Here is a 72,089-nt window from a genome sequence, read left to right as displayed (position 1 = left end):
TAGGAAACGGCACGACACCTGAAGCGTCGCCATGGCAATGGTTACCAAGGCATGACCAGGGGGGTGTAAGACTGGTGAGCTCGCAGGCAGACTCCATTTAAGTGAAGTCAGACACGCCTGTCAATCTCCCCCACTGCCTGAGTTCAAGTGAGAAGGATTTCACCGTGGCTAAAACCATTTCCTGTTGAGGGGGAGATTAGGTGAGGCCTAATACTCATCAGTCTGGATAAGCTGCGAGAAGCACTTGACTTTTTTGACAAGCACCAATCATTGCTGTCATCGTGCTGGTGATGAGTTACATCACAGTAATTAGCAGAAGACTGCGAAGGCGTCGGTTGTGTTAGGTTGTGTACGTGGTTTGTGTTGTGGTTCGTGCCTTTCTTTTTGTTGCACAGAATAAGGGTGGGCATAGGGAATTCGACATGTCTCCCACTTGTCCTCAGTCATCCTCATCATCATCACTCAGAGTTCTTAATTTTTTACTTTACACTCAATTTTCGCCACCCGGGTAATTAAACATAGTTTGCATTGCATGCTTTACGTACATTTAATGATATTGGCAGAAATATGTAGGTAAGTATTGGAAGAGTAACTGGTATATGCTACACTAACTGTGAGCCCAGGTAAACCAGCCAACCAAAGTTTGAGTGAAAGCCAACAAGATTGTTGCTGCTAGTCTTTTGGACCCTGCCATGTTCACTCACCTTAAGAGTTGCACTTGCAAGGCAGCTTAGAAGCTGAACCCTAACCCACTGCGGAATAAGATGCAAGCGAGGCATCTTTGGGCGAGAGATTTGGAAACAAAAATAGCGTCTATATGCATAGACGTGCAGGGCACTTACATTGATACGACACACTCTGCAGTCTCAGCTACAGAATCAGCACCATGGACAGCGGCACTCTCGCTTCTCTGCAGAAAAGCTACAAGCCAGTATTAAGAGATCAAATTGTGTTTACAAACAAAAAGCCAAGGTTCTAGAAGCATTCTCGAAAAGATACAGCATTCTTCCTTATCAAAAGAGGAAATATCTCTCCCACTAACAATATAACTGCATCCCCTACCCATGCATTCTCCTTCTGTGAGGGAGGGCAGAACTAGCAGTGGCAGGGGGACTCCGACTAGGAAACAATAAAACATTTAGAGAACATTTTATTGAGTTGAGGATTGCAATCAGCAGCACCAGATGCTCCAGGTGGTTCCTCTGTCGGCCTTCCTTCTCTTCTTGTTCTCTGATGCAAATTAGATTGTAAGCATTACATTCGAGTGCAACTCTGTAAAGTTGGCCATTTTAAAAAAGCAAGCCACATGAGTGATGATGGGGTATGTTATTCCCTTAGCATTATTTGTAATTATTTGCTGCAATATTATTTTCTTGGATTGAGGAAGCAGGCTATTCTCCTTGCTATTCCTACAAAGAATACAGCTGCTCTTATGGTGAAGGGAAATAACCGGATCACCTCAGCCTGTTGGCAGGTTTGCTCAGAAGCCAACTTAACACCGGAGTATTTGACAAAGGATATCATTGGGAACAGGGGAGTCACAGAGTCACACAGGGGAAGGATTGAGATCTGCATTGACTTTGAGAATAACTAACCAGGTGCTGCTGTCGAGGGTTGGTGCAACAAAGCAGAGAGACAGAGAGACAGAGATAGAGAGAGACCGGGACCAATTTATACCTTCATGTTGTGATATTTCCAAACATAAATAATCCTCTCACAAAATAAAATTAACGGTGTTAATTTTTCATCTCTTAGCCCAATGAACATCCCAGTGACGCTGGTGTCATTCAAAGCGATATCAGTAGAGGTGCAGCAACAACAAAGTTTCAAAACGCTTCAAATTAAGTTCAGGTGTGTCAGGACTCACCTGGGGAGAATCGCTCACCTAGTGAGACTCACCTGCGTGAAACTCACCAGGGGGAGACTCTGAGTCACACCTGTGTGTCAGGACTCACCTGGGCAAGACTGAGTCATACTTGTTGGTCAGGGCTCCACTGGGCTCCACTCACCTGGGTGAGACTCACCGTGGGGAGATTCTGAGTCATACCTGTTTGTCCGGGCCCACCTGCGGGAGACTCACCTGGGGAGACTCACTCACCTGGTGAAACTCACCTGGGTAAGACTCACTTGTGGGAGACACTCCGGTTGAGTCTCACCCGTTGGTCACGGGTTGGTGAGGCGACGGCTCCTTCCGACTGACGGCCCCCTGTTCTGCCCGTCGCGCCTCCGGCGTTCCTGGTTAGAGGAGCATTCTCACTCTTAATTATCCCGCCTACACGCGGAGGCGGACGGGAAGAGATCGGAGGAGATTAGCCGTGATATAATGTCTTGTGACACTGTGTCCTTCACATCAGCACCTCAGGCGTGGGCCGGAGACACATGAGCTCTGGAGCACACACTTACAGAAATACACACACACACACACACACACACTTACGTGTGCACTCTCTCGCACACACACACACACACACACACACACACACAAACATACATTGACGTGCACACTCACAAACAGGCTCACACACACACACGTGAAGGTGCGCACTCACACACAAACACAAATCCAAACGCATCCACAAATTTACTTAATGCGCAAACCCACACTCACACATTTAGTAAAATACTCTTTGAGACACAAACACTAAAATGACTGAAGCACTAGGGAACACCACGCTCAGAATACAGTTCGTTCTGTCATAACAGGCAGGCTTTAAAACAGACATCTCTCTCTCTCTCTCTCTCTCTCTCTCTCTCTCTCTCACAAAGTAGGGTTTATGGCTTTGACATTCTCCAGAGCAGCAGCAGTTTGATTCAGTACTCTTTACAGTCTCACATTATTCCAAAGTCATCACAAATGTATATATATACATATATATATATAGATAAATAATGCTCCCTGAAACATAATGCTAATCCGATGCCTTCCATCAATTATAGTTTCATAACACGTCCAGGTTATACTTGTACGAGCGCACTAGCTGCTATAACTCTGTTGGGTACATTCACATTCAAGTCTGAATGCCGACTGAATGCAGATCTAGCAGGCTGGAGAAGAGCCCCCATCGCTAAAGGCTGAAGGAAACATGTCTGTGGTGAGCGCCGCTGAGTGATGTTTTCAAAAAGACACACAAGTCCCGTATTGAGCGGGCCCTCTGCTCCTCCAGGCCTCCCCCGTCCCCCCCCGTCTTGTGTTTCCTACTAATCAATGGCTGACCCTTGGCCGAGTCTCTGACTTTCATCCTGACTTTGCGCTGTGTGCATGCGTGTGTGCCTGTGTGTGTGTGTGTGTGTGTGTGTGTGTGTGTGTGTGTGTGTGTGCATGTGTTTGTGTGAGTGAATATATTTGTATGTGTGTATGTGTGTGTAGGAGAGAGATTTTCAATGTATGCGTGTGTGCGTGTGTGTTCAATGGTGAGTGTGTGAATATTTGTGTGTGTTAATGTGTGTGTCTGTGTGTGCGCCCACACGTGCGTGTGTGTGTGTGTGTGTGTGTGTGTGTCAGTTACTATCACAGTGACACACTACATCTGACTGAGGTGCATCCATTAAATATTAACATTACGATGCACAATAATCCCAGATGGGAAATATCATTCATCATGGAGCATTCAGAAATAACAGATCAATGGCTGAATCCATCTGAGGTGGAAACTAGTGATAACTGATACTGCTTCAACAGATATATACTGCTTATCAATGCATTCTCTGCCAACAGTGTTATGCTTTATGTATTATCAGCATATCCAATTTATCTATAGGTTTAAATTGGAGGTAAATGAAAATGCAGGATAGGCATCCAAAGTGAGAGGATTGCAAAGCGTAAATAATCACACCACTCCATTCTCACATGAATGAGTTCAAACAAATGATAATACCGAGCTTTCAAAAAGTTGTCGGTAACGGATCCTGATAGATCAAGTTGATCAATACACATTAAGCTAAGACAAACACATGTTAAAGTATGGGTGTCTTCAAAAGAGATTGGCATTGATTGAATAGGTTCACAGTTTGCTTCACCACAATGGCTCATCCAGCTTTATGTGTTACGCAATGCGGCGGCGTTGTGTTGACAACCATGTGGGGATGCTTCTGATTCGGAGCACCGCACCACCCCCCTCCACTCCAGGGCCTCGTCTTTGTTCTCCTCAGTGTACACACAGAGTCCAAGTGTACCAACAGGGTGAGTCCACACGGACACCCTGCACAGAGAAGCCGGGCCGGGGATCGGCTTCATTACTGAACATACACCACGGAGGCGGCCTGTATTCAACAATCTGTGTGGCTGATGTGTGCCAGATATAATCCATAGGAACTAATCTACCCATCTGGTTGGAGTTAGCTAGGATACCCAGTAACCCCAGCATACACACACAGAGATGTAGACACATGCATATAGAGACAAAGGGAAACAACATACACACAAACGACATCCCACGCACGCTAAAAGGATGGCATCCCCTATTTTCTATAACCCCTGGCACAGGCTATGTCATATCACATAGTGGGCATATCTGTGATGTAGGCTAATGATGTCAATACAAACATGCTTCTCTCTCACACACAAGAGCACACGTACGTAGCGCATATGCAAAATCCTTGGGTGCGCGCGCGTGTGTGTGTGCGTGTGCGTGTGTTAATATGCATGAACGACAAACTTGCACGTATGTGCACTTGCTGGTGGGTTGTGCACACTTGGCATGTTTTTGATTGCTGCAATGTTGTGAATAACATTGTCTCTCATGTGCATAATCGTATTTAATGCTGCTTGCCTGGCCCATGGGTTGGTTTGTTCCTCAGGAAGTAGGCCTTGCACACACACACACTAACACGCTCACACGTGCACGTAAATACGTATGCATCTGCGCATGCTCTGAAATCCCAGAGGAACCGTCTGGCAGCAGATGGAGGACGCTCCTGTCCACCATCAATCACACGGAGAAAACCAGTGCTGAGAACACCCTGCTGCCCTGACCATCAGATAACACACAGAGAGAGAGAGAGAGAGAGAGAGAGAGAGAGAGAGAGAGAGAGAGAGAGAGAGAGAGAGAGAGAGAGACCGAGAAGGCGAGAGAGAGAGTAGAGGAGGGGCAAGGAGGATAGTAACTGTGTGTGTGTGTGTGTGTGTGTTCGGGGGGGATGCAAAAGTGTACGAGTGGGAGACAGAGGAGGGAGAGCGAGAGAAGAGGATTGAAGTCGTAATCCCTTGGTTTTTATTGATGTGTAGGTTAGCATACATTTGCCCATGTTCCTAAGTAACTAACGCAGGATAGCATACATTTATCCATCATCCTATGTTAACTTATGTAGCTTAGCATACATTTATCCATCATCCTATGTAACCTTTCGTAGGACAGTATACATTTACCCATCATCCTAGGCTACCATTGGCATTTGTAGCTTAGCATACATTTTCCCATCATCCGATGTAGACGTATGTAGTTTAGCATACATTAACTCATCATCCTATGTTACCTCTCATAGGTTAGCAAACAATAACTCATCATCCTATGTAAGCTTTTCATAGCTTAGCATAAATTAACTCACCATCCTATGTTACCTTTCATAGGTTAGCTGTATTAACTCATCATCCTGTTACCTTTCATAGCTTGGTATACATTTACGCATTATTCTATGCATGAATAAATGTGTGCGTGTTTAAATGACCAATGGTGTGTCTGTGTGTGTGGTCGTATGTTCAATGGTGTGTGTGCGTGTTCAATAGTGTGTGTGTGTGTGTGTGTGTGTGTGTGTGTGTGTGTGTGTGTGTGTGTGTGTGTGTGTGTGTGTGTGTGTGTGTGTGTGTGTGTGTGTGTGTGTGTGTGTGTGTGTGTGTACTGGTTAATATTCTGGATGGCACGCTCACAGCTGTGGAGACATCTCAGAGTGTCCGGTCTCCCCCGATAACGGCTCGCTTGAAGGTCTCAGTAATCCGGCTCCACCACACACACACTGGCGCGCGCGCGTGCACGCACATGCACACGCACGCACACGCATGCACTCACACACACAGACACACACACACACACACAAATGCACGCTTGTGCACATGCACACACACACACACAAGCACACACACAAGCACACGCAAACACACATGCATATGCACACACACGCACATGCATGCGTGCAAGCACACGCAAACACGAGTACAGGAGTTTACTGGCTAATATCAGTTCTCAATTCTCAATATAAATGTAAAATAAATCCATAAACAAAAATAAGTTTCACAAACACATTTCTGATCCACTCACAAATGTCCCAGGGGAAAAAAATACTATAGTTTACTACAGCATTTACTACAGTATACTATATATTACTATAGTATACTATAATATACTACAATATAGTGTGGGATTTACTATAGTAATTTTCCAGACATTGTAGTGTACTATGGTAAATACTACAGTAAGTTACTACACAGTGTAGTATACTATAGATTACTATACTATACTACAATATAGTGTGGGATTTACCATAGTAATTTTCCAGACATTGTAGTGTACTATGGTAAATACTATAGTGAGTCACTACAAAGTGTAGTACAGTATAGAATACTATAGTTAACTATAATATACTTTTTTTAATATATATTTTCATTATTCTGTAATTTGTCCTAAAATGAATATGTGAAACCTAAGCCAAATATTTGTATTACGTGGAGATTTTATTGTAGAAACATAAACCACACATAAATATAAAACATAATGCACAACATGCATAGGCGACAACAGCCAGAATATAATAACAATGAAAGAGAGTACAATTGAAGCCTTACTAACTTTAAACATTTTCTAATACAGGCATCTTGATAAGAATAATTGACTCATCGTGTACGTAGCAAAAGCATTTGCACAAAATATCATTGGGTTTGCAAAGAAGTATTTCATGGGTCTTTCTGAACTTCACAATTTGCTTAGCAGTATTCACTTTTGCAAAATCATCATAGATTCTTAATTGTCTGGAATCCTTTTTGAATCTAAAAATTTGTAGGTACACCTCTTCACACTTGCATGCTGATAAGCAACCACAATTGAGCTTACAAAGTAGTATGGATTTAATGCTACCATTGCTGCATACATTTCAGTGGTGTATAAAGTGTGGTGGATGAAACATCTCTTGAATTCTATGACACTGGCCTCTATATAATTTCCAAAGAGAATGGACTCCCCCACTGTAATTACTCTTGTTGTGTAATTCCCGACAACCCGAGCACCACTACCTACTTTGTATGATTTTAACACTGTATTGTCTTTGTTAACAAGTTTGTTGAAAAGATCACAGACATCATCACTGGCATTGTTGAATAATTCAGTGTGGTGCATTAGTGTTTTTGTGTTAAAAAATCTCTTAAAAATGTGTTCAGGGACTGCCTGTGTACCATTGAACATTTCAAGAAGAGTGCCAATTGTGTCTTCATAAACAAATGAAGAGTTGGCCCACAGCGGACCGCACATGTCAACTGCGTTGCTAAGATGGGTTAAGCAGTGAACATTATAAGATGCATAACATTTTCCATAAAGCTCTTGTACCTCGACAACAAAACTCGTAAGACAAGAGGAAGCATGCAAAAGATCAGCTTTTTGGATATTATCCTGGAGGAGTGTGTAGATGGAGAAGACAAGTAATAGCCAGTGATTATAATAAACCGGGGGTAAAACTGTTTTCAAAAGAATGGGGGAATAAAATAAAAGAAATGCCCTCCATTCAGATGCCTTCAAATAGTGTCTCTCGGACAATGACCTTGGACATCTTTTGACTTCATGTGGTGGGTGTATGGTGAGGAGAGAACTGTCAATCTGTTGGATTATTTTCGGTTGAAAATAGAATGGCAAAGCAGAGTTTTTTGAATCACACCAAATACTGACAAATTGTTTTGTTACACCAAGGCAAACACTATGCATATATTCTGGGACAAAATGTTTGATAATGTCGAAATTAGGAAGTAGCAGCAGTTGACTAGGTCCCTTAACCCCATTAACATCTGTGTCTGATTGTATTGCAGCAGATGCCTGATGGGTAGTCTGATCATGTGTTCTTATTTGTATTATATACAAATATGTTATATTTCTAATTTTAGTAAAAGGTTGGACACACAATTAACATTACTTATAAAGTAGGCTACTCAATCATCAATGCAGAATTCTGTCATAAAGTCTTATATGCCACTCCGTTCTCCCTATTTCAACTAGGTTTGTTGGCGTTTTGTGTGTGTACACACTTGCTCAACATGGTCTGGTGGATCATCACAGGGGAATTCAGCTTCATCTGAAGAGTCAATCTGGAAAAGCCAAATTTACCAATGAGATTAGTAAACCCACAGCAAATAGAAAGTAGCTGTTTGTGGCAGCTTGAATTTAAATTACAATTGTACAGTTATAATTTCTTAACATCCATTCTCTTAATTAACTTTGTGTTGTTTAGTGTGTACACACCATAGACTGTGTATTCATTTGATCATCATGGTCTCCGTCATCAGAGAATTCAGCTTCAAATGAAGGCCTTGAATCAATCTGGAAGCCAGTGGACAAATGGAGGTTCATATTCCAGTTTTTCTTACCTCCTCGGTCGAACTTGCTGGCTGTTCCTCTGTTCTCAATTGACTTCTGTACCATCTTGTAGTTTTTGGCACAGGTATAGAAAAATCTGACAAATATCGTTTATAATTTCCTGACATTTTGCAGTTAGACGACTGTCAATGCAGACAAATTTAAACTGAAAACACCAACTGAACTACTGAAAAAGATAACTGTAAACCTGCGAGCGTCTCACGCGCTGCGAATGCGGTTGTAAACATATGCTACGCATTCGCAGCGCGTGAGACGTCCGTTGAATATTTGACAGTCGAGTTTTAGTCGTGAGTTTGCTACGGAAAAATAAAGAAAATGGCAAAATATGCACTATTTGACTTTCTTTTGAAGGGGCTGTGGACATAGGCGAAATATCATGGGTGGTAGGGGAAGTAAATTTAAAAGATCCTTTTGTAATGTATAAAGTTAATTGGCCAAACAAGGGAAGGATTGTGTCATGTCCAGGACGGATTATATCAGTCAGTGGTAAGTAACACAAGTTTTTTCTCCTTTGACTATGTTTATGTAAAATATGTGCATAACTACATACATATGGTAATATTTCAAATATCAAGGTAAACGTTTTCGTTTCAAAAACGTTGTTAATTGTTAAGCTCGCAACGGTAGGCACGATAAGGCCCCCTAGCTCGCGGCCTATAATGTGAGGCGCGGGAAGTGTGGGGGAAGTGTGGGGTGCGCGGCCTGGATTTATAGAGAGAAACTTTATTTTGCCCAAAATAATACTAGCATTTTAAACACACATTATGAAAACGTCATAATTTTGACGTTTTCAGACAACAGAGAGGAGTTGGTTTGCAAGAGGAGGCATTATCTTGATGGTGGAGACAAACTGTCGAGCCCGGAGGAGAAAGGGAAGGGGAAAAGGAAGAAACTGAAGAATGGTCGATATTCTGACGACGACGACGTATCGCTGGTAGGTAACTAAAGTTTTATTACAGAAATGTCATCTATAGGCCTTGTGGATGAGTTAAATTAAAATCGTTGAAAAACTAAACTTTATTATGATTTAAAGGATCCTCAGTTAAGTCAATGTAAGAAGAAGAAGAAGAGAAAAAACACAGGTCTTAACGTCTTAATGGAACTGGAAACGCAAGGTATTGGTGCAGTGATGTACAAATATTCACCGTATGGAAGTGCTTCTTAACATCAGTGAATTATTGTAATGTGATGTAGCCTAATGTTGTCTGTCATATTGTACACCATGGGGTAGCCAACTGGCCTGCTTTGCCTGGCCTGTCAGATCATTTTGACTTTCTGCTTTCTGTCAATTTATTAAGCATATTAACAAGATTAGATTTGAGTATTCATCTCCTGTTCCGCCTGCATTGTCTACTCGCTCAGGCTCATCCCCCCTGCTGACCTCTGTTGTACAGTCTTGATGTAACCCTTAACTCTATGTACATCTTCTGTTTGTCATAGGATCATGTCAGCTGAACTCAATTAATGAAACCAGGAATGAAGTAAGATCCACTAATGCAATAAACTGTCTGCACTTAATGTTCTACCTACAATTAAAGTTTTTATTTCCTAACTCTATAGTATAGGGATAGATACAGCAATATATTCCTGTAATCTATCAGCTGTAAGCTTTGTACCCTCTAACTGGCTTCTGTAGGTATTTGCCCAGGTGTATGTGAGTCAGTTTTGTTTTTTTAATGGAATTTTTATTTTCAGTGCCATCACCCATCTTGTGAGCTGTTGAGGGAGAACAACCACAGGCTGCAGAGGGAAAATGATTCTCTCAAGGTAAAAATAGCAACATTGAAATGTAATGCTATTGTTGAAAACTTTGTTTTTTTTTTACACAAGGGTTTTTCTGTTTTACATGTTAGCTAAAAAGCTATTATGAATCCTTTGCTCAGTGCTGCCAGACGTTTTGCAGAAGATGGAGGAGTTTCTTCGCTCAGCACCAAGACCAACGACAACACCAATACCAACACCAAGACCAAGACCAAGACCAGAACCAACACTATCACCAGCACCAACAGCAGTTCCACCACCAGCAACAGAAGACCCATCACCAGCTCCAGGTCCATCATCCTGGGCCACTCTGTAAGAATCTTTTTGACTTTATTTGTATAGGTTAAGTTACTTAGTTTCAGTTGCACTGTTTTTCTAAATGCATCAGCCGTACACTCGGTTAATCTAAATGCATATATATATCATTGAGGTAAGACGCTAGTCTGCTGTATGTTGAAGTAGATTTGTGGTAATGTTATCTACTTGCATTAAAGGTCATTCCAAAAGGACTTGTGGAGCGCTGCTCCTTCCAAAGCCCCCGGAAGTTCATAAATGATCTCCTACATGGGATGTATACCAGGGAATATATGGCAGGCCATTCAGTGACTGGCCAGTCATCCAGCAGCTGCACAGAAGGAAAACCTGGCCTAGCCCAACAAGACCTTGTTGAAATAACAAGTAGGTATATAGAAATGGGAAAAGATGTTGGTTGAGTGATACCCTCATTCTCATGCTCATCTTTCTTGTATGTGTTTGTGTGTGTGTGTATTCCCACAGATGCTGCAAAGTTGAAGTTCACCTAGGTAACTGATACGAACATAAAAGCATTTATACGACAAAAGCTAAACAATGCTGCCAAATTTCAGAAACAATAAATGATCAACTGTTTAAAGAAAGTTCAACTTTTGTTCTATTTTTTTTGTATTTTAGCAGTCTGTAGAAAACTGTTACCATTAACTGTGTTAATGGTGGTTGTAAGCCTAATTTATGTGCAGTGAATTATTGTTACAGCACTATGGTTAAAAATGGCAACAACAAAAAGTGATACAGTTGAAAATATCCATTAGGTAAAGTACAATGACATAGTTAAAAGAACAACAAAATACTGCATAATGCAGTTATTGTAATGCAGTATATATAGTACTATGGTATCGTAATTGTAGTATTCTATAGCAAAATAAAAGTATAATAAAAGTTCTGTAATTTACTTCAGTAGATTGTAGTTGTTGTATGAAGTTGTTGTAGATTGTATGAAGTAAACTGTAGTAGTATATAATGTAGTATACTGTAGTAATAAAACTGCAGTTTTCTGTGGTATACTATAGTTTACTGTAGTAGTATATCGGTGGTATACTGTCGTAATAAAACTGCAGTTTTCTGTAGTATACTATAGTTTACTGTAGTAAAACTACTATAGTAAGGTTAAAAAACACTACAATATTTACTATAGTATATATAGGGTGTACTGTAGTTTATTTACTATAGTAAACTATAGAATTTTCTGTAGTATACTATAGTTTACTATAGTAAGGTTAAAAAACACTACAATATTTACTATAGTATATATAGGGCAGGGGTTTTTCTAGTGCGGAGCTTTTGAAAATTTGAGGTACAAATGGATCATTCTGAGGCTTGTGTAGGACCAGTATGTTGACTCGTATAGTAAGGCCAAATTACTCAAAATGGCTAAGTTACCATAGATGCAGAACATTACATACAGTAATGTATAGAAAAAAAAACACGTACTTCGGGAACCTGCTGGAAGAACACTTTATCTTTATTATTTAAATTTCTTCTCAGACACTCTCAGATTCACTGAACTGATAAATTTGGTTCGGGAGAAGAGATAAAAGCCCGCCTACACTGTAAACGGATTGGTTGACTTACCGATCCAGGCCAATCAGGAGGCGCCTGAGGCTCACGTGCACACTGCCTCATGCACAGTTTCTAGATCCCTCTCTGTTGTGCTGCGCGCTCGCTACACAGATGCGAACGCGGTTAGGAGCACGTCTGTCTCCTGTGCGCGGTCTTGCTTGCTCGCTCTCCATTCCGGGAGATTTTAAGTAATTTAAAATTTTCGACAAGGAGGCGCTGGGTTGAAACAAGGAGGCGCAGCGCCCCTCTTTCCCGGTTTAGATTAACCCCTGTAGGGTATACTATAGTTTATTTACAATAGTAAACTATATAATTTTCTGTAGTATACTATAGTTTACTGTAGTAAAACTACTATAGTAAGGTTAAAAAACACTACGATATTTACTATAGTATATATAGGGTATACTATAGTTTATTTACTATAGTAAACTATATAATTTTTTCATGTGGGGTGTCTTGTTTTAAATTAATGTAATATAAACCCATGAATATATGAATTAAAAAAATATTTGCAATTTTCATCAAAAATGTATTTGGATGTTGTTATATTTATACAAACTTTTAAACTTGAATTTACAAGACGCTTTTAATTTGTGAACTTGTTTGCAATTCTGTGTGAACTGGTCTGTATTTATATGGGGACTCTCCTGACGTGGCTGGATTCACAAATGCATTTTTTTCAACAAGGAACTCTCTGTAGCCAATCAGATGCCTCCCTCGTTTTTAGCCAATGACATGACTGCAGCAACTGGGTTTTTAGATTGTCGTTGCCATAGCATTAATAATCGTTTACTACTTAAACGGCACCGCCATCCCAAAACCCAGTCAAAACTAGATGGAAAAAGTGTGTAGTTCAAAACGTGATGCAGCTTTTACCTCTTCGCCACCTAGAGATTGTTATGTGCGATCATTCAAAAACCCCATGTTATTTCCCCATAGACATTTGACCGAGGGAACCGGGAGGCTGGACTTATTCTTCAGAGGTCGGGACTGCATTCATGTGATTGGCTGTAAACGAGGGAGGCATCTGATTGGCTACAGAGAGTAGCCAATCAGATGCATTTGTGAATCCAGCCACTCAGGAGAGTCTCAAAAATCCATACATAAATACAGACCAGTTCACACACAAATGCAAACAAGGTCAAAAATGAAAAGCCTCGTGTTAATTCAAGTTTAACAGTTTGTATATAAATGTAACAACATCCAAATACATTTTTTATAAAAAAGTGCAACAAAAAAAAAAAAAATATTTAGCGATTTTGTCGAAAGCCGACCGTGGCGGTTATGGCAAAGTGGGGAGACGCACACAATTGACTGAGTTTGTTAACAAAAAGGTTTATTATAACCAAGTGAATATAACATAACATAAGCTATGGCGTGTGCATTCAATCTAGTCAGTGAAGGGAGCGGGTGTGTACGTAAAAGTGTACAATAATAATTGGTGCCTCCCAAAGGAGAACCACCCTGACACTGCGCTCACAGGTCTACTTAAATAAGCCCAGCTCAGGTGTCAAAGAGGTCGTTAGGCTCCCCTCGTTAGGGTCGTGACAATTTACATTACATTTATTTCAAACAAGACACATTTGTGTGTGGATGAGAAAAGTGTGTGTGAAACTTATTTTTGTTAAGGGATTTATTTTACATTTATACATACCGATATCCATTTATGTGTGCATTGAAATGTATTTGTGAGAAGAGAGTAATTTATACAAAAATCACAAAATACATTTGTGAATCCTTCTCTGTGCATTCATTATTAATGAGACTGTTCTGACCCCATAAACCCCTGGGCTGGCCCCTCTGAAATATTAATGGACTTCACAAATAACTTGACATATCTGTTGTTTACAAGCTGGTTTGGCACCTCAGTCCACCACAGTGAACCACAACCTCCGAGCACTTGGGACAAATCTGGGCCTGACTTTACCACAATAACACATGTCGACGCACAAAATCACAAAAGACTCCTAGCGCTGGTTCTGCATGGCAAAACACACCCACACAAACTACACACACACACATACAAACACACACACACACACACACACACCTCTGAAAGCTCCCTCGGAGGCCCGACCGCAGAGAGGAGGTTCCAACACAACGAGAACCAAGGACATAATTAATATTCTGGGCACCAAAGATGGCCAAGTTGCAGAGCATCAAAGAAGAATATATTTGAGCCCTTGACTGTATGCGGCGCTGCTGGGGCTCGGCTCTGACGGCATGAAGAGAAGAGAGATTTATCTCTCAGCACTTCCAGAAGGTCTCCAGTAAGAACTCACAGTGGGCCTGATGCTGCCCTGCTGCGGTCACCCACACACGTTCCTCTCCATCACCCAGTTTATATGCATAAATGCTATAAACTCACTCTCACTCTCTCTCTCTCTCTCTCTCTCTCTCTCTCTCTCTCTCTCTCTCTCACACACACACACAGACTCAGACTCAGACAGACCCACACACATAGACACAGATATACAGACAGACAGACAGACAGACAGACAGACACATACATAGACACAGATATACAGACACACACACACACACACACACACACACACACACACACACACACACACACACACACACACACACACACACACACACACACACACACACACACACACACACACACACACACACACACACACTCTACTAAAATACACACCAACGAGGTCATGCACACACCGCAGCCTTGAAGGCGCACTACTTATAGCAAGGGCATAACATATTTCACACTTTGCACATGCAAGTGTGCCGGGGAAAAAAACCATTACATTATGTATGGATGTCATGTGTTTTTCATTTGTCTCCCCAGATGAAGTGCTCTACATGGAGAGAAAATGTTTGGAGTGGATATGGAATAAGACATTGAAATCAATGTTGTGGATGAATAATAAGATGATGATGCAACAAACCCGGCCACAGGCTACACCCTGAGTTCAGTTATAACCCTAAGACCATGTGTGCCCTAACCCTATGGACACCCTAATCCCGACTCTATATTCACTCTAACCCTAAGCCTAGCTTCCAAACCTCTTACAAGCTTGGGGAAGAATAGGCCTTCTGTGAAATATGGCCACAGTCCTATCCAAACAAGACCTTCATTTTGATCTCTGCAAAGCAAAAACACATTGGCTCATGAAATCATTTGAACAATGGACAATGACCTCTCGCTCGTGAAGGTCCAACATTTTGTTGACGTTGGAATGTGAATCCATGGTCAATGCTTGACTCAGCAGAGGTTTAGCTCGTACAATACTTTAGCTGAAGACTACGTGTACAGACTTTAGCTCTAGCCTGTCGTTGGCTAACGTCATGCCAATGTGTATAGCTTTTAGCTGTAGCCTGTAGTTGGATAATGACATGCCAATGTGTATAGCCTCCAGCTGTAGCCTGTCGTTGGCTACCGACCGGCCAATGTGTATAGCCTTTAGCTCTAGTCTGTCATTGGATAACGACATACTGTTGCGGAAAGTACTACTATTAAACTCTAACAAGGAAAGAGATAATAAAACTGCCAAATAAAGTTTAGGACTTTTATTTAGAACTTTAAAAAAAAGTTATAAAAAAGCAGAGCTGCAGAACACCAACTTCTCCAGTATCTGCAAACAGCTTTTATATTCTTGCCTCTGTGATTCCTCCTATAAGCTCCGTGCTAGGGGCACTAACTATTTCCATACAAGGCCTCACCACCAGCTAACCTCTGTTATGTTCCTTATTCTGGGATTTGTGCCATGTGTCATCATATAACGCATCAATGTCCTCGTCCGAACACTCTCGACCCTTGTATCAATCACTGTCATGCATGTGTCATTCATAAATCTTGCCATTAAAGCCCTGAGGGCAACTGTACAGATTCTTCACGCCAGGGGCGTAGTCTGTCCTTGAAAAAAACCTATACATGTGCTTTGTCTATCTGAACTAACCCCGAATCTCTCCGGGCGACACTGCCCAGTGTCCCCTTGGTTCCCAGGCCTGAATACTGGTGCATACTGGCAGGGCCGTTGCACCAAATCCTGGGCCCCTATACACGAGGTACTGATGCCGCCCCCCCCCCCGGATTTCCCCTACCAGCCCCCTGCGCTGAATTGTTGACGGGGGGGGGGGGTAGAGAACAATTGTTGACGGGGGACGGGACGGGAGACGTGGCCGTGTGCGACTCCTAACACTATGGGCTGGTGGATAATTCAATTTTTATTTTTATTTTTTATTGCCATGGGCCCCCCCTCTGCCTTGGGCCGTTCGATCCTTTAACTTTAGCCTGTCACTGGGTTACGCGACAGACCCGCACGTGCAACCTATTAGGTCTGGTCATGTAGTGTTTAATTCTACATCTACAGTGATAATGGACCCTTAAAACTGCTCTGCTGGCCACCCAGAATTAATTAATTAATTTGTCATCTTTCATTGATACAGGTCAGTCTAATAGAGGCTAAGCAACAGAGAGACCTGTTATTAGCATTAAATGTCAGCTTTCTAAAGTACCATTCACTGTCCATCTTGAGTTCATTGGGGTATTGTTTTTATCGTCCATTCCATTGCTTTATGTGGTGTGTGTGTGTGTGTTTCGTGATAGAGGGAGGCCTTTCACAGCCTCCCTCTATCACGCCTCATGTGGTTTTGCTGATAAAAGTGTTCAACGCTACAACTCCCGTTGTGTTCCCAGGTTGCAGTGTATCATGGTGGGGTGTAAACGCAATAGTACCGCTGACCTTTCGCCCAGTGATCGAGTGGGGTTTACCCGACACTGCGGTACCTACCCCGCACACTGAGAGTACTATTTTTTGCCTCCCTTTTCCCATCCAAGAACCTCCTAGTGTATTCATTCATTTGTATGCATACGCAGTCACTGAATAAATGATCATATCATCTTCTGAGACCTTTGCCTGGTATAATTCACTTCATTGGATTTTGTCCCCGAGGTCATCGTTCCGTTTCGAAAGTCGATGAGACCGAAGCAGGCTTTGCTCTAGCTATGGTTGAAGGGCCTCTATTTAACCACCAGGTGTGAATGATAAGTCATTACAAGCAGTTTCAATACCTGCCACGCCCTGTAACTGAGTGACATCACAAGTTGGAGGGGCGACCCAGATGTATGCTGGGTAGATAAGTACATAGAGGTATAATAAGGGGCCCTTTAAAACAAGTAAGTCACGCGACGAATGAGGATGGAGTGAACTATTTATGGTAATTCGAAGCGCAATACTTTTCATACAATACTTCTTATGTATTGTGATCATCTTACAGCGTTTACCTTATGCACCTTTCGTTTTTTTTCTAATGACATGAAAATATTTAAAAACAAGGACGTATTCATTATTTTTTCATGGCTGACTGTTGCAAAATAAATCATGCAAAAAAAGTCCACTTGTGTCAAGTTTATATAAAGGAGAACCAAGCGCTTAATCAGCATGGGGCCGAGTAGCCGTGTCAGCCGATAACAGGGTTATGTATGCAACAGCATGTGTTTAACATTGACTCCATCCTCGCAAAGAACATGCCGTCCATCCATCGTTTATTAACCTGCATACATTTGATAAAAAAACAACCTCTTTGCACACCAACTCTTCCTCACATGGTGTATCCTTTATCCTTTTGACTTTGGCTGGCGGAACAGAAACCATGAGGTCCAGGGGTCGACCTCCAGCACAATTAGTTACACTCGCTCTTGGTTCACCTTCAGCTCAGTGGCGCATACGGTGGAAGCAGAACATAAGGTATTCAGTCCAAGAAAAACAACCTCCCATGAGTGGGACCACGCATGACATGAGGACCTGAGCAGTCCAACTGATATTGCTTTTCCTTGATAATAAGCCTCTTAGGAGAGTCTGGTTCGGGAGCTGTCACCACCAGGCTCAGGGACGACAACTAGGATGGGTTTCCACACATGACAAGATGATAAATAATAAGTGTAAATGTAAAGCCAAGGGAGCCAAACCCTCACCATAAGGAGCCAAAGCATAATGCACACAACCGTGAGCCAACATGCCCGTCGGGGGCAGAGAGCCAAAGGCTCCTGCCGTGGGCTACAGCTTATAAGGGCGATTGGCCAAGCCTGCTTAGGTGTACCCCAGGTATAACCCATGAGCTAACGTCCATCTCCATCCTGCCCAATGGCTCCCTGCACCAGACAAACCAGCAGAGAGAGAGAGAGAGAGAGAGAGAGAGAGAGAGAGAGAGAGAGAGAGAGAGAGAGAGAGAGAGAGAGAGAGAGAGAGAGAGAGAGAGAGAGAGAGAGAGAGAGAGAGAGAGAGAGAGAGAGAGAGAGAGAGAGAGAGCACTTTTTTCTTCCCTGTTTGCATATACCCTGCAGCAGTGTTGTCAATCACCGTGTGCCTGGGTCTTTTATCTCATCTCTAAGCACTGCTGGTTTTTCTTAGGATCTCCATAACTAGCTAAAAAGGTAACGTGGACAGCGCAGAGGATTAAATCAGACCATGAGGAAAGTTGAAAGTGCTGCAGATTGTAACTGTGAAGCATGTAGTATCTAGTAATGGTAATTCACAACCCCCTTGCTCGGTGAGTAGCTGACTATGCAGCCACTGAGAACAGACCAGTTAATGTTAGGGCCACTGTTGCAGTTCAGCAACGTTACTTCACATTTAGCAATTCACTAATCAATCATTTGTGATTCTTAATAACCGTGGATTTACCTTCCTGGAAAACAAATGGTCAACCAAACTATGGGCCATTTATTTTAAATTACAGGTAATTCTATCAACGTGAGCTCCTCCAATATTTCATGTTAAATGTCATTAGTTCATAGTCATAAAGGGAGAATAATAACTAATCATTAATCGATATTTTTGCCCTACAATTACTGGATCCTCAAATTGAATTAAAAGACTGTCTTTAACCCAATTTCAAGGCATGTCGGTCCTAATCTATGTGAATAAGCAGCCTATTGTGTAATATTTAAATGGTTGGATAGATATGGAATTACTGGAATTCTTTTCATGGTTTAGTGGCAGCGACTCAGAGACAAGCAATGCAAAGTTAGGTTGCTAATATAATTATGGTAATAGTGAAATGATGTTGGCGCTCTATTTCTCAAATATTGACCATGATAATAGGGCTTCTTTTTGGTAATTAGGAGGTATTTATCTTGAAAAAACAGAAGAAAAGAAAAAAGTCTGTCACACAACTCTGTCAAGAAAATTAGCTTTGAGATTCAAAGGATTTAATTGGTTGAGTGTTGTTGGAGGGAGACAAATGACTCAACTGATGGCAATTTCTGAGGCTTTAGCTGTTTGTGTTTGTTGTGTTCTTCTTCAAATGGTACAGTTGTCTTGGCATTTTGCCTTCCCCTTGACTCAAAAAGTTTGACAATTCAATTTAGTGTAAAGTGCTGTTTTCTTTTTTACTGCAAACCAAGGGAGACGTCTCAGGAAATGCTTCTATATTTCTCAAATCAGACTCAGAATCAAATCTGAAAATATACACTTAATTCGAAATGTTACCCATACCATTAAACAGTGGATCAAAACCAATGAGTATCACTTATTCTTTAAAATTAACAAATGATTCATCTTCAACATGATGGTTTCTGCTGTGATATTTCACTCGCTCCATGTTAATCCGAGGCCTTCTGTTTCACTTTTCCTCACATCGCCTCATTTGTAGAGATTCAATTTTTGTTGAGAGTCGAAAGCCTGCAGGCTGCTTCAGGCTCCATAATTACATTAGCTACTGCTGGTGTGTGTGTGTGTGTGTGTGTGTGTGTGTGTGTGTGTGTGTGTGTGTGTGTGTGTGTGTGTGTGTGTGTGTGTGTGTGTGTGTGTGTGTGTGTGTGTGTGCATGAGTGCCAGCATGTGTATCTCCTATAAAGCAATGCATGAAATATGGTTTCCAGCACAGAGGGCATTTGAAGCATTGTCATGAGGTCACAGGTACAAGGTTCACACCTGACGACGCAGAACACATGGCATCAGGCAACAAGAACCTTTTCCTAAAAGCCCTTAAACACTGTAACCATAAGCTCAAGTTATCCATATTCATAAATGTCTTGCTGACACCCATTGGGCAGCTAAACATTCTATAAATATTGAGTCACAGGAAAAAATATTTTTAAATGAAAGTCCTTTTTTCTCTTTACTGTACCTAAAGCTGACTGCAGGTAATTGTCATGCTCTGTTTAGAGTCAAGGGCGTAAAGTTCAATATCACATATGCATCGTACCTTGTTTACATCAGGTGAGATCGCAACCGCGTCGGCTACCCACCGTAGCTACAAATAATTAACACCCTGAGCCATTTGCTAGAAGCAGCCAAGCTGAACTCCAATCCAGCGGATAAACACTAATAAATACATAGCTGGGAGCACAGCCACTAACATAAACACAGACTTCACAGCTCTCCCTGTGAAAACCTATAATAAACACAATGCCTGCAGGGTAGACCTTGCACAGTTCAGTCAGAGGGAGAACCCGCACCCCTCTCCAACACACACACACACACACACACACACACACACACACACACACACACACACACACACACACACACACACACACACACACACACACACACACACACACACACACACACACACACACACACACACACACACACACATAATATTGGTGTGTGTGTGTCGTCCGTTTAGTCTGAAAGGGGAAAAGTTTAGTCTGAGGGAAAGACATAAAGAGAGACAGAAGATGGATGGTAACCGGTCTCTGTGTAATCTATCAATAACGCTCAAAGAGGAGCAGTCACCCATGGTCCCTTTAGACCAGGCGTAGACGAGAACTCAACCTGGAGACTCTGGTCCCAGGGCCCAATAGAGCTTGTTAGTCCGCCCCTTCCGGTAGAGCACATGGGACCTTTGAGATCGTAAAATATTAATGGGTTTCAATGGAGAGAAAGTAATTATTTTCTGGTCCCAGTCTTTATATGCCAAATAATTACTTTCTTTCCATTGAAACCCATTCATATTTTACGATCTCATAGGTCCCATGGGGGTCTACCGGAAGGGCCAGACTTACAAGCTCTATGACTGCCTCGGTCCCTCCTCCACCAGCCTGGTGATGACTCACCCAGGCCCTAATTCTCCACTCCATTGCAATATTGAACACTTCAACGATGAGTCAGTCGGGGCCGGGGGGGGTGGTAAAACACATAACACAAGGTTTGGTTTTTACTTGGAGATTCTTGAGTTTCACCGCAAACTGTGAGAAGCCTGAGTCCTCAATTTGAGCTGAGGATGCTGGACGCAGGCTGTTGATGTGGCCGTGGGCAGGAAGGACACAGTGGGAAAGGCTCAACATGGTTTCATAATTCTGATCTGGATCTTATATGCAGGGATGTGCATTTCTGTCAAAAATACTACCCCCACGCACGCACGCACACACGCACCTCGTATACACGCACACACAATGACACAGGAAGAGGCTTCTATGATTTGTATGAAATCAATCTGTTTATTTCAACAACTGCGCCATCAACATTCAACATCAAAATGATTTCAACTTGGGCTTAGGCAGATAGGCCTAAATGCGCAGAATAAAGATCGCTATTTAATTTACTGAACACAGCCTGCATGACGGTGAACTAGACACCATGTCTTTAGCATATGGAAACTATGGCCAAAAAAATAACTTCACACCGTGTGTCTTTTTATACTTTATTTGTTACCAGCATTCGTAGTGTTGATCAGCAGAGAAATAGTCCGCCAAAGTTGTTGACGTCGCTTAGCAACCGAGGACGCTGGGGTTGAAGTTACCGGACCACTTGCGGAGTGATACGACAGACAAAAAAAATCAGCGGTCATTAAATGCTTAGCAACGGTGAATTATCCCAAAATTATTCACCGACGGAAGTTGTGAATGCCCATGCAAGTGAACGGAGAGTTCAACAGCATGAAAAGAGCCGAGTAATAAATAAAGATAGTCGCATTCATTATTCGATTTTCTACGTTACTCCGACTAGTCGACTGTTCGACGATCGTTGCCCATCCCTACTTATAGGTTTTGTTTCCTTGGGCTATTAACAAGTAAATTGGTTTGGATCACGATGATTTCTGAAAGAATTGTGACAGTATCGTTTTGACCTATCGTCCAGTGTCCACCCCTATCCTGAGCTGTATCTACTTATTCATTTTTTCTAACTTACCAAGAAGAGGAGGCTGGAGCCAAACATTTCCATGTTAGAAAGTAATGTTCTTCCACGTCAATCAACATAGGATTGGATTACTATCAATTCACTTGGGTAGCGGAAATAGGTTTTAAATGAGATTCAACTCCACGAATTAGACTTGGTATCAGACTGACATGGTGCTTTTCTTTGATAAAACAAAACAAAAACAGGTACGATTTTTTAGTTTCTTAATTTTGCTTCCAAAGATGCGTTTCCGTGGACACATAGATTGTGGGTCTACTGTGGGGAGAGTGTAGCAGCAGTGCAGAGATATTCCATTCTCATTCTCCGATCAATCCTTCTAGCCAATAGAGAAGCTCAAAGAGAAAGTGCATACCCCCTCCCCTGGCTGTCAATCAACTTTTTGCCCTGGATTCAAGGCTAGCATTAGCCTGGGTATACCCATGCTGCCTTGCACGCGATTTCATTCTGTGCTGCTAGGCAGCCTGGATTCCATGGATCCGATTTTCGCCTGAGATAGGGAACAAATCACAGAACGGGGAGGGACGGCAAGACGATGACGACATCATTGCGACACACCGAAGCTTGTAGTTTACGGATCCAAAATGGCAGCAGACGTGTTACCTTTCGATGCAGCCTTAGATGGTCTTCTAAGTAGTTTAGAACGCACGTTTATTTTGAAAAAAGAGCAACTGTGCTTATGAAATGTGAGAATGGATTTCTTTCGGCACTGCTACACTGGTCAATGACTGTGGGTCAGTGTGTTGCCGCGTTGAGACATGTTCAGGAGCAAAAAACAGTTTAACCTACTGCAGCTTTAACAGTTGTTTTGCCCGAGGACAAGAGCTCTGGAAAAGGCCAGCTCGAGGAAACCAAGAGGTTGTATCCGGGAATGTCTGACCCCGTTCCTGCTCACCGACCACATCCTTTTTCATCAATCAAACACAGACCCACCGACACACACACATACGCACACATACACACGCATACACACGCACACAAAGGTACATGACACTCCTGCCTCCGGTGGGCTTTCCCTTGGCTCTGAACACAAACCATCACTAACAGTGCACGTGTTCACCCCCCCTACCCCAGACTCCCCCACACCCCCCATTGTGGCCTCCCCCCTGCCCGTGTAATAGGCGTCGTTCGGAGCAGCGTGTCAACTCTCGTTACCGCTGCCGTTCCCCGCTGGATGTGCACACAACCGCCGTCCGTCGTGCACAACGCCATCGCTCCACTGAGACGTGCTGCTGCGGTCTGGGACTGGAGATCAGACGCCATGAGAAATGTTTGCGGCCCAGCCCGCTTTTGTCTTGAAAACAACCCAACGGTCCGTACAGCCCGTCCATTATCCTCTGTCTCCGTCTCGCTCACTGTTCCAGTATGAATCGTGGGAGTAGCACAATAGATATCCGGTCGTCTCTCCGTAGATGGGATGTGTGGAGCTCCGTGAAGGCACCTGACCATGCTTAGTCAGGCTAGATGGTCTGGAAGCCATGCTTTAGAGTGGCTAAACACACACGGACACCTGGCGACAGCTTTCTCACAGTCTATCACCAAGCTCAGTCACTGGTCTGAGAGCTGTATCGCAAGAAACATGAAAGAATATAGTCTGAAGAATGTGAACTATCATTTGGCATTTTGGGAATGACATTTGTCAGCAACATCAGGAATTGCATATTTTTGTAGATGTATGAATGATGTCAGATCCATGAAATTATTCATGACATTTATGTCTTTTATACAGAGCTTTTAGGTTTTTTGTTTTAATATGGGTTACTTTGCACTGTTACTTTCCCTTCAGTAAGAGGATCAATCTAACCTCGGGGTTGTGTTTTAAATGTAGTCCATTGCCTTTATGGAAAATCTGGTGCTGATTTTGAACCCGACGACTCTACAACTGGTACTTGCCTACCGTGTTGACTCAGGCCCATCCTACATCCATGACATGAGCATACCCTACAGCCCGGCCTGTCCGCTATGCTCTGACTGCCAACCGGCTTGATACTCCATCGCTACGAGGATCCCCCATCCGCTGCTAAACAATATGTGTGTGCGTGTGTGATTGATGGATAACCACATGTGGTTAGATGTCAAACAAGCTCCCCACTGACATCCGGACAGCAGAAACCCTACGTATTTTTCATTGTTTAGTCCTACACGGACTGTATCTTGTCCCACAAAAGATTTTTTTTGCTTCTAATAATTTTTTTGGTACTTGCTTGATTCATGCAATTTCTGGGTTGTATCTTCATGGTTGAATGCCCTTATTGTGAGCTACTTTGGATCACAGCATGTCGTGTCATTTTTTTCTGTGAGTATTTGTGGCATAATAGTTTAAACTGTGAACTGGTGTTACACAACGATTTGAACATTGTCTATGATGTAAAAAAAAAACTCCCCCCTTCCCTAATTAGCATTGAATTGAAAAGACCCAAACTGTATGACGCAACAAAGTAAAGAGACAAATATTGCACAGATATTAAGAAAAACAGCTATATTCATCACCTTGATTCATGATTATTGTCTTTCAACTATTTCAAAATGAATAAGGAGTCACACACGCAACACGTCAGAGAGAGATCCACATGGGAATACAAGCCTTAGACGACAAAATGTTGCGGGGACCTAGTTCACAGGGTAGTGACACAGTATTACAGTATGTGTGGCAGATGAAGGAGGAGAGAGAGAGCGAGAGAAGTAGAGAGAGAGAGAGCAGCTCCTGTGTCCCGCTGTCCCTTATCACTCGCTGGTACAGTCGGACCAGACAGAGAGAGAAGGGAAAACAGCGGGAAACCAAAACTGGTTGTGACACCGTTCTAAAGGGCAGTTGGAAAGCGATGGAGAGTGAGACACACAGACAGAGAGACAGAGAAAGCGAGAAAGAGAGAGATGGAGAGCGAGAGCAAGGGTTTGCAGGAACTGATTCATGGGGACTCTTACTGCCAACGAAAGGTGTCGCTTTCCATCACAGCTGGGTGGGGCCCTCTGAAGGTAGGCCTACCAGCCACATCTCTCTCTCTCCGTCTCTCTTTCCCACATCTCCCTGACACAACACAAGCTAAGGAACACACAAAGCAAGGAGGAATGGAGACTGAATTGAAAGGAGCGCCAGGATTCCCATGGGACGGAGTCAGACAAACACTGTGCAGAATCCGCCGCGGCTGCATTTAAAAGACTTTGAACATTTCCCCGATGACGTGTCTTAAAAGGAACAACACGTATTAGCCAAGGTGAAAAATGCCCCCAGTTGAGGCGTACAGAGTGCGTGCGTACAGAGTGCGTGCGTACGTGTATTTATGCGAGGCTCTGCATCTGAATTATAGAAAGCAAAGTACGCCAGACTCTCACGCACAAGAATCAATTTCATTACCAACTTCAATAAATGCTGCGGCTGACACCGTAGCAGGGACATATTGACTCGTGTTTGAATTATTACCCACCAGGGGTCTCACAGTTTATGCAATATACAGTAGCCTGTATATTTAACTCATCGTAACAATGCAATTTTTACTCTCTACACTTAGTTTGCATGTGTCTCTTCTCTTTGTTCATGTTGGCAGCCACACTATCCTTTAAGGTTCTATGGAAGAGATTGACACAACAGTTTTACTAGCCAACCTGATCAACCAGCAAAACAACCTAATAGTCCTCTTGACATTTCCAGGTCAAACAACCTATGAACACGTCCATGATCTGCATGCTGTTAACTGGTTACGGACACAGTGATCAGGAATCTCCAGATCTTTCCATGCATATATATGTTTGTTTAAATACACATTTACAATGTGATCAAGACAAATGTATGCATTTTATGAATATTTTTTGCTCTGTAGTCGCTGCATTAACGATTAAGCATGGAAAAAATTGTTCGAGTACACTTTTAAGAATATTAACAGAAAGGCAACAAGGCTTCGACTTTGGTGTTCTTTCTGTTTAGCTTTTGGGCCATCATTAAAGAAATCAAATATTCCCTCGTTAAACTGCTTTGGGTTCACGCCTAGCTACGTGTGCGCATAAAATACACAGAAAATAGATTTAATGTCCTAAACAGATATTAAATGTTATAAGACAAACTAAGGGTATATTTTATTCACCGATTCTCTCAACAAAATACGTTCTATCGATTTTTTGAGTAAACTTGTTTGCCTTGCATTTACAGTCATCAGCCAATAGTGTGTGTGTGTGTGCATGGGGGGGGGGGGGTAGTTCAATCGTAGTTCATAAGATTTTAAGGGTAACTTTAGGATTTTCCACCTGGACTCAATTTTCCGATCATTTTGGGTATCAGGAAAAATGAGATTTTTTTAAATGGTTCCGCCTATGAGCGAGAACGCTGCAGCCATAATCCACCAACCGGGCTGCAACGAGTTCCTCTGGGGAAATGGCGCCCTGTCAATCTACATCCTCTAAAAATGCTTCAGCCTTGACAGGCTTCTATTATAGTCTGACGTTGAGGAAAGGATCCCTACAGAGAGATGGAACTTTTTCCTTCAACTTCCTCTTGATCCGGTCTTTGTTTTTATCTAACAAAGTCTCGCTAAAGGAGAAGGCTCGTGCTGAAATCTTGTTAGTAGGAAATGCATGAAATCTCCCTCTTGTCATTACAATCGCAACTCTCCATCACATAAATATTCAAGAGAACCCTTTCTGCTATGCTTTCTGTAGCTAATACAGGAAACTCTCCTCTCTCCAGCCCTCAACTCATCTTTCCACCACTGTCTTCGGGAGACTTGGTTGGACACAATAACAAAAAGAAACAATCAAGCAATAGGTAAAGAAAAAAGTTGGATGTCTCTGTAGTGATCCTTCCCATAATGCTAGAACATATCCTGATAGCCTGTCAGTGGCATCAACAATCACTTTGAGAGGCTGTACATTGACAATGCTATCGCCCCAAAGGAAGAAATTGCAGCCTGTTTGCTGCTGATATTGGACCGATTTCAAAAAAGTGTTCTCCGCAAAGTGGTCTAAGTTCCTTAGACCAAAAAAGTATAAGAAAATAGGGTCCAGTGTAAAAAAAAGTTATTCTTTTAGATGCTTTATTAAAGGTTGCGTATGGAATTCTCTTTTTTGGCCATTTTTGCAAAATTACTTGAAATCCATATCATAACCCACTTACAGCCACTGAGTTAGAAGTACTGACATGAAAATTAAACAAGTCAATCATCTGTGGAACGGGCAGGGCTCGAAAAACTCCAGCCAATGATTTCCAGACCCACCGAGTGGCATTGGACAGTAAGTACGTCAATCAAACGGTCGTACTGCACTCCCCCTCCCCCGCTCCCCGCGCGACCCCTTCGTGCACGTACTCAAAGCTCGTGACCCAGAGCAAGCTTCTGTTTGTTGTTATCCTGCGGTAGCTACTGGAGCTAGCTGACTAGGTAATGACTCGCTCTCCTGCATCTGTGTTCGCTCGTGCATGATTGCGTGTCCATGTACTTGGAATGGGTGGAGTCAGAGTCAGCGTTGAAGGAGAGGGGGTAGGACCATTTGAGTTGTGTATTCTCAAAATCTGCTGGCGTTTCGCAAATCCCATACCCAAACTTTAATTTGAGAGTCTTTTGGCAAAAAGTCTTTTTTTTGCCTAATTTCCTTGAAGCCCATTTCCCAGGACAAACCACAAATTAACATTTAAACAGTGTTCATGATAAACATTTAGAGATGGGACATTAAATTCCACTGCGTGTTAATTAAAGTGCCCAAATAATTTTGTTTTCCGAAATCAAGCGATAAGTCTTTATTTTAATCTTTTAAAGAGCATGCCAGCTTGTCCTTTTAGTTTTGCATTCGACACAGTATCCGTTGATTCATTGGCCCTGTTTTGATGACTCAGTCACATTAAGTCATCAACAATGAGCGAAATGGTCACCTTTGCAGGGCCAAAATTAAAATATCACTATAATTATTAATATTTATTTTAACCATATATTGTGTTATTTTATACTTTTATACAAAATCCTTGTATGTGAAAACTGACATGGCAACAAAGCTTGTTCTGATTGGTTATTTTTTGACATTTTAGAGGAATTCATTTCAGAGTCGGAAACCTTTGAACACTGGGACCTCAAATAAGGTCAAATTGAATGTCAGTAGCTGGAACTTGAGATTGTACGATTGGAAATCTGACCTATTAATCAAATATATAAATATAGATATATTAAATAGAATATACTATATTGCGGAGACCGATCTACTCATATCTCACTCACACACACACACACACACACACACACACACACACACACACACACACACACACACACACACACACACACACACACACACACACACACACACACACAGGTTTATTTATTCATATATCCCTTAATATATAGAATAGAATAGAATAGAATAGAATAGAATAGAATAGAATAGAAAGCTTTATTGTCATTGTACAAGTACAACGAAATGCAATGAGCAGCTCCATAAAAGTATGACACATATGACACTGCAAATGTGTCAAATGTGTTATAAGGCATCTGGTATCGAACAATCTTCTCCCCGGCCCTTCGTCTCCTGCTAATGCACAGCAACAGCCACCTCCATAGAAGCCAGTGAAGACGGCGTCAATCACTGACGCACACGAGCAACGGAGACAAGGTTAATGAAACCTGCCTTACCGCCGACGAGGAAGACGACGAGCAGCCTTCCTCAAACCTCTCTTCTTTTCCCCTTTTATTAAACAGATTGAATATCGTGTCATCAATCTGACGGGCTAAAACAAATGACATGAAAGTTGTGATTTTAAAAAGACGTGCCATGGCTCATTTCACGGCGAGTCTTCGGCAACGGCTCTTGTGAAAGTGTTAATAATGCATCATGGCCGGGCGCACTGTATATCATCTCAATCAATCAGCGGATGAAGTGTACTTTCATTATCAATGTTTCATTAATAACGTCACTCTCAGCGAGGGATGAGACGTGACCTGTTAACAGAGGTGCACCGGAACACGGTTTATCCATTTCGCAATCGAGAACAAAGATGCAGACTCGAACGATTGAAACTGCAATTTACACCTACGCAGCGGTATGATAAAATATGAATCTGTCTTCATCACAGGATTATTAATACTGTTATGCACTCGGGTTGGGTGACGGTCCAATACAACGGTATGTCACGGCCGCAAATAAGGAGGTGTCCATATCAATACCGTCTTAAATGAGGTCTCTCCCTATGAGCGCTCTTTTTCACACTTATTCAATTTCTCCGCTGGCCACTGATCTGGGGTCATGCTAACTGTGCGCTGGGGTCATTTGAGGCTGCAGGAACTGACCTGTCAGCCAATCAGTGAGATGTGCTCCAGCGCTAGCACAAGCTCACGAGAGTGAAGGCTCTCGAATGGCTGCCAGCGCTATCACCCCGACTGAACCAGTTACAAAATAATCGGACGGCCCCAGTCTGTGAATGGCTGATACATGGCAGGCATTTAGAGTGGAAGAAGATTAAGGTTTAGAAACTTGCTCTATTCTCCAACCTTATGAAGCAGCTAAGAAGAGCAAGAATGAGCAAGGCAAAATTAGGACTCAAACTATATCGGCATCCAAAATACAGAGAAAGAACTTGCTGTTCTCAAGCTGGCTGGCTACATTGCTCCATCTCCCAGTGAATCTGTTGGTCAAAATCAGCCCATTTACGGCCACCAATAGACAGATACCATGCTGATTTAATAACTCCATTCGGCTTATAGGCCTTTGCTAGCCTATCAACACAAAGACACGAGTAGAAAGCTTATAACGGCCATGATTCATCACCAGTCTATTACTCAAATGGCCTAGCAGCCTCAGACTGGATTAGTTAATAGGTTTATTATGCATGAAACAAGAATGAGGCATTCCTGCTCCAGACGAATGCTTCCACTCTGTGGCAGAAGAGAGCGTAGCAGCTCAGGGCGAATGGGAAACAGACGTTATAAGAGGCGCCCTCGCTTAATCATACGACTTACTTTGTATTGCTGGTCGAACAATAAACCTCAATGTTTTGGGAAGAGGTTTCAACATTTTTAAGAAATGGAGGTCGCCCAACCCATTTGGACCCTGGTTTGTGTGTCACTCCCATTTGAAGCGGGGGTATTATTGTTACTAAGAGTGAGGGGTGTGAGCGGTGGTCTGGTCACACATCGCTCCAGGCTGGGGGAAGGTCACTCCCAGACACAGGCCGGGATGGGGGGGGGCTTCAGAAGAGCAACGGGAGAGGGCCGTGGATAACAGCAAGAGGCTGCAAGGACACAGAAAGAGACAGTTTCCCCCCCCCCAGGGGGAGAGACCAGCACGGGGACCTGGAGAGGGAACTGTCAGAAGACACAGCAGGCCGTGTGGGCGTGGAGGCCAGGGAAGGAGCAAGAGGAACACATCCCACTGAGGATGAGAGGAAAACCAAGGGAAACATTACAAAGGTTGTCATCTGAAGGACTGTTGTTATTTGACAATAGAAGCAAGCTAAAGGCCGATTTAGGGTCGTTTTAGACGCAGAGACGTAAGCACGTAATTTACACAAGGGACTTGTTTTAGACAAGTTTTGATTTACGGTTCCTTAAGGATTGCGCGTGTTGCAAGGGGATTCTCCGCCAGAACAGTAGGGGGAGCAACGAACGAATCTGTGGGCGTGGAAGTGGAAATCGCTGGCTTGTTTATATTTATGCACTTCCAGTATTTTCGACGAGAGTAGCAGTAGCTAAGTTTAGGTTAGCGGTCTTTTTCCACACTCTGAACGATGTTAAGGTTGCTGTAAAACCGGAAATGTGAGACTCCTGAAAGGATGTGGTTAGCTGGCCAATCACAGTCTTTGCGAGCTGCGTAGGGCCGTAGTGTTTTAGTCGCATAGTCAGGAATTTTGGGCGACGCACTTAAGTGCGTAAGGGGGGATATTTTACCGCGCAAGGGGGGGTTATGTATCTTACGTGCTTACGCGTTACGTCTAAAACAGAGCATATATCGGCCTTAATAGGCCAACAACCTGAAGGCGAAAAAATGTATTATCTTTTACACAGATAATACACACACACACACACACGCACACAGCTACCACTATACAGCAGGTGGCAAGCGCACACACACACACACACAGGTACGCTCAGGTAATCGATGTCAAAATAACAAAATATCAGATTAATATGCAGTTTGTGCGATTGCAATCCAAGCGTTGAAGAATGGTTTGAAGATGTGTTGGGGCTCGCGGCTTAGAGGCTACATACTGTTGGGGAGTTAGCATATCTCACCTCCTCATCTCTGGGGGATCCAGCCCCCCAGACCCTTACACCCCGCCATCCATCACTCTGTCACATGACACGTGTTGTGTGTGTGTGTGTGCGCGTGGGTGTGCGCGTGTGTATGTTGTGTTTATGTGTGTTGAAGTGTGTGCATGTGTGTGTGTGTGTGTTTAAGTGTGCGTGGAGCTGTAGGTGTGGGTGTGTCACTATGTGTGTAGGTGTGGCATGTGTGTATGTGTACATGTGCGTGTGTGTCAAGCAAGGGATATATGCGAGTGTGGCAGGTGGGCTCGTGGAGAAGAAAAAAAAGCCTTGCCTTACATGTTGTGTCCTTTTCAACGCTGGCAACATGGTTGCAGACACATAAAATGACTTAGCTGTATAAATATGACTGTACGATCTCTATGAAGTGATCCATATTTGAATAGTTGCATAATGAACGACACATACGTGATCCATGTATAATGGATGCAAATTATCGTCTGGTGAAGGAATAACATTTTCGTTTTCCGATGTAGAGGATTCTTGTTCCAGGGTCCTTAGTGATGGTTCCGCCATTGTCACACCTATGGTGCACATATGTGCACGTATTAATCGTGTTGGACCGGCCACGGAACCAGGCAACACCTTCAGCAGCACATTGCACAGGATGGGAAATTTATTGAGGTGTGTTGGACACAGTGTGTGTGTGTGTGTGTGTGTGTGTGTGTGTGTGTGTGTGTGTGTGTGTGTGTGTGTGTGTGTGTGTGTGTGTGTGTGTGTGTGTGTGAGAGAGAGAGAGAGTGAGAGAGAGAGAAAACACACAGAAGCGGACTGAAGCGTGCGAGAGAGAGAGAGAAAAGGGAGGGGGAGGGAGACTACCTCACACAATCTAATCATCACAACGTCCTCCATCCCTCCCTCCCTGGGTTTCATCAACATCTCCCGCTAGCAGCTACATAACTGACACTAACAGACAAACACACACACACACACACACTTGACACAAACGACACAAGGCACACATACCCAGACTCACACATGCACAAATGCATCTTGTTTATCCGGATTTAGGTCAGAATTCAATTGACCCTGAATCAACAAACGTCACTGTTCACATCAGAGAATCTAATCTTGGTCTCCAGAAGATGGTGTCCAGATACAAACCCTGCTGCTCTTTAAATTGTTAACACGCGCAAACGGGATTGAACTCGCTGTACCTTTCCCAGACCTATCTGATTAGAATAACTAAGAGATAACTACGATTTTCTCAATATCAGTCCAAAATGCTATATAAATACAAAAAATGTTTAAATAAGTGTGCATGTGTGTGAATATGTGTGTGTGTGTGTTTGTGTGTGTTTATGTGTGTGTATGTGGTTGTTGGTGCAGGTGAGGGTGTGTATCAGTGTACGTGTGTGTCTAAATATATGTGTGTATATGTGGGTTAGTGTGACCTTGTGTGTATATGCGTGAAGGTGAGCCTGTGTGTGGGTATACGTGTGTGTATGTGCGTGCATGCGTGTATATGTGCTTGTTGTTGCATGTGGGTGTGTATATATTTGTGTGTTTGTGTGCAGGTGTGCGGTATATATGCATGCGTGTTCTTCTATAATGGTAGGTAATGCCTTCAGGGTTTGGTGCCTGCATTCCTAATATGGTCTCCTTTTCAAATGAATTCTTTATCTATGATACAAATTATTTATGTTAACAGCCCGGTTGACCTGAATATATATACGAAAACAAAGGAATGGGATTTCTTACATGTATCATTCTTTCTGTTGATGCTTGATTTCAGGTGAACCGACCATGTCTACGTACACAGTCCACTGGTCTATCTGTCTGAGGGTAGAAGATTGAGATTCCAGCGTGCAGATCGCTTGGTGCCAGTTCGCCCAGTCACCACTGACAGGGGGACTGTGTGTACTCTCTGTGTGAGGGTCTCCGGGGATCCAGCAGGTAAGGAAGACTCTGCTGCTGCCTTCAGGCATCCATGGAGACACACCCTCAGAAGTAGGACGTTACCTTACGGCCCTCCCATTGATTGACGGAGAGAGTTGGATTTGCAAAGAAGAGAGAGAGAGAGAGCGAGAGCGAGAGCAAATAGTTGTCTATCAATTGTTGTTATTATTTATTTGTATTTTGATGCATGTGGGAATGTTTTTTTCATTCATTCTCTTATGAATCATGCATTCCATTTTTTTTTGACATAAAAATTGTACATTCAAGCCAATAGACTTGATCTTGTCTGTGTCTGTGTCTGTGTGTGTGTGTGTGTGTGTGTGTGTGAGATAACACCTACACCTTTTCATAGCAGCTTACCCAAGGCTGTGTATCTCGCGATATCAACCTTTACCATGTGGCAGCTGCCACTATACTGCAGGTGGCAAGCGCGCGCACACACACACACACACACACAGTTGATCCCTTGTGACAATACTTGGACGTAAAATATCCCATGACGCAGTGAAGCATGAGACTAAACCAGAGTACATAGACACCAAATAAAAACCAGGTGACGGATGCCCAGTCTCTCCGTTAGACTTGTTCAAATGCCACCGTTAATTACAGGTAAGAGTCAATAATTATTAAACCATTAATCAAGTAATCATCTGTTTTTTAAGTTATTACGCAAATGCGGGCCGGTTGAGTTTGCAGCTCAATCTCTTTTGAGACAAGGGAGGGGGGGGGGGGGGTTGCAGCAGCCCGTGGCCCCAGGAACACGCCGTAGCCTGTGTGCATCAGTATTACAGTTTTTCTCAGTCGCTTTGGTACATTTCTCAGATCAGAATTGAAATTTGCAAAGCAGTAAGTGCATTTCTCAAAACAATGTGTTCAAATAGCAAAACACCATGGATTACCTGCAAAAGCCAGTCTCTTGCTCGTTTAGTTCATCTCTCAAAAGTAAATATCTGTTTCAATGAACATGTCAGTGCCATCAGAATGACAAGTCCTTGTGTCATTGTCTACGGATAAGACAGTCAAATTGCTTAGTCATGTTGTCAAAATAACAATGTACTCTGGAGGGATGTTCTGATGTAAACTATGGCTAAAGTTTTGAAGACAATTATTGTAAATTGTAAGTTACACCTTAGTGTATGTGGGAGATTGATTGCAAGAGACAAAATGCACATTTACGCTTTGACTGTTTGTACTGTGTCAGTGCTAGAAATGTGAGAATAGGAAAATCTCCTTAGGGTAAACTGTACATGCATTGCTGTAGGAATTACAGTGCAGTCATCCTACAACTCCTGACGTTCCTGTCTGTTGGGCCACAAATTCTCAGACAATGTAACATTGTGTTGTGCTCCAGCGATATATATACTTGCCAGTTCATGGTTCAGGAGATGCACCTTTGAGCTATTCCAGTACTGGTTGATCGTTGGTTGATCTAACACTTCACACATTTCCCTTCTTTAGAGAAAGTCAAGATTCACCTGGTGGCAATTGACCAATTCAGGACAGATTTAGAAAAAAAAACAAAAAAAAGTCTAATGCCAGTGTAGAAATGTATAGAAATATGCTTGACATATTATGACAACTTGTTCAACCATTTTGCATGTAAAGACTTATGCAATGAACTAATACCTAAATGTTGTGGGGGTGAAACTATTCCATAGAGACCATTACAACACATTTTGATCAACATGACATAAGCAATTGATAATGTAGGAAAGAGCAGAGAATTTTACATAATCATGTGCATGGATGTACCAAAGCATTTGCAATGTGTTCAAATAAATGAGAAACTGTTTTTTTCATGTGCACAAGTGACACACTGATGTGAAGATTGAACAGGTAGTTTTGAGAATTTCAATTCTGATCTGAGAAATGAACCAAAGCGACTGAGAAAAACTGTAAACCACGGCTGTTTAAGGAGGACACACCCAAAGCAGCCGTGAATCATACGGGGCAAGATTGCCCTCTGGTGGAGGATAGCGAATAGTACCACATGTCTACTGCCATGCGTATCCAAGAACATTTCTTCATATGTATTTGAGCAAATAATAATAATTATAATAATAATACATTTAATTTAGAGGCGCCTTTTAAGACACCCAAGGTCACCTTACAGAGCATATAGTCAAATGCTTAATTGCTAGAGACAGGCTATGCTGCGTGTCCGTGTTGAAGCAGTTGTCCTAAATAGAGGCGCTTAACTACAATATAATTAAACTATGCATAATCGGATATTCCGCGTTGTTCATTTATTTATTTCAGGAGGAAGTTTTCGGTTACTTTTAAAAGGCACCCAGTGCAACTTACGAGGCTTAAAAATAAACATTCAATTTCTAGTCTTTTTTACACGTAGTAAGTTTCAATAACTCCATACCATTACATACCGACATTTAAGCAGCAAAGATGAGACGTCGTTGTGTGGTGAGAACTGATACAAAATCGATAACAACAACAATGCCGCCATTTTCTTTATTTTTTGTAACCTACAATAAATAAAGCAGGCTTCCAGTCAATGGAAAAATGGCTTCTCCCCACCGGCGATTGTTGCTCCTTGAATGTCGATATGTAATGGTATGGAGTTATTGAAACTTACTACGTGTAAAAAAGACTAGAAATTGAATGTTTATTTTTCATTGAATGTTTACATAAAGTTGCACTGGGTGCCTTTAAGGGGAAGTTTAACATACCTGCCGCCTGCCGATTGGTCACGTGACCCAGATGCATCTTGCGGATCGATGGTCACATGATTCGATGGTCACATGATCCACAGGTGCAATTAAATATGGTTCGGCCGAGTTTCCTCTAATATTCAACATAATTTCCAGAGTTGTTGTTAGTTTTAACCTCTTGAGGTTTCAAATTTCAAATTATAAAATGAAATGTATCTTACTGGTGCAATTTCTCATGGTAACCATAGGTTTACTACTATGGTTATTAGTTAGTCTACATATAACCGTAAAACAATAAAAACTGATGTGCAATAGATGGATGGATAAGTATGTTTACTCCTCGATGATTCTGTCTAACACGTCATGGAAATGGCAGTAGAACAGGTAGCATCACCCCTCATTTCTTCCAAAACACTGGACATACAGACAGTGTGAGCATGATAGACTTCAGGTCTCTGACCCGAGAATAATGTTCTTATCAGTAAATCTCTTCTTGAGAAGCTTTCACTTAAAAGCATTTTTGGATGGTGACTGAGTAACCTGAACTATGTATTTTAGAAATTGAGATGAAAAATGCTGGTCAATCAGTATGTCTGCAGTGTGTGCGTGCATCTGGAGGAGTGTATGTGAGGGAACTGCTACAACTAATGAAACCTGAAACAAAATGTCAGTCTGCAAGCCAGGGAGAGAGTGAGACAATCTACCAGGGCTGCTTTATAGGCTCCAAGCCTGCTCAGGTGAGTTGCATCTCACCAAGTGGTGTGGCTCCGCCCACCAGCTCCCTGCACAGAATACACACAGCAGCAACAACACAACAACAAAGGCAACCCCCTGTGGCCGTCACGCATACATCAGTGTTATGTGATTGACTTGATAGGTGACCGTACCTGAGTTCAAGTAGTGGTACGCTTCTGTGTTTAGGTTTATTACGTAAATAAACGTAAATTAGAGAACTATGCTAGGAGAAATGATGCTTGGAGAGCATGGCAGGGGGGTCCAGGCAATCACCGGATATAAGCCTAAGAAACATCTCATGGCAGTGGAAAACTAACTTGAAATGGCCAATGACTTGAATAGTTTTTATTCAAGTCATTATTTTACTGCTGAGCAGGAATTGGTTTATAAAGAAATCAGTAGTATGAAGTGTTCAGACATTGACATTTCTATAGAGGATGTTAAGTCTTACTTTAGACATGTGAACCCCTGTAAAGCTAGTGGGCCTGATGGTATTAGCAGCAGGACATTAAGGGTGTGTGCACACCATGTTGGCACAGCCCTTTCAAAGGCTGTCCCAGCTGTCAATAGACACTGGTGTAGTTCCTTGACTATGGAAAAAAATCTTTGATCATGCCCGTTCCCAAAAACAATATACCTAGGGAACTTAATGACCTGCGCGGTGTTGTCCTAGCAGCTACACCAATGAAATGTTTTGAAATAATAATCCTGAAACAGCTTTTATGTGAGTTCACTCACATCATCCTTGAGCCTAACACACACCATCACACACCAGAGCTAGGCGCCGCGCCGCCCCACTAGGCCTCACGCCTTTGTTCTATTCCCTAGCGTCGCCGCCCCTGAAAAATAAGAATATTAGGAATTCATACGAAAACAATAGGTTGTCTCGCAGCTTCGCTGCTTGACACCCAAAAAGTAAGTGTATAAGAGGAACACAAGTAGGAGAGCAGAGACCTAAATGCAAAACTAAATAAATGTAAAATGTAAACAGACGTGTTTATCCAGATGTCGACCGGTATAAAGTGGCAAGTTATAAAGTGTCATGGTGGTGAGCTAAGTAGCTCAGGAGTTCAGTAGTCTTATGGCCCGTGGGATGAAACTGTCTCCGAGTCTGGTGGCACGAGACCGGATGCTGCGGTAGCGTCAACCAGACGGGATCAGCTGAAACAGTTTGTTACTGGGGTGATGAGGGTCTTTAATAATCCGGTTAGTCTTCTTCCTGCAGCGCTGAGTGTAGAGGTCCTCCATAGATGGCACCTCCGTCCTGGTAATGTGATGGGCAGCTTTCACCACCCTCTGTAATGTCTTACGGTTGAGGGCGGAGCAACTGCCGTACCAGGCGGTGATGCAGCCGGTCAGGATACTCTCTATGGTGCACTTGTAGAAGTTGCAGTGTATCCTGGAGTATATGGAGATTGTTGATGCACACTTTCACAATGCAAAAAGAATGAGCATTGACAGTAGACTGGGTAGCCCCGCCCATTCCGCCCGACATGAATTCGCCCTGCAGAAGGGTCTGGAGAAGAGCAATACATTTCTTTCACGTTTTTGCAGGAGCCAATCACCAAGCTGGCTTCTTCCTCCCCCCCCCCACCCGGCGCGCTATTGGCTGGTTTAACCAACACAGTCTCACTCCGAGAACGTCAAATACCGACTGTTGGCAAAGGCCCTTTAGCGTCGGTGACTGACGGGAAAGGTACCCTTTTTAGTCGGTCGGTGACGGTAAAGGTACCCTTCGGCGTCTTCTGCATACGGAATGGGGGGTGCCTCACTACGTCTCTAATAGACGCTGTGAGCATCTTTCCTATTGGATAGTTTTTAGGATATTCTTCTGTGAAAATGGCGGACATACTTTTTTATCCTGGGTGGAAAATATGATATTTTAGCATAGTTAAACCATTAAAAGTGTTTATGCAAACATTTTTAGCGAGAAATGTGCATTTTACTTTCATAATCGTCGTTCGGCGAATGTGAAGGATGTTTGGTTGGATAGATATGATGAAGAATATTTCATCGGGCGATAATGGCCGGCGTACAGGCATCCCGGGCTCACGAAAATAGGTGACACTGTCACGTTATTTAATCTATTGAAACGTGATCAGGTACACGTATTTTCTAAATGTTCGTGTCAAAAAGCACAATTTTCAAACTCATGCATATCAATTGGAAGTATTTGTCGTGATTTGTCACTAAGCACGACTTCCATCTAAGGTTCTGTCCGGGAGCTTTCTCCCTATTGTCCCTTAAGGAGCTCCGTACAGAACATTTATTGTTAAAAATTGTCTGTGATAACTAAGAATATGACAGCTTTTCCAGTCTCACCAATATGCGCACAGATCGCACGGTTTGACACTTTCAAAATGCGTGCAGTAGGCCTACATACGCCAAATGACCATTTCGTGTGCATACGATACGCAAAACCCAGCATTAACTACTGTGGAGGGCGGATACGCCCATTTCGCGTGCATATGATACGCAAAACCCAGCAATTAACTGAATGGGAGATGCAATATTTTAGGACAGATTCACCATTTAACGTGTTTCTAATGACATTTCTAGCGAGAAATGTACTTTTCCCTTGAATAATCCACAGTCAGTGAATGTGTATGATCTTTATTAATCTTTATTATCTGAATGGGAAATGCAGCTCACGTGTTTCCTGCTTTTGTGTTATTAAACCGTTACTTTATGTAACTTTTAATGATATCATCTTGTTAGAAACACGTATATGTGAGAGCCAACCCAGTCGCCAAAAGCATACGTTGACAGTGTACGTTTTCGTGAACACTGGATTACGTCGCATTTCAACATAAAATAGCGTGTCACACACACACACACACACACACACACACACACACACACACACACACACACACACACACACACACACACACACACACACACACACACACACACACACACACACACACACACACACACACACACACACACACACACACACTGCATTTCGCTGCCAAATAAATAAATACTAAGGCAGACTAAAGAATAAATTAATTCATTATCATTCAACTTCAACATGCGTTATTACAGTATAGTGGTGGAGGGATGACGTGTGTTGGCCAACCCGGAAGTGAGCGTCGCCCTGGGTTCCCTTGACAAAAAGCCAACGGGTTTTTCCATTTGATTTTGGATTATTGCAGAAAAATTAGCATCTTTGAAGCACCTCCTCAAAAAAAAATAAAAAAAAATAACTGTGCTCCAAAGAAAGAAATGTAAACCAATGCATTCCGAATGGGAGTGTTTCTCCGATTTTTCCATGCTACACAGAACGAAATGTAAACCCATGCAAATAAAGACTTTTCAACGGGGCTGAATCCAGTCACTTGACCGTCATGGTTGCTATGGTGGTTGCTATCCACCAGCCCCTCTAATCCTTACATGGCTCTAAAAACCACGCGGCAAATGAGCTGCCGTAAATTGTGTTGTTTTTGTCGTAAACTAGGGTCCGATGGTTAAAAAATAGACGGATATTCCAAGGTATCCTTAAAAGGCAGCTTGAATGTTTTTATTTTCTGCAGTTTAAACTTCTTCTATAACCTATTTTTGAAAGCAAAACACCAAGCTCATTGATTTAACAAGGCAGGGTTATTTGAAACAATTTATTAAATAAATATTTATGAGAGGTCATTCCTTCTCCTGAGTTTTCTTCCTATTTATGTCTAGTGTACAACCATACTGTCCACAAGCATCACCCCCCCCTCCCCATATGGATTTGGAGAATTGTTGCCACGTCCCAGTGGTGGAGGTATCATATATATGAAAGAGGGCATTCAATTATACTACAATGATCAATTAGGAGGCCGAAGCCCTAAAGGAAGTGATGCAATAGGTGACTGGGTCGACGACATTTAAGTAAGCTTTACTTTGAGGTCTCTTATATATCAAAGGGGGTCTCAAAGGACGCATACGCTTCAACCTGTGGCTCCAGCCCCACAGGAAATGACTCAGCAAGTGCTCCATCTCGTTGCACCTGCACCCAGCGGCTCGCTTGCAAGATTTTGGCCTGAAGTTATTCCCAGACCTACACCGTAGCCATCCAACCTGCATATCTGAGAATCAGGCCTCTCTTTAATAATGACAAAATGTATGAGAGAAATACACATTAACTTTTGACTCATAAGCGGCGTGGTGCCGGCTCCTTTTGACCTTTTGACCCCAGACTTCAAAAACGTGGCCACAGGCCAGCTGTGACTACACAACTTAAGCCACAAATGTAGACCTCCATCCCACAAAAAATGGGGACTAGAAACTAACCTCTGTCTTATGTACATTTACTGTACTGTGGGAGGTCACGCCCCTTTTCCGGCCTTTTCGAGATAGCTAGGGATGCTAAAATGTTTACACACATTTCCCGGGACCCCGAGAACGACATATCCGAGATTTGGAGTTCTAGCCCTTAGAGAAAAAAAGTTTTCCCAAATGGACTGTCATTTGGACAAAGCCCCTCAGAAGTGTTACCTGCAAGACCTTATGGTTCAGAATGTGGTGGAAAAACAGTTTTTGAGATAGGAAGGTCCTACCGCCCTGAAATTTGAAGACCTTATTCTAAAGGTGCGAACACACCAAGCGCGTACCTCGCGTACCATGTACGTGCGTAACGCAGCGAAAATGTTGCTTGACCATTTTGTGTCAAAAATGGTCAGATACGCGCGTATCTGACCATTTAAGGAGTCCGAGGATTAAGGAGTCCGAGGAAGGAAACCCAAACGCCGCCGTGTTTGGATGGATGATAGAGCTTGGATCGGGTTAGATTAAATAATCTCGGATATAAATAACAATAATCGGGTTAAATAACTTCACATGGTGTGTCTGGTGTGTTTCCAGCATTCGTAGTGTTGATCAGCAGAGAAATAGTCCGCCAAGACGTTGAGGTTGCTTAGCAATCAGAGACTCTGTCCATGCAAGTGAACGGAGCGTTCACTCTTCGTCATAACTATCAAACCAAACATCCTTCACATTCACCGAGCGAACATTATGAGAGTAAAATGCACATTTCTCGCTAGAAATGTTTCCATAAACGCATTTAATGGCGTAACTATGTTACTATTTCCACTCAGAATAAAGAAAGTTGCCGGCCGTGGCTGCCATGGACATGGCTGCTCTGGAGTCCGAGGTAGGAAACCCAAACGTCGCCGTGTTTGGGTGATAGAGTTTAGATCGGGTTAGATTAAGTAATCTCGGATATAAATAACAATAATCGGGTTAAATAACTTCACATGGTGTGTCTGGTGTGTTTCCAGCATTCGTAGTGTTGATCAGCAGATATATAGTCCGCCAAGACGTTGAGGTTGCTTTAGTAACCAGAGACTCTGTCCATGCAAGTGAACGGAGCGTTCCCTCTTCGTCATAACTATCAAACCAAACATCCTTCACATTCACCGAGCGAAGACTATGAAAGTAAAATGCACATTTCTCGCTAAAAATGTTTCCATAAAAGCATTTAATGGCGTAACTATGTTACTATTTCCACACAGAATAAAGAAAGATGTCGGCCGTATGCTTCTGTCCAAGCTCACTACTCTCTGCCAGTGACGTCGGGTCAAGCTCAACGCTGATTGGCTATTGCGGCGCGTATGAGCATAAAAAGTTAAATTTTTTGAACTCCTCGCGTACATGTACGCGCGTACATGTACGCGCGTATATGTACGCGCGTATATGTGCGCGCGTATATACACGCGCGTATATGTACGCGCCTCATACGCCCCTACAGCGAGTAAAATGTTGCTTGGTACGCATGATACGCTGTACGCACCTCATACGCGCGTACACCAATGCTTCCCTATGGAAAAATTGCCGATTTTATACGCGTGGTACGCAGGTGACGCGTTTGGTGTGGCCGTACCTTAAGGCCTAACTGGGACCCCCGCACCGAAACTTGGCCCGGTCGGACCCCGAGGGCCGGAATGGGGGGCCCTTCCTGTCCTAAACTTGGCCCAGTCGGACCCCGAGTGCCGGAAGGGGGGGCCTGGACTTTCATAATCCTCGCTTGGTGACTGTAAAGGATGTTTGGTCGGATGTTATGACGAAGAATCATAATGTGAATGGGAATATTCTATAAATGTCTTGATATCATCTTTCGTCTCAACACTTCTGCTGCAGCCGCTTAAAGTCTCACTCCGAGAACCTTAAAATATGAATCAATTCATTAGATGTAAAATATCTTCCTTACGTAAAGGGGCAAACAAGGTGTCCTTTGACATCTACGTTTCGAGGCGATTGCAACAGTGCCACACATGATCATATTTGAATATGTTTCGGGGTAGTAATTAGCTGTCGATTTTGGAGGCCTTTATCAATAATGACCAGCTATAGATTTGCTTCCCGATGGAGATTTTTGCCAAATTACATGTTATTTAGCATCTACACGTTAAGCTGAGTCCAATGAGATCAAGCTCGCCCTCTTGCTACACCGAGATCATGTCCTAGACCTAGGTGTACCATGTAAAATACATGTTACCATTTTCTAGAGTGTCATGCTTGGTGTCATTGGACTCAACTCAAGGCTAAATAACATGTCGAGGCTAAATAACATGTCATTTGTCACAAATTTCTATCGGGAAGCAAATCAATAGCTGCTCATTATTGATTAAGGCCTCCAATTTCGACAGCTAATTACTACCATTAAACATGTTCGATTATGCTCATGTGTGGCACCGTTGCAATCGCCTGGAAGCGTAGATGTTGAAGGACACCTTGTTCTCCCTCTTACGCCACCGGGAAGATATTTACATGCTTTTGATTGACTAATGAATTGATTCAGCTATTCCCCCAGAAGTCTGGGGTCAAAAGGTCAAAAGGAGCCGGCACCACGCCGCTTATGAGTCAAAAGTTAATGTGTATTTCTCTCATACATTTTGTCATTATTAAAGAGAGGCCTGATTCTCAGATATGCAGGTTGGATGGCTACGGTGTAGGTCTGGGAATAACTTCAGGCCAAAATCTTGCAAGCGAGCCGCTGGGTGCAGGTGCAACGAGATGGAGCACTTGCTGAGTCATTTCCTGTGGGGCTGGAGCCACAGGTTGAAGCGTATGCGTCCTTTGAGACCCCCTTTGATATATAAGAGACCTCAAAGTAAAGCTTACTTAAATGTCGTCGACCCAGTCACCTATTGCATCACTTCCTTTAGGGCTTCGGCCTCCTAATTGATCATTGTAGTATAATTGAATGCCCTCTTTCATATATATGATACCTCCACCACTGGGACGTGGCAACAATTCTCCAAATCCATATGGGGAGGGGGGGGTGATGCTTGTGGACAGTATGGTTGTACACTAGACATAAATAGGAAGAAAACTCAGGAGAAGGAATGACCTCTCATAAATATTTATTTAATAAATTGTTTCAAATAACCCTGCCTTGTTAAATCAATGAGCTTGGTGTTTTGCTTTCAAAAATAGGTTATAGAAGAAGTTTAAACTGCAGAAAATAAAAACATTCAAGCTGCCTTTTAAGGATACCTTGGAATATCCGTCTATTTTTTAACCATCGGACCCTAGTTTACGACAAAAACAACACAATTTACGGCAGCTCATTTGCCGCGTGGTTTTTAGAGCCATGTAAGGATTAGAGGGGCTGGTGGATAGCAACCACCATAGCAACCATGACGGTCAAGTGACTGGATTCAGCCCCGTTGAAAAGTCTTTATTTGCATGGGTTTACATTTCGTTCTGTGTAGCATGGAAAAATCGGAGAAACACTCCCATTCGGAATGCATTGGTTTACATTTCTTTCTTTGGAGCACAGTTATTTTTTTTTTTTTTTTTTGAGGAGGTGCTTCAAAGATGCTAATTTTTCTGCAATAATCCAAAATCAAATGGAAAAACCCGTTGGCTTTTTGTCAAGGGAACCCAGGGCGACGCTCACTTCCGGGTTGGCCAACACACGTCATCCCTCCACCACTATACTGTAATAACGCATGTTGAAGTTGAATGATAATGAATTAATTTATTCTTTATTCTGCCTTAGTATTTATTTATTTGGCAGCGAAATGCAGTGTGTGTGTGTGTGTGTGTGTGTGTGTGTGTGTGTGTGTGTGTGTGTGTGTGTGTGTGTGTGTGTGTGTGTGTGTGTGTGTGTAACACGCTATTTTATGTTGAAATGCGACGTAATCCAGTGTTCACGAAAACGTACACTGTCAACGTATGCTTTTGGCGACTGGGTTGGCTCTCACATATACGTGTTTCTAACAAGATGATATCATTAAAAGTTACATAAAGTAACGGTTTAATAACACAAAAGCAGGAAACACGTGAGCTGCATTTCCCATTCAGATAATAAAGATTAATAAAGATCATACACATTCACTGACTGTGGATTATTCAAGGGAAAAGTACATTTCTCGCTAGAAATGTCATTAGAAACACGTTAAATGGTGAATCTGTCCTAAAATATTGCATCTCCCATTCAGTTAATGCTGGGTATTGCGTATCATATGCACGCGAAATGGGCGTATCCGCCCTCCACAGTAGTTAATGCTGGGTTTTGCGTATCGTATGCACACGAAATGGTCATTTGGCATATGTACTGCACGCATTTTGAAAGTGTCAAACCGTGCGATCTGTGCGCATATTGGTGAGACTGGAAAAGCTGTCATATTCTTAGTTATCACAGACAATTTTTAACAATAAATGTTCTGTACGGAGCTCCTTAAGGGACAATAGGGAGAAAGCTCCCGGACAGAACCTTAGATGGAAGTCGTGCTTAGTGACAAATCACGACAAATACTTCCAATTGATATGCATGAGTTTGAAAATTGTGCTTTTTGACACGAACATTTAGAAAATACGTGTACCTGATCACGTTTCAATAGATTAAATAACGTGACAGTGTCACCTATTTTCGTGAGCCCGGGATGCCTGTACGCCGGCCATTATCGCCCGATGAAATATTCTTCGTCATATCTATCCAACCAAACATCCTTCACATTCGCCGAACGACGATTATGAAAGTAAAATGCACATTTCTCGCTAAAAATGTTTACATAAACACTTTTAATGGTTTAACTATGCTAAAATATCATATTTTCCACCCAGGATAAAAAAGTATGTCCGCCATTTTCACAGAAGAATATCCTAAAAACTATCCAATAGGAAAGATGCTCACAGCGTCTATCAGAGACGTAGTGAGGCACCCCCCATTCCGTATGCAGAAGACGCCGAAGGGTACCTTTACCGTCACCGACCGACTAAAAAGGGTACCTTTCCCGTCAGTCACCGACGCTAAAGGGCCTTTGCCAACAGTCGGTATTTGACGTTCTCGGAGTGAGACTGTGTTGGTTTAACACAATGATGACAGGGAAGCGACGGCAAGCAGACAATTTAACTGACGGCAAGAGTCAGTTAAACTAGGCCCATCGATCACGCCTCTTGAGCTGAAGAAAATGTCAGCAGCTTCCCAAGACCAACATGCAATCTACGATTGAGCTTGGTCTGGCAATAGCCAGGCTACAATGACAGTAAATAAAGTGTGTAAAGTGACTGAATCGTAAACAAAGTGCCTGACAGTACATAAAGTAACTATGAATTGATGTGACTATCATTGTAAGCACAAACAGAGGATCATGGGCATCAGGGCCATATACTGTATGTAGTCATAAAACAACTGGTATAACGTTATGGAAGCCTATACCAACTATGTTTGTCGATCTGCTTCTTTCAGAACATATCACAACGTGCTGCAGCGCGCCGCTTCCTATTGGTGCTAGGGGCGGCAATTGACGTGCGTGAAATGCGCACCGCGGCGCTTCGGCGCCGGTGTGTGGCGGGCTTCAGACCCAAACCAATTTGCATATCGCCCAGAGAGAGGGGTTGAAGATGCACTGCTGACCTTGACAAACAACATTTATGAGCACCTTGAACAAGCAAAGAGTCTTGTCAAGATTGTGTTTGTAGACTTCAGCAGTGCCTTCAACACAATACAACCCCACCTGATGGTACCAAAATTGGTACACCTCGGGGTTAACCCAAGATTAATTTTGTGGATTACTTTTTGAGGAACCGTAGTCAACAAGTCAAATTCAAGCATTGTGTCTCATCGTTAAAAGCCATAAACACAGGGGCACCACAAGGGTGCATTCTGTCCCCTATTCTATACACCTTATACATCAATAACTGCCAAGCAACCTCCTCTGACTACACCCATTTAATTACGTTGATGATACAGCATTAGTGGGTTTGTAAAGTCTAACACTGCACAAAGGAGATGACCATAGATTTTAATAAAAAGGAAATTATAGTTCGACCCTTAAATATAAATGGTGTAGTGGTAGAGCGGGTCACAACATATACATATTTTGGTGTTGAAATAGACAACAAACTGACATTTAATGACGGTGCACAAAATAAGTCCAAAAATAAAGAGAGGATGTTTTTTCTAAGGATACTCAATCATTTTAGATTAGACAGCTGTATTCTTCAGATGTTTTACAAAGCTCTCGAGTGTCTTATCATTTAGCCTTATTTGTGCCTTTGGTAACATGTACATTAAAGGGTTACTTCACCCATTCAGAACCGGCGTTCTATCATTATAAAATCGGTATTGTAATATAAAAAATAAGTTTTTTTTCCCTCATTCTAACCCAGTCATCCCTTGGCCCAATTTACCTGGTCGGCTGCAGCTGAACAAGCCTTGCCTGCTGTTGCAGAGGACGAGGAGCCGGAGCGCGCCGGTTTGCTCTGTTCGCCTATAAACACTAACAAAGTGTCTATGTGCTATGTCTAGTCCCTGTGCTGCAGCGAATTTCAGCGATGCCAGTTTCTTCTAGAATGGCTGAATCTGGCGAGGACGGGGCAATGTGTGTAACCTCTCACCCAGGCTTTACGCCTCATCTGAACAGTTGGGTAAAGCCCGCCGGGAGAAACAGACTTCTGAACATAGAGTAAGTGTTAGTTTTTTTACTAACACATTGGCTACAATAGTTTTGAGTCCTGGGGAACGTGACACTGTAGTTATCCGAAAGTAGCCGATCTTATAAGCTACGTTACGTTAGCTTGAAGTCCGTGTAATGCTGTATAGGCTACTCAAGGCATAAACCATGGGTCCTTCCCCCTCCAAACGGAAACAGCCGGGCGGTGCAGCGGGCGCAATGCACTGTGCTAGTTTGAGGATTTCTTACTTTTGAGCCAGAGAGACACTTTCTGCCTTTTCTCAGGCTAGGATGAACCGATTTCAATTTTTTTTTGCCTATTTATAATACATAGAATTATTTGCTTCATTTATCCTTCATATCTCCACAGGTGAAGTATCCCTTTAAGGACCAGAAGAAACTGCAACGAATCGTTAAAACAGCCAGCAAGATCATTGGAGTTGATTAGGTATCTGTAAACTGTACAATGACCTCAGTCTAAAAAAGGCAGAACAAATTCAAAAATGTTCAACCCATCCTATTCATCAGAAATTATTAAGAAGCAACAGGTCAAATGGCAGACTCCTGCAAAGGAAAATTAGGACCACTAGGTAGGCCTACAGCAAGTCTTTGTGCCTACAGCAATTAGACTGTACAACGACAGACTTAAGAACTCAAAGGCATTATAAACTATGGGCATACATATATCGCTGAACTATTTTAAGATTTAATTTACTCATACATGCTTGTCATGTTTTTTATGTTCTTACTGCTCTGTATAATCTGTATAATAATGGGGCGTGCAATGGTGACCATGTGAATTTCCTACTTGGATATGGATAATAAACCTTGATAAAGGTTTATTGTAGTCACCCAGGAAGCAGACAACGTATTAAGAGTTATGAGCATGTAGGTACATGTGTTGCGCCCGTTTTGCTTGTTGTATAAGGAACTAGTCTCGCAAAGCCAGACCAAACTACAGGAAGAAGAATAATAGGCTAAGGAACAAACATAACAGCTTCGACGTTGGATCTTTTCTCAGTCTCCATTATTGAAACATAACAACATTGGCGACGAGGATGGCTGGTTGCTGCCTACCACCACCATCCCCCTTCCTAGCCACTGCGGTCAAGTGAGCCGCCATTCGTTCATCCGCGGTTAAACCAGCCGTCACACAAAATCTTCGTGCGCCTTTACTCTAAACAGCCTTTGGGTGGTATCTCGCAAAGTTTTCAAAATAAAACCCTTCACCTACGTGTGTAGATATATAGAACACTAGCTGGCGGCGTCTAGAATGTCCGCATTTGCGGACATCTTGCCAGTCAGCTGCTCACCCATAACATTGTGTTGGTAGTGGTACTGTATGTACTTTATAAATAACCATAACTTGCTACATTTTCAACCGTTTTCCCAACGGTTTGGTTTCTTACAAACCTTATTAACGTGGTTATAATATTGTACCTATTTTAGAACATTTCAATTTTTTTAGAATCCAACATAATTATTCATCAGTATCATGTATGCAGTGCCGTAACTACATCTCTGACGTTTATAACAAAACAAACCGTTTGAAAATGTAGCAAGGTGGTTAAGGTTATTTAAAAAGTCATGTACCACTACCAAGTCAACACAGTGTTATGGGTGACATGACAGCTGACTGTGGCAAGTTGGCCGCCAGTGCGGACCTTCGACTCCATTGGCCAGCAGAATATGCATGTGTACGTTTTTCAAATGACATTTTCTCAAAATCTATACAGTAAAATCAAATGGTTCCTTGTAGTCAGTACAACAGTTAGTATGTTCATATCAGTCAGTGCCTGAATTCATGTGACATTCGGTCTATAGCCCACTTCAAATTGCTGACATAATGCAAATTTGCAAAGGCGAGAATATGCATGTGTACGTTTTTCAAATGACATTTTCTCAAAATCTATACTGTAAAATCACATGGTTCCTTGTGTACAAGTAGTGGGTACAACAGTTAGTATGTTCATATCAGTCAGTGCCTGAACTTATGTGAAATTCGGTCTATAGCCCACTTCAAAGTGCTGACATAATGCAATTTTGCAAAGGCGAGAATATGCATGTACAGTACAAGTAGTCAGCACACCGGTTGATATGGTAATATCAGTCAGTGCCTGAACTTATGCTCTAACCAGTGTTCGAATTATCACTCCAGCTTCGGGGGGGTCAGCATTTTTAAACGGATGGTGATGACGTCACATGTTTTTTTTTTGGTTTTTTTTAAGCGGCTCTGTACATACTAGGAAACTAGGTTATAAATATACGGTAGTGCTATCCCTATTGTGGTGTTTTTTACAGCGACGTACAAAGGAGATGCTACAAGCAATAGAGCCTAGTGTAACAATAAATACTATTTCACACAAGAATCAACATGCAGAACTGTAAGCGCAAGTTAAGTAGCCTAATAGCTGAATAACGTTATGACAATCAAGGTAGAAACAGAGCACTGTCTTTAATAGCATCTAAGACAAGTGTAGTTAGCTAGCTATCCAAAAATAGTTTCTGACTAGGTTTATGAGTTGAATTCCGCTAGGTTGGTAACGTTAAGCATGAAAGATTAGGCTTTACGTTATAGATATGATACAGCTATCAGGTAGTTGCACCCATAGACATACAGGTTCCACCACTTCAGAAACTGTACGCCAAAGACACATTGGTAGGGCGGCCAGTTGCTAACGTGATGATGGACCAGAGGAGTTGAGTTTATTCTCGACATTTCGACTTTATTCTCGACATGTTGACTTTATTCTCGACATGTCGACTTTATTCTCGAATTGTCAATTCATATTTTTCCCCCTTATACCTGGCCCTAATACGCTTCCGTACGAATGCGACTTCTGGCTCGCGGAAAAACTTTTTTGGTGGGATGGACCGGACGTATGAATCATTACACAGCCCCGACAAACAATGAATAGATATGTGAGCCAGTCAATACTTAATATAAAAACATTCCTTACCGTAGCTAGTGTTAGCCCGAGCTGAAAGAAGTTGGTTCACGGAAAGAACCACATTGACTTGTCTTTAACCCTCAGACAACAGTGCCATCTTCCTCTTTTTCCGCTCCCTTTTCACAGATTGTCTCCATTAATTTGCTAGTATTAGTCACGCATAAATTCGGTCCATCAGTGTCCTGTTCGTCGGTGTTCTTGAAGTAGTGAGCGCGTCAAGTTTAAGTTAAAGTCAGACGACGAGTTCAAGTTGAGGTCAAGCCATCGAGAAGCCGTTGAAAGACCGCTGAAGACGTGTTAATGGTACAGTCCATTCAAGGGGTGTTTGAATTTTAATGTCAGTATATTACTCATAGTAAACATCGAACGCATTTAAGAAATAAGAAGACACTTTTAAACACGCAATTTGAAGAATGAATATATTATTCTCGGTACCCCCAAAAGTTTCATTTTAATGCCATTTGGGGGGTATCAAGTCTCAATCGGGACCGTCAGACCCCCGGTACCCCCCGTAATTCGAACACTGGCTCTAACCAATACGCAGGCCTTTGCCGTCTGAGCTTCTCACTCACAACCAATCACGTTCTTCTGGAGGTCACTAGTTCTTAATTGATTTCAGCTGCGTCTCCCCCGCCTCTCCTCATAAAGCGCCCCCACCGTGACGGATGTTAATCGTTTATTTTGCGTTGGATTGCGTGGGCTGAACAATCCGGACATCGTGGCCACCGACGTGGACCCCCGCCACCGGGACCCCCGCAGTGAGTAACGCGGGTTACTTCCTTCATGAGCACTGCACACTGCACACTCTCCCCATCTCCTCCTGTCGTCTGTTCTCGCCCCTCTATTGTACATGTTTTACCGCTGGAGGTTAATGTGGATTTGCTGATGTAAGTGGTAGTTTGTGTTGAGTGGTTTATCTATGGGATCGACTGACTAACGCTGCGGACCGCTACAGCACCGACCACCACACTGGGAAGTGTCCTCTGCTCACTGTGGAAGCAGCATGGAAGAACTGCAGCAACTCTGATGGAAATGAGGACCTCCACGCTGTTGAACACAAACTGTTCTAGGCCTACTACAAACCGAGGCGGTCCCACTCGGTTAAAGATCTCGTGGTCAATGCGGTAGACCGCTGGACCTGGACGTCACCTTCTGCAGATACTTCACTGCCCTCAGGAATCCACGGATAACTTGAAACATGTCCGACTCCACATGTTTGAAAAATCCAGGATGGAAACTTGTGGAAGGAAGAAAGGGGTCTGTTTTTGCTCAACCCATAACACCACTGAGCCCTTCTGTGGAAACCTGTCTGACTGACCCTACTGACTGGGGGCCTGTTGATGTGTGTTTGGTTGGTCTGGTACCGTAGAAGGTTTGCTGCTTGTGATCTGCAAGGTGGTCCTGGGTTAGATGCGGTTTCTGACTTGCACACCACTCTCCCAATTCTATTCTTCTCTTTACTACTTTTCTACTTTCAATACACTTGCTGCTGCTGCTGTTGACCGCTGGTGGTGCAATGTGGTTTTTATTCGCGTATGTTCTGTGGACTTTGCATTTGTATTTTAATGAACATGTTTACTGCCTGTTAGACCTCGGATTGGCAAACCTAAACTCCTTCACTGGCAAAATGTAGATGCAAATTAAATGCCCAAATTAACATTTCAATATTCGTTTTGTGTGTTTCACCAATAGCTTCGGAACTCGACGGACCTCGTATATAATTTTGCTCTTCAAAGATGCGGTCAGGCGCCCCTCCGTTATATAAAGTTTTCTGCCCGGTACGAAATAGACCGACCAATAGCAACCCTTTAGGCTATCTAATGTGAGGTTGGATATACGCAACATGTAGAGGTGTTTCAACAACAAAGATGGAAGTTAGTGAACTAAAGACTGTATATGCTCACTAAAAGAACGAACGACTACTACTCAAAGATTTTGAGGAATATGTATTTCTGCATCACCCGTTCCAATGCTATGATTAGTCGAGGCATAGCATCAACCCATTTTAGATCGCGCCCTTTAGACACGCCCCTTGGAAATTGAACAACGCACTTCAACGCAGAGGATCCAGAAAGATTTCACATTGGAAGATATCGAGGAACATGAACATCACCAATGAAGGAGAGTAACGTTTCCACTTGCTATAGGAATTTAGTGAAGCACTAAATAGTTAATAATAATAATGATAAAATGTGGTCACCATTTATTGACTTTTTGGGTAAGACTTGCTTTACTAATATAACCGTGTTAAAACCGCATTCATTTACTTTTCTTGTGTAGTTTCCCACTATGCATTAAATGTTTTATAGAAGTAAAAAAGTAATCAATAGAACTATACACATTTGTACAACAATTAATCATTATACAGGATTTGAACATTTTCTATTCTAACTCATGCTTCATAATATTTCCAAGGATTGCAGAGTACCAAATGATTTATGAACAGTTGTTTTTGTTCAGGAGCGGATTGTACTCCCAGAGGCTTCAACAGAGCGGGTCTGGAGCTGGGAGCTGCAGGTGGATGTTGGCCAGGAGCCGTTCAGTCCTACAGGAACAGACGGGTGAGCCGTGGAACTGCACATCCTATAAACTCCTCCTTGGCGTGGTCAAACGGTTCAGAATAAAACTGGAATTCAGTCATTGGTTGTGATTGGCTTGTTAGCCAAGCGTTCTCAGCCACTAGGACTAGTGTCCTTATGAAGATTAGATGTGTGGCTGGGTTTGGGAGTTTATAGGAAATGATACTTCTCAAGCACGCACAGAATGGGAGAAGATAAGCTATTGACATCTGAGTGAGCGAGGAGAAAAATCTCCAGTGTTTAAATAGATTTTGTCTTGTTTCAGTAGAGGTGATGGAGGCGGTCGTCTGGAGGTCCGTGGCGGTCGTCTGGAGGTGCTCGCCGTGAGGTCCATGGCGGTCGTCTGGAGGCGCTCGCTGCAGGTGGAGGGAAGGCCGGGAGCCGTGCAGCCCAACGGATGCAGAACGGTGAGACACGGAACTGCACAGCTGCACATTTTTTCTAGGCTTGGTGAATTGTTTAGAATTAAAACTTTGACATGCAGCCACAGCAACTCTGAGGTGTTCTGAAAAATGTCAGATGCATTCTCAGCCACTAGGACCAGCTCCAGGATGTAGGCTAGGTGTGTGTGGCTGGCTGTTGGGTTAAATAATACCTCACTCAAGACTGCACAGTAGGGCATCAGTGAGATCTGTGGGAGCTAAAGCAGAGGAGGAGTTGATTATCTGCATCATGTACGGGGAGAAATGTGCAGTGTGCAAATGGAACGTGTCATTCGCCTTTCAGAAGGACTGAGGCGGAGGTCCTGGAGGCAGAGGCCAGCCTGGAGGCGGCGGTGGCCTGGAGGTCCTGGAGGCGTCCAACCTGGAAGGGGCGGCATGGAGGGCCAGGTGGCGGCTCCTCATCCAGTGAAGTTAAACTCATCTTCAGTGCATCCATGATGAAAGGGGAGAAATGTTCCAGTGTGCAACTGGAACTTGTGTCTCACATTTCAGAAGGGCCTGGAGGTGGCCAACCTGGAAGGCCTGGAGACGGCCGAGGTCCTGGAGGCAACGGCGGTCCTGGAGGCAACGGCGGGCCTGGAGGTGGAGGCCAACCTGGAGGTCCTGGAGTCGGTGGGCCCGGCGGCGGCGTCCTGGTGGGCCCGGCGGCGGCGTCCTGGAGGGCCCGGCGGCGGCGTCCTGGAGGGCCCGGCGGCGGCGGCGTCCTGGAGGGCCCGGCGGCGGCGGCGTCCTGGAGGGCCCGGCGGCGGCGGCGTCCTGGAGGGCACGGAGGCGGCGGCGTCCTGGAGGGCACGGAGGCGGCGGCGTCCTGGAGGGCACGGAGGCGGCGGCGGCGTCCTGGAGGGCACGGAGGCGGCGGCGGCGTCCTGGAGGGCCCGGAGGCGGCGGCGTCGGCGTCCTGGAGGGCCCGGCGGCGTCCTGGAGGGCCCGGAGGCGGCGGCTCCTCATCCAGTAAAGCTAAACTCTTCTCCAGTGCATCATGAACAGGGAGGAATGTCCAGGGTGCAAATAGAACCTGTGTCACATTTCAGAAGAAATGGGGCGACGTTGTGGAGGTCCTGGAGGAGAGGGTCCCGGCGGTGGAGGACGGCTGGGGGATCCGGCGGTGGAGGTCCGAAGGCGGCTCGTGATTAGACCAACCAGCTCCTCATCCATGGAAGGTAAGCTCTTTCTCCAGGTCAATCTGATCAACGAGAAAATCAAAAGAGCGCAGCCATGAACTGGTGGTATCGCCATTTGGGGACTAAACTCTAATGTTTAACTCAAGTAACTGCAGTGTTTCCCCCAGCACTGTATGGTTAAGGCCGTCTTAACAGTAGGGCCCCGCCTTGACTACCAATGTAGAAAAATTATATATAAAAAAATAATTATGCAATAACAAAGTGCAAAACTCGTAGGGAAATAAAACATACTTTCCTCAAGTCCAAAAAATATAGATAAATAATTTGTCGGTAATACTGTATACTGTTCAAAACAATAGTCGTGCCATAAAGCATTTTGAATGCAATTGAAAAGGCGGTTGTATGTATTATTGCGAACTGAAACCCTCACCGAAGACCCCCCCCACCTTGACTAAGACATTGTCTGGGGGAAACACTGAACTGGGTTGTATCACTTAGTAGTGAGTACACTAGGGTTGCTGGGTCATCTCCAAATGGTAACTGAGTGTTACCACCAACTGCTCCACCAGGATTGAAGGAGTCACTGGGGATGAAGATCCTGGTGGCCAACCTGGAAGGCCTGGAGACGGCCGAGGTCCTGGAGGCAACGGCCGAGGTCCTGGAGGCAACGGCGGTCCTGGAGGCAACGGCGGGCCTGGAGGTGGAGGCCAACCTGGAGGTCCTGGAGTTGGAGGGCCTGGAGGCGGTGGTGGAGACCAACCTGGAGGACCTGGAGGCGGTGGTGGGGACCAACCTGGAGGTCCCGGCGGTGGCGTCCACCTGGCGGCGGTCAGCCTGGAGGGCCCGGCGGCGGCGGTCAGCCTGGAGGGCCCGGCGGCGGCGGTCAGCCTGGAGGGCCCGGCGGCGGCGGCTCCTCATCCAGTAAAGCTAAACTCTTCTCCAGTGCATCATGAACGGGGAGGAATGTCCGGGGTGCAAATAGAACGTGTGTCACATTTCAGAAGAAATGAGGCGACGTTGCGGAGGTCCAGGCGGTTGGCCCGGTGGAGGTCCTGGAGGAGACGGTCCCGGCGGTGGAGGACGGCTGGGGGATCCGGCGGTGGAGGTCCGAAGGCGGCTCGTGATTAGACCAACCAGCTCCTCATCCATGGAAGGTAAGCTCTTTCTCCAGGTCAATCTGATCAACGAGAAAATCAAAGAGCGCAGCCATGAACTGGTGGTATCGCCATTTGGGGACTAAACTCTAATGTTTAACTCAAGTAACTGCAGTGTTTCCCCCAGCACTGTACGGTTATGTCCGTCTTAACACTAGGGCCCCGCCTTGACTACCAATGTAGAAAAATTATATATAAAAAAATAATTATGCAATAACAAAGTGCCCCCCCCCCCCCACCTTGACTAAGACATTGTCTGGGGGAAACACTGAACCGGGTTGTATCACTTAGTAGTGAGTACACTAGGGTAGCTGGGTCATCTCCAAATGGTAACTGAGTGTTTGCTCCAGCAGGATTGAAGGAGTCACTGGGGATGAAGATCACTGCTCAGGGGCTGACGACCACTCATCTTTCCCGAGAAGGTACATAAATCTACAGCTGATGTGATTAAAGTTCTGCAGTTCAGATCCGCTGATAAATGGTCCCATACCGTATCCACAGCGTCCTCATGGTGCAGGCGGTCAAACCTCCACCTCTTTGAAGAGACCAAGCAGCTTGATGACTGACTGGTTCTTTATACTCAAGACCTCGTCCCGGAGCAGAGGACGGACCTAAGGCCCGCAGCGCAGCAGACTAGAGACTCCATGTGGAACCGGTAAGATACAGGATTGACCATCTTGAAGACATTTTCATTTATTCAACAAGGTTAGTTTTGTTTGGCGGGTATGTTGATACTAGGGGCTTCTTCTGTAACAAACTTTCTAGAGAATAAGATCTGACTTCAGCCAATCAGCGGGATGTCCTTGAACAAGAGCCAATGGCTGAAGGTGCTCAAACGCATTCTTTTGACTCGCTCCTCTACTATTGCTGTAATCAAGCTGGATGGCTATTTTGCTCCTTCTACTGACAAAATCAAGTCTGCCACCTGGTGGCTGATGAGGGCGTAGCAACTCGGGGTACATTGGAAACATGATAAGAAGAGCCTGTTTTTGATGGTTGGATCGTACACCTAAATGTTTTTACATCAAAATATCGCCGATCCCCATGTTGGACAATGCTTGTTTTCATCCTTTCTATGTTTAGCTTTGATTTATCCTTACCTTTTCTTGTGACCCATTCCCCTTAGGTTCAATTAAGTTGACCTCTCCTTCAGGAGACTTAAAGGGAGACCAGATGTGCGGCAGCTGGGTGTCATGGTGCAGAGACCCAACGCTGGTAAATATTTACTTCCTCCTTGAACAGACCTAACGTGTCAAACAGCAATTGTATAATCCCTCCTGATCCAGTTGGGGCTGTTCCTGCATTTATAGACATTTGATTGCCCTTGACATTGATTCTACTTTTTGCATCAATTTACTTCACAGTACTGAACTACACCAGTGTGTCCTACTCCCATAAACCCTGAGGATCCCTGGATGGCTACACCAGCACATTAATCCACACCCAACATCAACACACAGTGCACACTCCAGAGCTCGTAAGTCCGCCCCTTGCGGCGGGACCTCGTGAGATAGTAAGATATGACTGGGTTTCAATGGAGAGAAAGTAATTATTTTCTCCATTTTATGTTGCACCACATTTTGGGGGAAGAATGTTTGAATCAATCTTTGTCATTTATTTCTGTACTCCATATCTGTAATCCCAGCTGTTGTATTTTAACACGGTAGCTGGGAACCCTCTTTATAGGGAGCGACTAGAGGGACGAGGCTGGAAGCAAACCTGAGCCTGGATCTTAACTTTCTTTCTAAACCTAATGCCGCAATTTAACCGCAAATAAAGTGAGGCCTAAAGTAACTTGACTCTCTTACCTAAACTTGCTTGCCTAAACTCCCTTGTCTAAACTCGCTTGCATAAAACCTAAACTCGCTTGCATAAAACCTGAACTTGCTTGGCTAAACTCGCGTCGCTTGCCTAATACCTGAACTTGCTTGCCTAAACTCGCTTGCCTAATACCTGAACTCGCTTGCCTAAACTCGCTTGCCTAAACTCGCTTGCCTAATACCTAAACTCGCTTAGCTTGACTCGCTTGCCTGTACTCGCTTGGCTAAACTCGCTTGCATAAAACCAAAACTCGCTTGCATAAAACCTAAACTCGCTTAGCTTGACTCGCTTGCCTGTACTCGCTTGGCTAAACTCGCTTGCCTAATACCTGAAGTCGCTTGCCTAATACCTGAAGTCGCTTGCCTAAAACCTAAACTTGCTTGTCCAAACACGTTACACAAAGTTAACCATCCATAATCTTTAACCCAAACCAGACTTGTCCCTGGGTCGCTCCACTTTAATTTAGAAGTTTCTTCTTTTACCTCATCTGCGTTTTGAGTTTCATTCTTTGAGGGCTTGAAGTGCTTTGGAGGATATTTGAACCTTTGTTTGCCGCATCAATAAACATGCTTTATCTTTACCCATTTTGTTTTGGATTGCATTTCTATGTGTAATCCGGCCAAATGTTAAGTGTCCTTACATGTAATGTCTATGGTCTGACGATAATCTGACCTCTTCATGAAGCAGAATGTGTGTGAATGTTGTCCCGTGAGCTCCAGGCTCTCTGTGGGCCTGTCAACGTCTCTTTAGCAAAAGGTTGGAGAGTGAAATTCATTTTTGTGCCATTTTCATGTGTTCCTGAGTATTTCAGACCTGTGGTGTTTCACATGAGACCTTAATGGGAACTTTTCTTTTTCTGCCTGCATGCGTAATGCCTACATTAGTAGGGTGATCACTGTTGATCCCAATATTGATCATTAACCACCTCATTCTTTGGGATTACAAATCATGTAATTTATGAGCATATTTGCAAATGCCTCCAAATATCAGATTGGGTAAAAACGAATGTAATGTAACCTGCTTGATTTAAAGAAAATAAAACATCCAAATATTATAAACCTGTTTTGTGTTGCTCTCTTACATGTGGAAATGAGCAGATAGATATGTTTAGCTCTGATTTGCTGCCTCCTTTTGGTGTGCTGGGATTTGTTTAATATACTATCATTTCCAGGATAAGTTAATAACCTAGTATAGCCTACCCGGAAAAGAAGGGATATGATGGCCAGGGCAGGCTGTTTCGGTGTAAGTGAAATCCTGCTGATCATGTGAGAGAAGGTTATGTAGTCGCATTAAAAAATACCTTGAAAGATGGTAGGCCTACGATCTACGAGAGACGCAGAGGAACTTTCCTTATGAGGCTTGTCGGGATAAAAAACAAGTGCTCAGCAAAATGAACAATAAGTTGAAGTTTTTGCACTTGTAAATAGTTAATTTCGTTTGTAGCCTTTACTCAGAAGTGAGCTCATTCTTGCATGCGGGTGTCCGGCTTGGCAGTGTAAAAAGGCCTATACATCATCCTGCCCAACAATATGGGCAGGATCTAGACCAAGCTCTCCTAATCGGGTCAGCAATAGCCGGGTTTCAATGCCCAGAATCTGAGTTTGAATGCTACTGAATTAATGGAATGTTGCATTTTTTGTTTTACATCATAGATTCTAAATTGCGCGCCAATCAATCAATGTCGGCTCTTTGCTGCACATTAAGATAAATGTAGTTGTCACACAAGCTATTTTTGTAATTATTTCAGGGGGGAAAATGCCTTGAAAAAATGTAGTAGTGCGTTCAGGATAAGGACTAATGTAGCATATGTCAGCCTAGGCCTAATCAATTGTGTTTTAATATCTTTAGTATTCATATTATTGCAGTCTAATCTTTTCGTAGGCTATTCTGTTGATGGCCTTGATGGGGAGATATTTTAACGCTTTTTAACCCCATTTTCCTGCGTCGCCCCCTCCTACGGAGCCCATTTCAGCACCGTGTCAGTAGACGGTTACAATCCTACGAACGTCGTGAGTGCAGTGAACGCGCGTTCGAAGCGCTCCAAAGAAATTTACGATGGCTTGCAAGATCCATCGTGAGAATGATCGTACGAGCATCGTTATCGGGAAACGGAGCCCTGATGCCCATGATCCTCTGTTTGTGTTTACATTGATAGATATATTTTGGCTCTTATTATGAATATTCATGACATGCAAACATCTCGCCTCTGCTAGGCTAACAGCACTGTCCGTAACACACGCACGCACAAACACAGGACAGGAACACACACACACGGCCACGGTGGAGAGGTCATCTCTCTTATGACGTCACAATGAGCTGCATGACGTTGGATTTTTTTTCTAAGAATCTTTAACGTTTGCATGTCTACTGTTGCACACAAACGCTTCTGAACAAAAGACATCGCTCGACGATTTCCGTCTGATTATTAATAAGCTTATTCTGTCTGTTTCTGCAAGGAACGAACGGAAAACAAAGGTATGTTACGGTCACTTAACGAAAAAAATTAAATGATTTACTAGGGAACGGGCTGTTAAATAGGATTCATTTGTTGAGTTTATAGGCTCTGTCGTATGTGTGCGATCGTTTATCTGACGCATCGTTTCATAACGCGGCCCTCAAGTCGGACACCATAATGAAAAATTGCATTATGTCAGCACTTTGAAGTGGGCTATAGACCGAATTTCACATACGTTCAGGCACTGACTGATATGACCATACTAACTGTTGTACCGACTACTTGTACACAAGGAACCATTCGATTTTACTGTATAGATTTAGAGAAAATATAATTTGAAAAACGTACACATGCATATTCTCGCCTTTGCAAAATTGCATTATGTCAGCAAGTGGGCTATAGACAGAATTTCACATTAGTTCAGGCACTGACTGATATGACCATATTAACCCGTGTGCTGACTACTTGTACACAAGGAACCATGTGATTTTACTGTATAGATTTAGAGAAAATGTCATTTGAAAAACGTACACATGCATATTCTCGCCTTTGCAAATTGCATTATGTCAGCAATTTGAAGTGGGCTATAGACCGAATGTCACATAAGTTCAGGCACTGACTGATATGACCATACTAACTGTTGTACTGACTACTTGACCACAAGGAACCATTTGATTTTACTGTATAGATTTTGAGAAAATGTCATTTGAAAAACGTACACATGCATATTCTGCTGGCCAATGGAGTCGAAGGTCCGCACTGGCGGCCAACTTGCCACAGTCAGCTGCTCACCCATAACACTGTGTTGACCTGGTAGTGGTACATGTACTTTTTAAATAACCTTAACCACCTTGCTACATTTTCAAACGGTTTGTTTTGTTATAAACGTCAGAGATGTAGTTACGGCACTGCATACTTGATACTGATGAATAATTATGTTAGTTTCTAAAAAAAATCGAAATGTTCTAAAATTGGTACAATATAACCACGTTAATAAGGTTTGTAAGAAACCCAACCGTTGGTAAAACGGTTGAAAATGTAGCAAGTTATGGTTATTTATAAAGTACATGTACCACTACCAACACAATGTTATGGGTGAGCAGCTGACTGGCAAGATGTCCGCAAGTGCGGACATTCTAGACGCCGCCAGCTAGTGTTCTATATATCTACACGTAGGTGAAGGGTTTTATTTTGAAAACGTTGCGAGATACCACCCAAAGGCTGTTTAGAGTAAAGGCGCACGAAGATTTTGTGTGACGGCTGGCTTAAAGGCCCACTATGCAACTTCGGGCATTTCTTCGCTGTTTTCTTGGTTTTGGCACGCACATTTCTCTACACAGCGCCCCCTACAGCTTCGTAGTAGATATTTCACAACACTGTCGTAACAACTCGTTGACGACCCTTCCCCATGCACTTCTACGCGAGCCATGTGCATTTGTTTTCAAAGAAGCCGGCGAATGCGTGGAGCCATGTCCGAAGTAGATGTTCATAAAGTGTAGGCAAGGTTATACATTTTTATACAAAAGGGTGTATTTGTATTGCAATAAACATAAATCCATAATTTTTTATAGTTGACGGGGAGAATTTATATCTTAGATTATAATTGTTTTATCTTAGGTTGAACAGAACAATCAGTGTAAGAGGTTTGGCCAACATAATAATCTAAATAAACAAGAACCTGGATTCGGGGATTCAGTCTGTATCTGGGGGACGAGACAGACGAACAGCAAAACACCCATGGAAACAAAGGTGTTTATATGGTTGCAAGCTAGAAACATACAGGGCTCACAACAAAACGGTCGAGAAAACAATTTTTACAGGGCTCACAACAAAATGGTTGAGCAAACACATTTGTACAGAGACTATCAACATCAAGAATACCACGAAGACAAAGGCCACCCAAGGGTACTTTCAATTTCAAAAGCAACACGGCCGACTCGGCGTCTGATTTGCAGTCTTCTTTTTCTTTCAGTTCACGCTATTCCTGAAAAGCTTGCCCAACGAACTCGTGTCTGGCCTCTCTGCCGGTCAGTCTCCCTTTTCTCTTCTTCTGTTCCTCCGACATTGGGTTTCTCTGTCTCTTTATAGTCGGCTGATCTATGATGAATATAACAATCCCTTAGTGACTTGTGTTTATATCGAGCCGGTTCCGTGTTTGGGGGTCTGTGCCGTAAAGCAATTCGTTACTTTGCGAGACCCGAGACTCCCGCGAGAGTGGGCTGCGGGTCGCCGGCAGAAACGATTCCTTTTCTCCGCCAAGATGCGCAAGGGTGAGTCGAAACAACGAACAATCGAACAAAAAAGTATGATAGAACCATCGCAATGACTCTTATGCCGCTTTTCCACCGCACATGTAGCTCGACTCGACACGACACGACTCGACACGACTCGACACGGTAGCAGCGCGGGTCCTTTTCCACCGCAAATAGTACCTCCGGGACGTGGGCGGGGTCGGCTGCGCGAAAGGGCCGTGACGTATTTTTGTACGCGACGCAAACAACACCTACGTAACCCACACATGGACAGAACCCACATAACAACAATGGAGGACATCGATGCGATGGTATTCGTGTTCGTATTATTAGCTGGCATGTTGAAGAAGTGGAATATGTTGGCTGCGGCGCTGCTATGGCTGTTACCAGCATGGTTGCCATGTCGCTCTCGTGACTTCGTCACACTCTCTGGCCAATCAGTGGCCGGCCGTCTGCCGACGTCACCTTTTAGCATCGGCTCAGCTCTCTTGGAACCTAGAGCGAGGCGGTACTAGAAAAAGCAGCCACTTCAGGTACCAGATACCATGTTTTCACGGTGGAAACACAAAAAATGCGAGCTGAGTCGAGTCGTGTCGAGCTGGTACCATGCAGTGGAAAAGCGGCATGAGCCTGTTATATTAAGGTAAATCAAGTCAAAAAAAGTAGCATAGTTCCCCTTTCACTCGCGTCTGATCTCTTTTCTGGTCCATTCTTCTTTTGTTCCACCGACGGTCGCCTCTTGGGTCCCTTATCAGTCGATTTATCCATGATGAATGCAACAATTGCCTCGCAACTGGCTGTTTATATCTAGCCGGTGCCATGTTTGGGTGTGTGTCTGTGCCGTAAAGCATTTTCGAAACTACAATCTGACTACATTTTCGAGGATACTTCCGCTGCGTCACATCCGGAATGTCCCGGTCCGAGCAGATCAAGTTGCATATGCGCTTTTTCACTGTAGAGGCGACATGGGAAAATGACACACCCACCAATCGACCCAGAAATGGATGCAGAACCATCAGCATAACTCTCAACCTACATACTTAATGTAATTTTGGCTAAAAAAGTTGCATAGTGGGCCTTTAACCGCGGATGAACGAATGGCGGCTCACTTGACCGCAGTTTCCTAGCCTTGCCGGGAGAACCACCGGTGCCGTGGCCCCTCTGGATTACCTCGTTCCAAACGTTTATCACCGCTGCCGGCTTGGACGATATTCCGGAGTTGAGGTACCGTGCACTGCTGCTGCACTGTCTAGGAGCGGAGGGACAGCGAGTGTTGGGAACTCTTGGCCCCGCGCCCACCTTCGCAAAGGCCGTGGAGCTCATGAAAGCACATTACCCCGCTCCTGAAGGTGTTCTGCTCCGTCGCGTCATATTCCGACGCAGGCGCCAACGTCCATGGGAGTCAGTGGAGAGGTTCGCGGCTGAATTAGGGAAGCTGGCTACCATGTGCAAGTACGGGGCGTTACAGGACGAAATGATAAGGGACCAACTGATACTGCACACAAAAAGTTAATTAATTAGGCAAAGACTGTTACTGGAAAATAATGATCTAACATTAACAGCAGCTCTGAATCTAGCAGTTCAGGTTGAATCTGGTTCATGGTCGTTTGGTGAAACTAATGATAAGATTGTTTTCAGTGTCATTGTTTTTCTAGTACTATGCGTACGAGTTCTGATGGTTCCTCCGTAAACAATTTACACTAAAACGATTGACGTGGTCAAAAGTCCAACCACAGCGATGGCAACGGTTATCACATCTCTAGGTTTTATACCTGCGTGGACCTTGACCTGCGTAAACTAGGCCATCATCCCTGACACAAATACCTACCCTTTTTTTCGCAAATCTATATGCTATCACCAAATGACTATCGGCCCATAGATCTGCTGTGCCAGTGCATTGAGAAAGTCAAAGGTTGAATCCCATTACTTGGCTCGCTTCAAAATCTCAGCCCTAACCCTCGCTGTTGCGCGTTCACGCGCCGTGGAGCCATGTCCCAATACCAGTTTAAAGGTAGCTTAAGGGGTAGGGGGAGGGCTAACATCCCCTCAAAATTGAGATTTTCGATGGGCACCCTCAAAGCGCTTCAGTTCTGACTTGCTCCCACAATACCTTGCGAGAAAACGGAAAATCAAGAAATATCCTAGACAAGATGGAGGGCGAAAAGATGCGACAGGATTGGAAAAACACAAATGTAAGTGTTTCCTCTGTAATTATCTAGTAATTATTTTATTAATTATACTCTGCAGCCCGGCCGCGGACTCTCGGAAGATCGTGAAAGTCTGTGACCGACTTTCGCGGAAGATCGCGACTTTCGCGGGCCGCCCGACCCCGGTTCTCGGGGTCGGGCTGCATACGACCGGGCTGGATATCATGTCGTATGATATCCAGATCTTCCATGTTCTAGTGACTCCAGGTTAAAAATAAGCTTTATACTAATATATTATATTATATTAGTAATATTCTATAAGTAATATTATATATACTAATATATTATATTATATTAGTAATATTCTATAAGTATTATTATACTAATATATTATATTATATTAGTAATATTACATGGTTAATCAATGTATTTTTTGGCAGTACTATATTGTGTACATAGCTATTATATATTGTACATAACATATGGCCATATCAACCAGTTCTGGCATATAATTCCTATTTCCTTCTTATTCGTTTTCTTTCAGGACTTCGTTGAGTCCATTGCCACCAGCCCCCCCACCTCTCCCTCATGCTCCTCCACCCCAGGCACCTCTTCCACCACCCCAGGCACCTCTTCCAAGAGGAGAGTGCCAGGGGGCAGGCGAGGCATGAGGAGAGCGAGGCAAAGTTGGCGGAATGGTGGAGAAGATGTGATTCTCAACCATTCTCTCAAAAGCTGAGAGAGTGTGTGTGTGTGTGTGTGTGTGTATTTTTAGGTGTGCGTGTGTGTGTATTTTTAGATGCGTGTGTGTGTATTTTTAGATGTGTGGTTCAGTGTTTCTTATTTAAATAAAGTGTTTCTTCTAAAGTGTTCTTGTTCATAACCGATTATTATCTAAGGGTGCACTCACACTAGGCCATCTGGCCGTGGCCGTGGCCGTTTTAGCACCTAACCGTGCTCAAATCTGCCAGTGTGAGTGTGGCCAGTCTGGCCAGGCCGGGCCAATTTGGCCACTTGGGAGAGGTGTGCTGCTACGGCACGGGCCGCTACGGTACAGATGCTAATGAGCCGACACGCGCTACGCAACCTGAGCTGGATGACGTATAGTCAATGCGACGACCACGGACATAATAAAGGCGACGAGCCTTCTTTCCCATTAAACGGTAAACATCGCGTCAAGCGGTTCAACTGTTGGCTTGTTCTCTGTGTTGTTGTCCATTGTTGTTAAAACTCTGACTTGCGGCAGACTTTATTATGGTCCATGCAGCGGACGCTTGGTGATGACGTGTTACGACGTGATGACGTATGTACAAGAGCCTTCCGTGGCCAGGCCACAGCTGCGACGGCCAACGGCCACGGCCAGATGGCCTAGTGTGAGTGCAGGCCAGAGAACAATGGGGCCATTTGAGCACGGTTAGGTGTGAAAACGGCCAGATGGCCTAGTGTGAGTGCACCCTAATACCACCTTTAACATGTAGCTAAGTGACATTCAAAATAAAGGTATATTACGAGGGACAAATAGTATTTTTTTTTTTTTAACACTTAATTTAAACATGCCAATTACAAAATATAAATACCATTTCAGGTTAAACATCTTTACAATGGGTCTTGCTCGTTGCCCGAGACAATGGCAGCCAGTCTGTCTCTTGTAACATTACCAGGAGTCTGGTTATCTGCTAGGGGGCACGGGGAGGCCATGATGATGTCACAGGGTAGGGTTGTCCCATTTGGTAGGGGATCGGTTAGGGGTAGCAATGAGGGGTAGCAATGAGCATGAGCAATGAGGGTTAGGGTTGAGATGTAGGGTTGAGACAGTGAGCAAAGAAACGGGATTGGGCCAAAGACTGTAGGCTATGTGCCAATTTCCTTCCACTAAATGAGGACAAAACCGAGATAATTGTATTTGGTGCAAAAATGGAAATCTCTTTCCCTGAGAACCTCCATGAGGATTTAAGAATTGCCCCAATCTGACCACTTTTAAAAACAGGACTGAAGACATATATGTTTGCTTTTTTTTAGTTTGCCTTTGTTTGTTTTTATGGATCCATTTTATTTCATTTCATTTTATTGTATGACAATGTTTTTATGTGAAGCACTTTGATTTTGCCTCGTGTATGAAAAAGGCTATATGAATAAAGTTTCCTTGCCTTTCCTTTGTCCATGACAGAGGAGCTCACCGCCCAGTTCCACGCGTCATTTTATCTAAACTGGACCACCGCCAGGGTACCTCCAGCTTAAAGGGACACTGTAATATTTTAAGTCATTTATTACCTCAAATCAACGTATTCATTCATAAATAAGTCCTCATTGGTGTAAAATTATCCCTGCCAAAAATCTCACTTATCCTCCTGAGCGAAGAATAATTAATATGTAGTAATATAGGACGGGTAAGCTTCATCTTGCTTGAGGAATAATTACTCATAGGCCTACATCATTAGCTTACACTAATGATTCAATGCAGTTTGAAATAACGAACCTCATCATCACTCGAATGACTCGATGAGGAAGTATTGGATTTCATGACACAGCTTCTTAGCACATACTGCCCACCGTAGTTTTTGAACAAGCGAGCACTATTAGTTTGAATGCAATATACAATTGTACCACTAGATGGGAGTAATTTTTACACAGTGTCCCTTTAACTACGGTAAAATTAAAATATGCATAGTCCGCGGGCTTATTTATTTAGAATTTCCCGAGGTATTTTTCCGGTAAATTATATTTTGGGTTAGAATGTTCTTATGTAGTTATACATACCTGCCGCGGCGCCTGTATATTGTTCACGTGACCCAGGAGCCGTCGTTCGTCACATAATCCGATATTAGTCACATGATCCACAGGTCCAAATAAATATGATTCGGTCAAGTTTCAAGTTTCTATTCAACAGTTCTAGAGCCTAGTTGTACCCTTTTCACGATGTAAATCAGTCATTGTAAATATGTTTGATAGTCGATAGGCTATGGTAATTAACTTACAACACACACCTGCCAGATCCTATAATCCTCCGGAGTCGCAGTCTCGACTATATTACTTACTACTTGCTATTACTTGGCTCTGAGTCAATCAGTTGCAGCTACTATGTATTGCAGTAGTTATGTACACTGCTACAATGCATCCAAGCGTCAATGATGATTCTATTGTCTATATTCTTCTCCTCTCGTTTCTTCTACACTGGATATACAGACAGTGTGAGCTCGATGGTCTCTGTCATGAGACAATGGGACTGATGGTGCTATAAGAATAAATAATATGTAGCTACAGTATATCTCGTCTTCAAAAGCTTTCTCTTTTGAAAGCTTTAACTTTCCACTAAGCTTTTTTACACATTTTTGGATGGTGGCTAACTGCTATGCACCCTTCTGTATTTAACCTATCGAGAATCAGGGTTATTATCAGCCAGCATTTGCTAAAACTAAATTGATCAAACTCGTGAAATAATCAAATGATACTGACAGGTTTTCATGAAATGTGGCTATTAAGTGTAAATAACTTCTAACTACTTTAATAGCAGGCCTGTCGCACCATGCATACACCGCAAGCACGCACATAGACACCGCATACACACACCGCACACACACGCACATGCGCACCAACATACACGGAAACGCACACACGCACGCGCACACACCGCACGTCAAGACAAAGGCAGGGACACACTTGCCCAGGTAAGACGTTATGTTTTGAAACTTAACGGCTCCGCCATCGACACACGCAAAGGTAAGAACACACGCGCACGCGTAGACACCGCAGCGGCACTCGCCCAGGTGAGACGTTATGTTTTTAAACATAACGGCTCCGCCATAGTGATGGATTCAATAATTATTTTCCGTGATTCAGTTTGCGTCGGTCAGTGCGCCAAGAAGAATGGTTCAGAGTCGTTTGTTCGTTCAGTCGAGTTTCCGGTAACAGTGAAATCGAATCATAGAATGCACGGTTCTCAGCTGAGTCAGTCAGACTCAGTTCCTCCCTCGTTCTCATTCTCAAACGATCGCGGAAGTCGGTCATCAATCAACGTTACAACTTTAACCAAACACAGCGGGATTGGGGGGGTGTAGTTGATTATTGGATGTTTAACATATCAGCAAGATAATAGGCTTGATTTAGCAATGATGGTGGGGGTCCCAGGTGGAGAACGAACCATGAAAGAACGAGACAGATTGAGACATTAAAATATTTGATTAATCTGGCATGCCACAGAAAGTACATGACAGCATGCATTTACCATTTCAATGCACTAAGCCTCTTCCCTCTTCACCACTCACAGTCAGTGAACGAACAGCGAGTCAGCGACGAGTGGCTCTGGGAGGAGTCAAGTCTGAGAACAAACAAGAAAGAAGAATCAGTTCGGTTCGTTCTTGTTAAAGATTTGTTCCTTCAAACTGATTCACTCTCGAACGACCCATCTCTATTCCACCATCGACGCACGTGCCCAGGTAAGGATACACACACACACCACAGCGACACGCTCGCCCAGGTAAGACGGTATGTTTTTAAACAAAACGGCTCCGCCGTCGACAAACTCCTAGTTAAGACGTTCTGTCTATATATAGACTGTAGAAATTGCGATTAAAAGAGACAATTTCTCACCTCGACAAGCAACGGCAGGTCATTCATTTTGTCATATAATCGTAGGTGTCAATTACGCTGGGGACGCGTCCCTACCTGTTTTCGTCAAGATTAATTTTGTACCCGCACACCAAAAAAAATACTTGAGTTGAATTATTATGGATTATTACACGGCTCTTCTCAATGCTGTAGACTGCTCCATTCACTTGCATGTGCCTTCCCAACGTTCAGCTGTCAATTATTTTTGTTTATTACACGGGTCTTTTCAACGTTCCGTTCACTTGCATGGGCACTTCACAACTTCCGGCGGTCAATTATTTTTTGATAATTCATTGGCAACGGATGAATAATGACCGCTGTCAAGGTAAACAAAATGACTTTTTGCCTTTGGTATCACTCCGCACGTAGTCCGGTAACTTGTCAATGTAATAAGCGGGATATGTATCAAACCAAGCGCTGTCGGTTGCTAAGCGACGACGTCAACGTCTTGGGCGGACTATTTCTCTGCTGATCCACACTATGAATGCTGGTAACAAATACCTTATAAATAAATTGTTTCGTTTTGGGAAGTAGCCGTGTAATAAGCGGGATAATGTATAGAACTTCGCCGGTCATTATCGAAAAATAAGCCCCTTCATGGCGAAGCAAGACACCTCCGCTGCACGTCGGTGTCCTGTTCGCCCTGTCTGGGCTTATTTTCTCCCCGGGCTGTACTGCACTGAGTCTGATGGTTGAACGCTGATTGGCTGTTACGTTACACATGTGAATCAGTGGCCACGCTGTTGAACGCTGATTGGCTGTCATCACGCGTCATCACGTGAAATTCGCGTCAAAGTTCAAATATTTCGTCTTGGGCGGACTATTTCTCTGCTGATCAACACTATGAATGCTGGTAACAAATACATTGTAAATAAATTGTTTCGTTTTGGGAAGTAGCCGTGTAATAAGCGGGATAATTTATAGAACTTCGCCGGTCATTATCGAAAAATAAGCCCCTTCATGGCGAAGCAAGACACCTCCGCTGCGCTTCGGTGTCCTGTTCGCCCTGTCTGGGCTTATTTTCTCGATAATGACCGGCGTTCTATACATTATCCCTTACTTATTACACGGCTCTTCTCAATGCCGTGGAATACTCACGTCCAGCATATTTGACCGCTGTCCAGGAAAGTGTTTTTTTTGCCTCTGATTCATGTCATCTGTATCACTCCATAAAGTAGTCCGGTAACTTATCAACCTCAGCGTATTCGGTTGCTAAGCGACGTCAACGACTTTGGCGAACTACTTCTCTGCTGATCAACGCTATGAATGATAACAAATACATTGTAAAAAGACACACTCTGCAAAGTTATTTTTTTCGTTTTGGCAAGTAGCCAATACTAATAATACCAATAATCTTTGGCTGGGATGCAATGATGAGGCATCAGACAATCAAGTCATTTTAACCTGAATACATCGGTAAGAAGCACCAGAGCAGGTTGCTAGTACCATGGACAGTATCAGAACGATCACCTGTTGAACTAAATGGATGTGGTAGGCTACACCACGGGATGCATCTGCAGACTACTGCTACATAAATAAAGGTAAGATGCGATATTTATTGCTTAAGATTTATGGTGCTGTGGCAAGGTCTTTCGTGGTTTTTGCACTCAAGTAGTCGGCTGTTTTAACTTGCAATTGACTCGGTGGAGTCAGTCCCTTGTTGACACAAAGGGACTTTTGGTTATTCTTGCCTTGCTTGAATTCTGGAATAATTGTGGGGGGAGTGCATGAGTTTTGGTCAGAATTCCTGATGTAGGCTAGATTGGATGGAGTGCGTATTGTGAATTGAGAAAAGCCAGCTCATGATGTGATACAGCGTTCAGCTGTGCAACAAATATTTTTTCTTTTCAATCTTGACGACTTTTGTAGTGCTGTGTGTAGCCACACGATTGCCCCTTCTGAACTTAAACACGCAGATAATTTCCTTTCCTAGCTCCTCTTTTTTATGTTGGTAGCTTAGCCATGTCATGGCACGTTGTCAACATTGGATACATGGAGCAGAACACAGTGGGTCAGTGTCAGTGTCAGTGTCCGATGCTTTTTGGAAACGTTTTCTTCATAAAATGTGCCAGACAGATTTTGTATACATTTTATAACTTAGGCCCCGTTTACACAAGGACGCTTGCAGGTAAAAAGGACCGAATATTTTATCGGAAGTGCCTTTCGTTTAGACGGTGAGAGCGTTTTTGGGACTTAAAAACGCAAAAATCTGTAACCACCCTCATGACTGGACAACTTGAATACGCTCCGCCGTAGCGTTTCCGTCTACACTGCCAAGACGCAAAACTCTGCTCAGATCTGCTCAGCGTGTAGCGTTTACGTCACATGCAGTGCCAGTACAGGGAAATGAACAAAAATGTTGGATTATTTCCATGCGTCGGACCGTCATGCTGCTCTGGCAGCTCTAATAAACTTACAGGAGTCTTTCCATGGAATGTACAGATAGTATTAATGAACATAGAAGGATCTGTAAATATGTTTTGGTTTTCGCGGCGCAGATAAGAGAAGAAGGAAGATTCTACGCATTCGCGCAGACATGATGGTGTTGTGTGATAGTGTATCACAGCACCACCTAGCCGCCTGAAAAGCATACCCAATCGAAATCCACACACTTTTGTGTCACCGTATGCACGCAGATTTCCTCCCTAAAACGCTTGTCTAAACGCGGAATAAAAAGTGAAGACGCTACGCCACTTTTGCGTCTTCTGTTCAGACCGTCATCATGTAAACGTAGCCTTAGTAATTAGCTACATGGGTATGCCGTCTTTCAGAACCTTTGATTGACTGCACTAAAGAGAGAAAAAAGAATGCATCCTCATTGTAC

The 72,089-nt window shown here is 43.4% G+C and overlaps 3 long non-coding RNA genes across 4 annotated transcripts; 2 read left to right on the top strand and 1 right to left on the bottom strand.

The window, feature by feature from the left end:
• Window positions 1-8,895: 8,895 nt before the first annotated feature.
• LOC132472216 (uncharacterized) lies at window positions 8,896-10,622 on the top strand. 2 transcript variants are annotated; one of them, XR_009529036.1, is made up of 4 exons: window positions 8,896-9,682; window positions 10,008-10,048; window positions 10,263-10,356; window positions 10,451-10,622. It is a non-coding gene; the product is annotated as an uncharacterized LOC132472216 (long non-coding RNA). The 2 variants fall into 2 exon arrangements; XR_009529035.1 differs by having other exon boundaries at window positions 10,008-10,356.
• A 23,609-nt stretch (window positions 10,623-34,231) lies between these two features.
• On the bottom strand, window positions 34,232-34,971 carry LOC132472248 (uncharacterized). Its single transcript, XR_009529044.1, has 2 exons — window positions 34,719-34,971; window positions 34,232-34,349 (listed from the first exon to the last, which is right to left on the bottom strand). It is a non-coding gene; the product is annotated as an uncharacterized LOC132472248 (long non-coding RNA).
• Window positions 34,972-56,415: 21,444 nt separating this feature from the next.
• LOC132471853 (uncharacterized) lies at window positions 56,416-58,386 on the top strand. The gene is made up of 3 exons (XR_009528929.1): window positions 56,416-56,640; window positions 57,112-57,200; window positions 57,350-58,386. It is a non-coding gene; the product is annotated as an uncharacterized LOC132471853 (long non-coding RNA).
• Window positions 58,387-72,089: the final 13,703 nt, after the last annotated feature.

This window comes from Gadus macrocephalus, chromosome 14 (genome assembly GCF_031168955.1).
Source record: "Gadus macrocephalus chromosome 14, ASM3116895v1".
Taxonomy (NCBI): domain Eukaryota; kingdom Metazoa; phylum Chordata; class Actinopteri; order Gadiformes; family Gadidae; genus Gadus; species Gadus macrocephalus.
This window is presented reverse-complemented; position numbering and strand designations above follow the sequence as displayed.